Here is a 72089-nt window from a genome sequence, read left to right on the forward strand (position 1 = left end):
CAAATAATGTAGTACAAGCCCTGCTCTGACAGCGCTGTCAGGAGCCCGACAGGAGAGATGCTCTGTGCTGCGTTCAGATTTTATAATTTAAAGCTCTGGTCTACGATCTGAGAAAGGTTTGAAAAAAGCATCCCCCCCAAACACACCCCTCCCCTCTGTGCTCCTTAATCCCTCCCCTCCGAGCTCGTATCGCTCTCCCCTCGGAGTCCCGCGACACACCCCCTCCCGCAACAAGCACCAAGAGCAACAAGCCGTCCGGCAGAAACCAAATACAGCCCAGCTTTGAATGTGGAGTAACAATGTGGGATTCACAGGTAAAGTTATAACAATGCACGTTGAAACTCACGTAAATCTTGTAAGTCATTACAATGTCCACAGCTAAGCTCCACAGCCAAGCTAGCATAACGTCATTAGCATGTTACAGCTACGTTACAGTTAGGTAATAAGTTACTATTTATCAACAGCTAAGTTAGACACTTCTAAAAGTGATTGAGGGCCAAGAGACTAACAGATGCTGCCGTCAGCTTTCATCACAACGATCGCTTCCACACTGTGGCTGAAAAATAAACCTTCATTAGCCTCGGACCAGCTGTGTCCCAGCTGCTGTCTGAGTAGCACCAGACCGCGACACAAACGTGCCCGTAAACCGTAATCTCTTGTTTATGACAGATAAGAGACACAAATACACACATCGTAACACGTATATGATAATCCATCATATTGATTTAGCAAAGGCTTTGTTGAAAACAAGTGGACAAGACCGGGAGGAGGGTTAGCAAAACAGTAGAGTAGTGACCGGGCGAGAGGTTGTTATGGAGAAATAAATCCGGACAAATAAAATAAAAATCCGGAAATAAATCTGAAACCCCTCCGTTTCATTCATAAATTCATTCATCTTACTTGCTGCTTCATTTAGCTGCCACAAGCAAATTGTTGGGACCGTCCACATGGTTCTGACATTGGATCAGCCTGCGTGCAGCTCAGTGCTTAAACACAGCATTCCTTGCACTATAAAAGGCTGGATAATAAAGGAAAGTGCAACGACCCTTATGTCCTGTAGCTGGCGCTTGCTTGTTGCAGCCATAGATATATATTTGAAGAAATCATCACAGTTTTAGTTTGAAGGATTTGTAGCTCGTCTTCTGGGTTTATAATGGGTGTGTATTGCGTGAGCTAGAGTGGGTGACATCATCGCTAGAGTGGAGAGCAGCTGCAAAAACTTTAGAAAAAATTCTCTTCAGCTTGATTTGGGTCCCACAGCTTTTACTTCACATAGACAATATATACATAGAAATGTAGGAAATCTTGTTGGCTTTCAGATGATGGTCTTATTTCAGATGTAGGACTCAAACTTTTGGTTGTAGAAGCCCTCGAGCGACAAGCACTCCAGCAACTCCCCCATAAGCCACAGTGTTAACTTTGAGCCTACATTTCTGGAGTGGAGCAGACGGTACCGGTTTTGTCTCTCGCTCTGGCTCCCTCATTTTTCACTCTACAGAAATAAAAAACACATCACACGTTCAGCAATGTCTCCTGTTACTCACTGTATACATATTTTGGCCATAACCAGTACACTTTTGTCTAGACCTGCAGGTGTTTGGGAGGTGTTTTCTCATTCATCCATCGAATTTTTAATATTCACACTGCACTGTTGATTTAAGCTTGTAGAAGTAAGCCTTTCTGTCTACCATGATTTAAGTATCTCTTGTGATATGTGTTTTTATGGATATTTGTACATATCAGCTAAAAATCTGTTACACCTTATTTTCCTGTGATTGCAAAACCAAATCGTTTAACTAATTTAACTGATATTCACAACCCATCATACCTGCACGTTCCATGTGTAATCCACTTCCGGTAGGTCATGTTGCTGGGGAGATTTTCCGGAGACGCTAGATTGACAACGTTAATATGAACAGATTTCGGGTAAAAGAGAGGCGGTTGGCGTATCAACGCGTGAAAAAGACCGCACTCCATTGTTGTGTACCCCTTTGTACCAATTCGTCGAGGTACAATAGTACTATAAGCTTTCATAGCTTTCCAGTGGATGTGTCTGTGAGAGCCGAATGGATGGTGAGAGTACGGCGGGACAACTTCACACCAAGCAAGACAAGTCATGTTTGCAGCAGGCATTTCAAAAAGGAAGATTTTGTTAACAAGCCGGGGAAATTGAGAAGGTTGAAGAAAGGGACCGTTCCTGCTCTTTTTTCTTGGAATAATTTTTAACTACCGGCACCGAGGGCGAGCATGTGGGAGCGGAGAGCCCTCCTCCTGTCCATGACATCGACTCAGAGGAAGAGATGGAGGTGGCTACCCTGGCACCAGATCATGATTACTGTCTTACTCCTACAACAACAATGATCGCAGATCAGTTGGCTGAGGAAAATGATACACTTCGCCAGAAAGTAAAGGAGCTCGAACTACAAATTCAGGCTCTCCAGCTGCAGAGTTGTTTTGGACTGAAGCGCTTTGCAGGATCGGACGAGGACATCCGATTTTATACCAGGTAAGTCATAATTAAGGTGTTTTGAATTGCACAGAAAGCTGATGTCACAAAAATCACACAAGTCCTGTACTTGAGTGAAAGTAAAGATGGGCTACACTCATGCCAAAAATGTTGCTCCACTAAAAGTCCACCTTACAAGAGTATTTTCCTTCAAGTGTACATCAAATATCAAAAGTAAAAGTACTGTAATTTATGACTAACATAGTGATATGATTAGGCCCAAACATGTGCTACCTACAGCACTCAGTCAGAAATTTAGACACAACCATTCATTAAGTATTTTCTTCATGTAAAACAAATGTAGTAGAGTAAAAAGTAAGATAATTGACCTTGTGTAACTAAATTAGTCTACCATGACTAACAATGTTATTTTTGTGTATTTTGTTTGAAAGATTCCATTCTTATGACCACCTGATGGCATTCTGGAGGCTCATCGAGCCAGCAACATCAAGGATGATCCGTGTGACAAGTGCCAGAGAAGCATCGGTCTCTGTGGCTGAGAAGAGAACATCGAACAAATCAACTAAGTTCCTGCCCATAGATGAGTTATTTCTTTTTCTTAATTATCTATCAACTGGATGCACACAGAGAGAGCTTGGCCACCAATTCAACATCCATCGTACAACAGCCAGCAGAATCATCACAACCTGGGCCAACTTTCTTTACTGCCTCCTGGGAGCTGTGTGTATCTGGATGACACCTGAAGAAATCACAGCCAACCTACCTCCTGAGTTCAAGGAATATGCAGACACTCAGGTCATTGTTGACTGCACAGAGCTGCGGTGCCAAACTCCATCCTCACTTGTGCTACAGAATGAGGTGTACTCACACTACAAATCACACTGTACCTTCAAGGCCATGATTGGCATGGCACCACATGGTCCTCTGACATTTGTTTCTGCGCTCTATGGGGGCTCTATCAGTGACCGTGAGCTCTTCAGACTGTCGGGCATCATACCTCTCCTGTCCCCTGACACCGCTGTGATGGTGGACAAGGGCTTTAGGGTGGACAACCTTGTGCCAGGAAAACTTCACAGGCCTGCCTTCCGCTCCAACAAGGAGCAAATGGCGGCACATGACGTCCTGGAGACCCAGTCAATCGCGCGGCTGCGAGTTCACGTTGAAAGGCTAACTTTTTTGACACTGTAATCCCTTTGTCCCTTTCTGGGAGCATTAGCCAACTTTTCACTGTAGCTTGCATCTTGTGCAATTACCAAAATGGACCGCTGGTCAAAGACTGGAGAAAACATAAGAGCCAGGTAGAAATCTGACTGTTTGCTTCATGGCTGGCTGCTCCTCTTCCTCCTTTACCTTTTTTTTTTTTTTTACAACCAATATACTGAACCAAAAGAACACGATTAACCCAGGAACATGGGTAACCATCTTAACGCTATCTTAACGCTACACTCATCCTACACTTAAACTGTGTGGTGGTTTTGGTCTGTCTATTGACGAATGACATAACGCCCTCACACACACTACACCTGTCACTGGATCTTTCTTGGACACTGAGGGGAAATACAAAACCCAAATTAAAATACACACAACCAGTTGCTAATCATATCAGCATAACAACGTATTTAATAACACTAATAAAGTATGTCGTATATTGACACGATTTGATGTGGGTTAGAAGTACTTAGCTGCTAGCTAGTCATTGTCTAACATTAACAGCTAAGCTAGCAGCTAACAGCTGAGGTATCGCTACTCACCTTCAAAGTTGTGGATGTAACTTGATATGTACAGTTTAAACCCTTTTTCGCGCTTACAACCAGGTGCAGGTGAACAGTGGTCGACAATCCTGTGGACATCGTTCACATCAATCTTCGGGAGGCCTTGTAAACAACGGGTGAAATATGCCATCTTGCGCGATCAAAATCAATGCAGTGAGTGACCCGGAAATGGTCGAGCGCACACTCAAGGCGGCGGAAGTAGAACTCCTTGGTTACGTGCACGTAGCCTATTTAAGCTGGCTAGCTAGCTAGCTTTGGCGGTGGCTAGCTAGCCAGCTTAAATGGGGCGATAACTGGCATGATTGTAGCTGGCAGTAGCTAGCTAGCATTTACCAGCAACGTTATGACCATGAATAATGATACAGTGTTTGCCCTATATGCATTCTGCAGCGGCGCGCTGCTGATTTTTGTAGGTTTAATATCATGGATGAATAGCGAATTTAAAGGTGACATATTATGCTCATTTCTGCTTGTTGACATGGGTCCTTGATGTCTAAATGGAATGATAGTAACATGCTTTGGTCGAAAAAACCGAAGGATTGAGCACAGCAGGGTTGTTTAATCAAATCAAATCAAATCAAATTTTATTTGTATAGCCCAAATTCACAAATCACAGTTTGCCTCAGAGGGCTTTACAATCTGTACAGAGACGACACCCTCTGTCCTTCGACCCTCGATTCGAGTGAGGAAAAACTTGCCCCAAAAAAGGCCCTTTTAACAGGGAAAAAAAATGCGGAAGAAACCTCAGGGAGAGCCACAGAGGAGGGATCCCTCTCCCAGGACGGACAGACGTGCAATAGATGTCGCATGTACAGAGCAGATCAACGAGATCACAATGTATTCAATTATAAGCGATGGTTGACAGGAGTGAAAGTACATAAAGATGTTTACACACCAGTTTCACAGCCCTGCTCTCAGCAGCCGGATTCAGTGACTTTCCCTTTTATGCTAATAAGCTGCTGCGTGCACCGCCCACTTCTTCCTGCCGACCGGAAGACGTGAGGACGGCATCGCGGTACCATGGCAACGAGCGCTACACAGCAACTTTCAATAAAGTTGAGAAAAAAAAACAAAAAAACAAAACAAAACAACGAGCAATACACAGCGCGACGCAGCTTTTCTGTGTCCGTGCCTGCATAAAACTGATAGTAACACAGCAGACATGTAGCAGGTAGCCCCTGTCTCCAGCTCCAAAACAAAGTAGTGATTGCTTTACTGCAGATAACGTTTTGGTACTCTCAGGTCTGGTCTTTCATGCCAGCAGCTAACGCTACAGGCTGTAGCATTAGCTGTACCGTTAGCTGTAGCCTACAGCTAACGCTACAAACGTATTACATGTATACCAACACACAGAAAAACGGTCAGAGGACAGTCTCCCAGAGCCATGACATCTGCCAAACTACAGCAGCTCCTCGGGCTGTCACACAGTCAGCAGTGCATTCAGACAAGACACGCTACTAGAAGTTTGCTTACACACTGTCCTTTAGTACAACATGCTAATGAATGAATGTAGCTCACTGGCCGTGAATAACAGAGACCAGTTCATACCGTTTCCTCTGCATGTTCACCGCGAAACAGCAGCTAAACGTCCGCGAACAACTGACACACACAACTGAGACGATGTCACACCGTCTCCTCTGTTTGTTCACCGCCGAGCAGCAGCTCACTGTCCGCGAACAACTGAGACATTTCACCCCGTCTCCTCCCCATGTTCACGGCCGAGCAGTGGTTCACCGGCCGGTTAGAAGCGATAAAATCTCAATATCCTAATTCATTTTCTCAATTCACCTTCATGTTTTAAAAGAGTGCTGATATGACAAATAAGCATTTCGTATCATTAACATTATCGTGAATCCTACGGTCAGTAAGCCCAACGTTGATAACTTCACATGTAATGTTAGTTCAGCCTCATATTTACACCCACGGTAAGCGTTAGCTCATGTGCTAAACGGCCAAAGTAACACAAACTATACTGTTTTTTAAATACTTACAGTTCCATCACTGACAGTGGGTATTGATCCATCTTTTAAGGGTCAGTCCCAATACACCCCCTCGCCCTACTTTTTAGCCCTATCCCTACATTTTGCGCGTTCCCGTGAGGGTAGTGGTGTCCCAATTACTCTTTGCATATAGGGGTAGTGGGCATAACGAGGGGTAGGGGGTATGAATCTAGCCCTTCAGAGCGAGGGATTTCGGATGCTGACTCGCCCAGGGAGGGCCAGAGGAAATTTCCCAGAATGCTTTACGTCATCATTTGCATACTGAACCAAACAACAATGGCGACCCCTGGAGAGGGAGAGGACTCGGAGAAGAAAATTCACAAATGTACGTATAATTTCGCATGGAATTTTTTTAAAAAAAGGGTTGTAATAACAGTGTCTGTATGTTTGAACAGTTTAACGTAAGATAATGCAATATGTGACCACAACAATTGCTGTTTACGATGAGAGTCGGCTAGGTAACATTGCCATTTCCTGTTAACGTTACTCGTTAGCTCTCATATTTCCTGCAAATTTGTCGGATATTTCACATTAGTATGATAATAAGCAGCAAGTTATCTTGATTATCTTTGTTACTGCGTAACACCCGTTACCGACCGTTATGAACGATGGCTAGCTAACGTTCGCTAGCAGAAGCCCCCCCGGCTGCTCCCCCAGTCGTTAACGTTAGCACAGCACTATGGTAGCAAGCAAAGGGAATTTATGCCTTCCAGTAATCCCAAATTTCATTCCAGGGACTCCGGATCAAGTCCGATACCTGATAAGGTTTCGGACCAACAACGAGGACAACTTCACAAAAAAGAAGTATGCCGCTAAAACACTGTGGGAGTGAGTGATCTAACGTTAGCTATCTACTTGCCAAATATCTGTGATGGGGTCCTTAACCATAGTTAACATAACTACTATTCATCACTGTTTTCTGTTACAGGAAACTCATCAAAGAACTGGACCAGGAGGGCAAGGTGACCACAGCACAGGTTTCCAAAAAATGGGAAAACCTTAAAAAAAAATATAAGGTAAGCAATGGTAATGTTATCTGCTGAAGAGATGATGCTTAGCAAAAAGCTTTCCATGTAAAGTATTTATCCTGTGTGTGTGTGTGTGTGTGTGTGTTTGTGTCTTATTTATGCAGGACCTCAAAACTCCAAAGACAGGGTCAGGGAAGTCACAGCAGCCACGTGGATCTTCTATGAAGACATGCATGTAGTTTTGGGGGCCAGACCTTCAGTTCAGCCTCCAGTTTTGGTGGCATCTTATGAAGATCCTACGCAAATCCTCATGGTAAGTTTCCTTCTTCCTATAGTTAGCTTGTGCTACGACCTGTGGTTCCCTGCTGATTACCCAGTCTGGCCTACAAAGGTGTTGAACACCTGAACACCTTTGTAGACCAGACTGGGTAATCAGCAGGGAACCACCGGTCGTAGGTCTTCCGCCCCTTTAATCCCTGAACACTAACCAGTGGCTAGGCAGCAGCTGGGAACTTTGACAGTGAGAGACAGACAGAAGCCTTAGGTGTTACGCGGCCCCCAGTCAGTGGACCTAGAGGTCCTGGTTTAGAGATGTGATAAGACACTCCTGTACCTGAAGATCTGTACCTGAACTGTCATTTTCTTTTCAGAGCATAATCGACCCGTTTTCACCAGTGTCCTCTCCCGGAACTCAGGAAGAAAGCACAGAGGTAATTTATATTTATACAGTGATAAATTTAGATGATCCTGGTATGATGATGGTGATGTGGGTGTGTATCATAGACTAGTCATGTGTGTAATCAACATGTGTATCCATCTTATCTATCTATCTATCTATCTATCTATCTATCTATCTATCTCAAAACACTTTAGAAGAGGCCAGCACATCAACAGCCCCAAGCACTGCCACTTCAAATGCCTCAAACACTGCAGCATCAGCTGGAAGTGCCTCCGACCCACCACCAAGTGGAGCTTCTTCAAAGCGGGCATCAGGTCCGCTTCCATCCCCATCTCCCAAAAAAAAGAGAAGAAACCCTGTGCTGGACTACCTAAAGGAGGAGTCTGCAAAGGAACAGCAACGGCATGAGGAAAGTGAAGCAAAAATAGACAGGTTCTTAAGCTTATTCGAGAAACTTGTCAACAAAATTCCTGATCAGCATTAATCAATACATTTTAAAATGTTTTAAACATTGTTTGTTCCAAGTTATTTCTGCTCATATGTGCAAGTACATATTTTTGATAATTTATTTCTTTGTGCACATTTTTGTAAGTTGTTTTTTATATTTGTAGTATCGTATTTCAGGGAATACAGTTGTATATAATTGCACTTTACACTTTCCTGTTCTTGTTTTGTGTGCAATGTTTACATTTAATTTATTTTTTTAAAAATGTGTGTTTTAAGCCATATATGTATATATATTAAGCCATACTGAATACAATTGTAATAGATTCAAAATAAACAGCCTTTTTTTACTGCAGATTTTCTCACTGTCCTTATTTTATTACTGATCTCATTGTACAGTTTATAATTTGTGACATTACCTTACTTTGAGAAACTCCAGGAGAAAAAAACTGTTGTGTAACAAGTTTTATTAAAGACATTTAAGTATTTCAAAGTGAGTAAAACCACACAAGTACAAAACTATTTACAGATATGTGTCATCTCTTCATGCCCAATGGGCTTCCTGGGTGAGCAGGGCAGCAAGTCTGTCTCTTGTGGCACTCCCAGACCTCTCGTCTTGGTCAAGGCCCTCACGTGGAGTGTGTGGGTCAAGGATGTCCTGAGCAACATCTGCGTCTGGCTCCAGCATGTCGCCATTGTCCAGGCACACATTGTGCAGAAAAGCACATGTTGCGATCACGAGTGGTGCAAAGGTTGGCCTAACCTCCAAGGCCTTGAACAGTGTAGACTGCCATCTTGTTTTCATTTTTCCAAATGATCTTTCAACAATTGAGCGTGCTCTGGATTGACGAAAGTTGAAACGTCCCTGCACTGCACCGATGACAGGCTCCTTGTATGGTGTTATGAGACCGATTGGACTGTCCAAACACGGATAGCCACCATCACCAAGCAGGAAGTATCCTGGGGGAGGATACTGTCCAGCCAGGTAAAATGGACTGTTCTTCAAAATGCGAGTGTCATGGACTGACCCTGGGTAGCCCACAAAAATGTCCAGGAACCGTCCCTCAGAGTCACAAATGGCCTGCATGTTGATAGAGTAGAAGCCCTTGTAGTTCAGGTAGTCCAGTCTGTGAAGTTGGGGTGGTTTTATCCGAACGTGGCAGCCATCGATTGCACCCACAGCGTTGTTGAAGACAGGGTGTCCTGCAAGCAAGCCAAAGCCTTGTCCAACTGCATCCAGATCTTCTGCACTTGGGAAGTGGATCACTTTCTTCAGGTTGTTCCCTATGTGTCGTGCTGCTTTGTTGATAATCCGATGGACAGTAGATCTGGGCACACTGAAGACAGAAGAAACAACACGGTAGGAAAGTCCATGAGCAAGCCAATACACGTAGATCAGGACCTCCAGTTGACTGCCCCAGCCATGATCTTCCACGTCCCTCTGTAGAAGCCTCTGCAGACCCTGCATTGCTCTCCTACTCAGGCGGAAATCTTGCCTCAGCTCAGCCTCCACGTTGAACCACAAACGCAAGACAGGGACTTTGTAGTTCAGCCTGCAGTAGGCCACAGGACGGCCACTCTGGAAAACAAATAAGTTGATGGGTTTTATTGAACTGGAATTTGTTACAAAATAAAAGGCCATGGGTCCAAATACACCAATTTCATAATACATGCACATGTGCTAGCGTATTTTTTTGCTTGTAGTGGTGGTGCACTGGAGTGTGTTATATTGAAAAGTGTGCCTAATATAAAATAATGATAAATAATAATCAAATTCTAATAATAACTATTAGAAACAGTTATCTATATAATGCAGCCCAGTGCACCACCAAAATAATAAGTAAGTAGAATTTACACGTTAGTTTGTTTAAAGCTCTATCAGGCTGCCCTAACAAGTCTCTAAAGAGTCTCCAGCTGGTCCAGAATGCTGCAGCACGTGTACTGACAGGAACTAAGAAAAGAGATCATATTACTCCTGTACTGGCCTCTCTGCACTGGCTCCCTGTAAAATCAAGAATAGAGTTTAAAATCCTTCTCCTCACTTACAAAGCTGTTAATGGTCAGGCACCATCATATCTCCAGGAGCTCATATTACCCTATCACCCAACTAGAGCATTACGCTCCCAGAACGCAGGATTACTTGTAGTTCCTAAAGTCTCCAAAAGTAGAATGGGAGCCAGAGCCTTCAGTTATCAAGCTCCTCTTCTGTGGAACCATCTTCCTGTTTTGGTCCGGGAGGCGGACACCCTCTCTACCTTTAAGAGTAGACTTAAGACCTTCCTCTTCGATAGAGCTTATAGTTAGGGCTGGGCCTGTCCTGGACGAGCTCTTAGTTATGCTGCTATAGGCCTAGTCCGGGGGACAATGACACACTGAGCTTCTCTCTCCTCCCCTCTCCTCTCCTCTCCATCTGTATACATTATGCCTGTATACATGCCCCATCTCTGCATGTCACTGACTTGCTTCTTCCCCGGAGTCCTTGTGCTTTCTAGTCCTACAGGCTCCCTTGGATCCTGGCCGCGCCCGGGTCGTGGATCGTGGATGCGCCCACTGCTATGGCCCTGCCTGATCGTGGATGCGCCCACTGCTATGGCCCTGCCTGATCGTGGATGCGCCTACTGCTATGGCCCTGCCTGATCGTGGATGCACCTACTGCCATGACCCTGCCTGACACCCACCACTACTGTCGCTAATATTAGTCACATCTCTGTTACATACGTTCCACTACTATTATCGTACTGCATTGCTACATACCATCCTTGCCATTGATCATTACTACTGTTATCACTAGTAATCACATTTCCATGTGCATTTCATCATTATTGCTGTAATACATCTTTGTGTACTTTCACTCCTGTCAACCATCGCTTATAATTGAATACATTGTGATCTCGTTGATCTGCTCTGTACATGCGACATCTATTGCACGTCTGTCCGTCCTGGGAGAGGGATCCCTCCTCTGTGGCTCTCCCTGAGGTTTCTTCCGCATTTTTTCCCTGTTAAAAGGGCCTTTTTTGGGGCAAGTTTTTCCTCACTCGAATCGAGGGTCGAAGGACAGAGGGTGTCGTCTCTGTACAGATTGTAAAGCCCTCTGAGGCAAACTGTGATTTGTGAATTTGGGCTATACAAATAAAATTTGATTTGATTTGATTTGATTAACGTTAGCCAGCTAGCCACGCTAGCTAACGTGAGGCTAAAATACTGACAAGAAGCTTGCGAATGTGAAAACTTTAACGTTACATACCTCCAAAAAATTGACAAGAGACAACAGTCGTCGATGGCGACTTCTTCTACGTGTAGTTCTTCGGTTATTCATCAACCGAAGCATGATGAATGATGAAAAACCGATCGCAACTGTTGTATCCATTGCTGCCGGGTTTGTTGTTATGGTGGGACGTATGTGCAAACGTGACTACGTAGTCGCTTACGTGCCCGAACGTAAACAATGCAGTGACGTAGCAAGTGTTGTCCCAATTCCTAGGGAAGATTACAAAGCTCTACCCCTTGTTGCTTCATTTCCAGGGTGTAGTGGTAGTGGGTGAGGGCTAGTGGTAGTGAGTGAGGGCTAGTGGTAGTGAGTAGGGTGAACATTGGGATTCAGCCTAAGGGACAACCTCGTTGCCAGTCCAGCGTTGTACTGACCCTGGTTGCTGAAACAGTCCGGGGTGAAGTGACTGGCACAGACCATAACGCTTCTGCTCACTGAAGCTGGGATCCTGATAAATAAAAAGTAGCCTCTTCGCTCTGATATCCTCTTTGGTAGGGAGGGGATGTAGCGAAACATGAGGATCCGTGCATCCAACGACGAAAAAAGCGGATCCTCGTTCAGGTAGCTGGCGTAATGTGGGAGGAGATAGCCAGCGCCAGGGCTGGGAGAATGCAAAAGACCGGATTGTGACGTCACAATCCGGTCGAAATCCAAACGGCTCGTTTAGAGACTCAATTCCTGACTCTGCCAGGTACAAAATATTGACTTAGTTGTCAAAACTCATGCTTAGGGGGTGGGGAGGCACTCCGGATACGCAACTATACATACTAACACACAAGTACAGGTGCAAGGAAAAAGTCAGTTTTGCATAATATGTCCCCTTTAAGTTGCACACAGTGAAAGCACTACATCCTAAGTTATCTTGAAATCGATTACTATTGTCATTACTGCTATTTGTATAATTTCTACTAGTCACCGTTTAAGTTGAGTGACTGAAATCAGCGTTATTTTGAATAAGTGTTTTCATAGTTCCGTGTCACCTGTTGTAGCGGGGGGGACTTTAATTAACGGTACACGAAGACGCTATAGTCACATAGCTTTACCTTCCCGGCAAAACTTGGGAAGCTTTTGTGCTGGTAAGATGGTTGTGATGCTCTTTGTCTGTTGGTTAAGTTAGCATAAGTTATTTTGTCTTAAACTGTATATAAAGGCTACAATATCATTGCTAACACACTGCTGAATATTTACATTTGTTTTCTGTCAACATTTTTTTCCAAAATCTCACCAGTAGTTTAGAGGGTCATTTTTCAAATTTTTCTTCCTGGGGGGCATGCCCCAGGACACCGCTAGTGTGGCTCTCTCGCTCTCCACCCAGAAAGGTTTTACTTCTTGGCTCTGTATTATGTGGTCTTCAGAGAGTAGTAATTGTTTATTTTATTTTGTATGCTTTCAGAACCACAAGGTCACTCTCTTCAGTTCCCTGGCTGTAGCCTACATCTTCATCCAACCTGAACAGGTAGCATCTTACATCTACACTGCACATCGCCTTTTTAACCATTTCACAAATCACCCTGAATATTAGACCACATAGCACATAGCATTTTAACCCTTGTCTGGTGGGGATAGGTATCTTTTCCATTTTTATTTTATTTCAGCGGTTATGGTTATAGTAATAATTTGGCAAATGCTGTGTCTTTTTAAACTATTGGTAGGAAGTGTGTGTGTGTGTGTCTGTGTGTGTGTGTCAAGCAGAAGGATGTGTGGGCTTTGCAAATGTTCTTTACACACTAGCAGCAGATGCCCTTCCTCTGGTGCACACAGAGTTGCATTTTGGGGAATTTGAAGGAACTGCTGTCCTCACCTTGCTGTGGCCTTCTCCCTTGGTGGGGAGCCACTGTTATTGTTGCGTTTTTGAAGTGACCAGCACTGATGCCAGCTCTTCCTCAAACCGGCGAGGTGCTTGTACAATACCTTGATTCCAGCTCAAATCCACATTCATCCACAGCACAAATTAGTTTAAAATCCAGGATGAGAATATGTCAATGACCACTGGCAGGTCTTGAGAGAGGGCTGTAAAAGGCTTTGGCCTGACCTGGCAAAGAGCCATCCAGTCTTCCCTCTTCTAAGAGAGACTGCCAGTGGTCTCTGACATAGGTCCTGTATGGCTCTGCTTTCAGTTAATTTGTGCTATGGATCCAAACGTACAAGCACCGACTGTTTGTGGTAGAGATAAAGCTTGCCTATCCTCCACATGGCATAGTAACCCTTTTTCACTGTCCCCGCAGGATGCCGATGCTGATGTCAGAAGGGAGTGTGTCCTCAAATCTCTCATCATATACCTGGGAGAATGTGTTGAGGACCTGATAAAAGAATACATGGTATGTCCAAATCTGTTCTGTCTCTCCATGATGAGATGCAACTTTAATAATCCTGGGGGAAGCTTGACAGCTCTGCCATTGGATGTGGTGATTAATCATCAGTTGTTCACTTATACATTTTGTCCTAAGTTTTACCTCAGATGTCCGAGAAAGATCAAGCCGAGCAAGAGCTGGAGAGTACCACCATGGCGGTCTTCGTCTTAAGAGAGAACTGGAGCCTTCTACAACAGCCCAAAGAGATTGGGATCATCATTGATGGTGTGGAAGTCCTCAATGAGTTGCCTTCTGTGGCAGCTGGAGTGGTAATGCTCTTTGGACTCTGTTATGCTCTTAACATGGAATATCCACAGGGGTTCAGGTTCACCTTTGAGGCTCTTCAGAAGATCCTGATGGAGCTTGGTTCTAACAAGATGAGCTCCAAGATTCGCAAACTGAATGGTGAACTCCACACTGCACAGTAGTATGTGTGGCATGCGTACACGTGCTTGTGTGTGTTTGCGGCATCCACAGTGTGTACACCTGTACTTGTGTGTATTTATATTGAGGTAGCCTGTAGTAACCACAAGCTGCTAGCCAGCACTTTACGAGGGGGAGAACCTCAGCGGCACTTAGTTGCACCTAGCCAAGGGTGCTGTAGCCATTTAAGGCTATGTTATATTGTTGGGCTTTGAGTGAGTGTTTTGAATTTGGCCGATTGCCTAATGTGAAATATGTTGCATATGGTTTATAAGTTAAAAATGAATAAATACATTTAAAGTAATCTGTTGGCCAAGCGTCTTTTTTTTATAGAGTTTACAAGATGTGAAATACAAATTATTTTTGAAGTAAAGTCAAATAAAATATGAAAAATATAGTTTGGTTATATGTAAATTAATTAACTGGTGTCAATGCAAACATTAAATCAGTTACAAGTGAATACATTAGGTTGGTTCAATTTCAATTTATTAGTTTGGTTCAATAACTAAAATGTTAAGAAAATCATTTGGATCAAGGCAAAGAATTAAGGTTGAGTCAAGTGCAGTATTATTGTTTACATCAACATAAAATAATCAGGTTATAAGAAGTGACTCAATTTAGATTCTGTGAAGTCAAATATTTTAGATGTGATATCTGGACATCATTTTTTTTAGTTTGAGCAAGGTTATACTTTTTTCAGTGCAGCAGCAGATCACCAGCAATCAAATACTCTAGTTTACAATGAGATTTTTTTTTTTTTTAACTCACAGCATGTAGCATATCCTTCATGCTCACCCAACTATAATGACTCTTTATACTCTCCAAACTTTACACATAACATGATCTTTTTATACTCATCTTTTCAGCTGTGAGGTACAGACCCATTTCTCTGGTATGCATTTATAGGAAATAATTTAATAATTTTAATAATCACCTCAACCTAAATCAATTGAATTTAGTGAAGGTAGACGGTAGCATTAGAATCACATAAGGTCTTTATGTCAGAACAGTCTGACACAAATACCTTATGCATGATTCAATGCAGCAGATGTTGTTACATATTTAAAAAGTTTCAAGACTGGCTGTCATTACAGTAGATACATGTTGCTCTCTGTTCAGCTTTCCATGACTGCTTATCAGAGTTTTATTATATAGCTTCCAGATATCCAAACCTTGAACAAATATGAAGTAAAGCAGCATGATCTCCTACTACTAATAACCACTTTTTCTCCCAATGTGGAAGGACCAATTCAGTGAAGATGGTACTAGGCGCTTACAATTCCCTCTGTTGATCAGCGGGAATGCTGCATACCTGTCTATGTGTCCCTCTGGTCATAGGTGCTTCTTTTCACCTGGCAGCAAGGAGCTTCTCCAGGAGGCCATGATACATAGAGGTTCATGCTATACCTCCCCAGACTCATCTCCCTTTGCAGGAGCAAAGTCATGTCAGTTTTCTATAGAGCCAATTCACAATAAACATTATCTCAAGACACTTTTGAATTAGAGCAGGTCTAAAGACCAGAGCTAACAGACCAGTAAGATTAGTCAGCAAGTGCAGAAACAATAATTTGATCCCTCACCAGCTTCCCACCCACAAACACTAAGAATTGTACTTAAATGTACTCAGCCATGCCAGAAACACTGCAGCAGGGATTTTCATGGTTCCTTTTTCTTTGAAGCACCTCAAATGTTCCTATGTCTCCAGGCTATGCAAACAAGTTCACACCATAATTATAATAATAAGTAGATAGAAGTGTCCAGCACATTAGCTGTACATGCAATTTCAAATGCATTTCAATCCTGATTATATATAGTTTTGATGGTAAAACTTGATTTGGTGAGAACAATGTGTAATTTGAAGCTAATGATGGATGACATCCATTAGCGCTATTAATCTAAAAACACAGTTATCACTATGAACATTGAGGTTTATAAGTAAACAGTCAAGAACTAAAGAGAACCGCAGAAATAATAATATTGCCTATTTAGCACAACAGCGGTGTGTGGTGGCCTCTTGCACGAAGTATGTATAGCTGATGTGTTAATAGTGGGATGGGTGTAGGTGATAGCAGTGTAGCAGTGTTTAGTCCATTCCCACATATTAGCAGCTGCTTTCTTTCCATCCATCACACACAGCCAGTCTGCCTCAAACACACTACCAAATAGACACATTTATCAAAAGCCTCTGTAGACGGCAACACACTGTGATACACACACATCAACTCAGCCAAACCTACAGTAAGTGGGATGGTAGCAGCATACACACACAATCACACACACTCATCCCCTTCATCCCCTCTCTCTCTAGTAGTGTTGTGGTTGACAGAGTTGTATGTGATGAATTGTATGTCCTTTCCAGACTTCTCAAAGTTAATTTTCTAAAGACTGCTGCCCATTGGAGAGGAGAGGAGTTGATAGAAGACTGGTCAGTGTGTGTGTGTGTGTGTGTGTGTGTGTGTGTGTGTGTGTGTGTGTGCGTTTAGCCAGTGGTGGCTGCTGCTGTTTAAGCGAAATACGTAAATTATATGTAAATGTGGGTCGTAAAAAACTGTTTTCATCTTTCCTATATGGTCATTTTTGATGAGGACAGACCCTGTCTGATTGGATAAGGTAGGTCCTAATCTACTGTCACTGGTCTAAGGGCCATCTCAATATGTCTATAGTGGATCTGTGGCTTCACTATCAGCACGGATGATATTGTACATCATACACAGAAAAATGTGTGAACTGTGAAGTGCGGAAAGAAGGACCTGTTTTGCTTCTTTTTATTATTGTTACTGTATTTGGGTTTGTTACTTCCACCAACATGGCCATATTTCCACCCGTGCCCATTTGATGGTTTGTTTGTTGGTTGGTTGGTTTGTCAGCCAGATTACACAGAAACTACTAAACTGGCTTCCATGAAACTTGGATGGAGGATAGGTCTTGGCCCGCAATACACCCCATTAACTTTTGGTGGATCCAGATCCAGGGATCTTTCCTCATTTCCTTTAACATTGTTAGATAGGTTGTTTTTTTCATTAATTTATCAGGGATAATGCATGGATCTTGATGAAGAAGATCTGGCTTATTTGGTGGCTGGTATCTATGAGTACAGTTTGATGCGGATCCTGGTTACATTATGGTTAAGCAGTGCTGTATCGTAGGCAACTTGACTTGTTTCACCTCTCATCCAAGAGAATTCTGGAGGGGAGTTTGCAGGCTTTTAAACTCAGTGTGGGTATGTCCTTATAGAGTTGTTAAGGACACGTGTGAGCTCTGAGTTTCAGAGTTGTTAGGGCCACTTGTGGGTCGTTGATCCAACGGCCTTCATGTGGGTTGCTAGGGCTAGGTGAGCCCAGGTGTGAATGATTGTTAAGCTGTCTGGGGAGGGAACGCAGTACTGTATTGTAGGTGGGTGATAAGTAATGTCGTAGGCCACCTCCTCTGTTCGAAGACGGCCATTCCAGTTGACATAGATGGATTCCTTTACTCAATTGGTACAGGAGTATGAAAGAACATCCAGGAAGAACAACCACTAGTCCATTACTGCAGAACACACTCTGCAGTAATGGACTAGTGTATTGCTTTTGCCTAACCAGTGCACCACCCATGCATATTTAAAGCTAAATAACTAATAGAGTCATTATTACTGTGTAAGTCTGGGACATGGTTTTTCATACTAAATAACATTGTATTTTGTTGTAAAATACCTGTCACGGCTCGGACATGTCTCTGTTTTTTTCCTGTGTCTCTGTGTTCCCCCTCTTTCCCCTGTGTCTCTCCACCTTTGTCTGTCTGTGTGTGTGGGTATGCTCGTTGGCACAGCTACCTGATCCGGCAGCTAGGTCATCTCTGTAAAATTATGGTAATCATGGTAAATTATGTCCTTTGTGACTTGCTTAATAGTATCATTTTTGTGACTTTGAATGACATCCTCATTTTTTCATGTAGGAACACATTCAGCACATCAGGTTAGTGCTACACCATATACTGGAAAACATGTTGTTTGTCAAGTCTGAGAGGTGTGAATTCCATGTTTTCTCTGTGAGCTTCCTTGGTTGCAGCGATTTCTTTGGTTTGTCATCTTCTACAGATACTCCATCTGGGACTACAGCAAAGTGGCAACTCCTCTTCCACAACTTGCCTCCACTGCCTCCTTCTTGGACTGAGGCTGACACTGTTATTGCCACCTTAAAGCAGCTCTTCACCACAGCCCCAGTGTTGACTCATCCATATCCCTTGTTGCAGTTTGTTGAGGAAGTGGATGTCTCGGACTCTGGGGTGGGAGCTGTTGTTTCCCAGCAGTCCTCAAAAGATTTCAATCTCCATCCATGCACCTTTTTCTAATGGTGCCTTTCCCCCACTGAACGCAACTATGATGTAGGAAACATCGAGTTGTCGGCTGTGGTTCTGGCACTGGAGGAGTGGAGGCACTAGCTGGAGGGGGTTGAGCAGCCCTTTGTGGTATGGACAGACCATAAAAACGTCTCTGATCTTCACTCAGCTAAACGGCTTAACTCCTGCCAAGATTCCACTTCACCCTACCGGCTTGACTCCCGTAACAGTAAACTTGATACCCTGTACCGCCTGGGTGCCCCCAAAAGACCTGAATCTGAGCCCGAGACCATTATCCCACTTTTGTGTGTGGTTGCAGCATCTACATCAGAGATTGTGACCCTTGTCTGTGAGGCACAACTCACCCAGGCAGACTGCGTCCGCCTGTACCATCTGTGCTCGCAGAAAGGTATCTCACCAACCTCCTGTTGGTTTGTTGCAACCTTTGCCAGTCCCTAGCCATCCCTGGTCCCACATTGCAGTGGACTTCGTCCCTTGCCTGCCCTCATCAGCTGATGAATGCCAAGACTGAGAAGAAGGGATAAGGAAAGGAAAAGAGGAAGGATAGAAAGGAACAAGGAAAACATTTAAAAGGGCACGAATCATTGACAGAAAAGACCTGTGTGTGTGTGTGTGTGTGTGTGTGTGTGTGTGTGTGTGTGTGTGTGTATGTGTGTGTGTGTGACAAAGTGCTGCCATTATCCCCGTTTGACAAAACCGTCTCTGAGGGCATATTTTAGAAATTATTTTAACAATGAAGCACGCTAAATGTCAGCATTCACTAATTATGTTTATGCTAATTGTTAATTAGTCTCTTAATGGGATGATCTTAATTAACAAAAGGTTTGAGGCTGCCGCTGGTAACAGGGCTGCAATAAAAGAGATGTAATTGCTGCACAGTGCTTGATGAACATGGATTTATTGGGCATTTTAACTACAGTGCTTGTTGTTTAATTCTATGATGGATAGAATGGACAAATAGAGCAGATAGAATACAGAATGGAGCGAGGAGTGTGTGTGTGTGTGTGTGTGTGTGTGTGTGTGTGTGTGTGTGTGTGTGTGTGTGTGTGTCTGCATGCATAGACTGAGCTTTTTGGTGTTTGCCCCACTGTGGAGGCATCCCAGCCTAGGATAGTGAATGTCCTTTACTGATTGTCTGACTGAGAGTGCGACATGCATCCTTGCTGTAGCCTCTTAAATCACCAATAAACTTGTCTAACACTTGATTGATGGATAAAGTGTTCGCTTGTGTTCTGGCACTAAATACTCATGCATGTGTTATTTAAATTAGTTGAAAAATGTAATTAATCACTCGTTACTTATTACAATACAAATTGAAAAAGTAATCACATGACTTACTAAGGACTTAACAGAAGAAATTACATACATTACTGTTAGATTACTTTTCATTATGTGAAAAAACATGACACACTATGGGGTAACAAGGAGACAGCCTCTGGTTTGAGGATATACTGTAACCAATGATAGCTAGTTTAATGTTAACTCGAGGGACAGCAGTTTTGTATCGTTGGATTCTACCAACGGGTGATAAATTGAATAAAAATAATTTGCAAATATTTGCAAGTAAGTTAAAAGCAATGCCGTTTTCTTATTTAAGAGTAGCACTTGTATACATATATGGCCAAAGATTGATAAGAAAAAGGCTTTGCTCTTTTGTGCCTTCACTTGATGAAGAAACATCTTGAAATGACCATCGACTAACCGTCTGGTTCATGCCAACTATGTGTTGCTTCCCTTTCCTGCCCCCTCCTAATCTGACACCTTGATCCTGTCACCCTTGCATGTCTGAATGTTAATGCACCCCAGTATGTCTGAATGCAAATGCCCCATCCTGTCTATTGTTTCTGTTGATTTCCTTAGTCTGATCAAGTAGGTGCCCCCTCCTGCCTTTGATCCTTTGTCTCCCTTTTTGTGTAGTTCCTTTTATTCAGCATTACCTGCTATATAAAAATGCCTGTATTTCTTATTGCTTGGGGTCAGCTCATACGGACCCACTCTCTGTCAGTGAGTTCACCAGTTTGCTGGCAGAATTCAGCTCACACCATCACAGCAAACCCTGAACTGGACTTTGATAATTTATCTTCTACACACTATACTGTTAGGTCAGTCATCAGTTTTTGATTAGTCTCATTTGCGTGTTATGGTGTGTTGTGTACAATGCAACCTTTTTTCACTCCTAATGCAAACTCCCAATTATAGCAGCCTGGTCACTGGCCCTATGCTTCTAAGTTTGACACTTTATTTACCCCTCTAACATCACTAGCCTCTCTACTAACCAAGAAAGCAAAATGGCCTGGCCCAGATCTGGCCCACACCAGACCCGTTCATTTGGCCACAGTCATTTTTTATTCTAGTGGACTAGATTCTGGTTCATTCAGTTCACTCTTGGCTGACATGTGGCCATGGTATGACCTGCTTGTGTCTCAGATCTGAAAATAGGGGTGGACCACCCAAGTGCCATCATTCCAAATGATATGTGGGCTGGATGAACATGTCTGGTACAATTTTGCTACATACTTAGTGTAGGTTAGTGACGTAACATACTGTATGTCATACAACATAAGAGATGTACAGTAGCCATTTAAACCCAAAGTAAGATCTCTTCCTAACCCTAACCAAGTAGTTTCGGTACCTAAACCAGACCAAACCGCAACCATTTGACAACATTAATAAGAGTCCAAATGTCATAATATATGAACTGTTTGTCAGCAAGCTTAATTTTCATATCCAAACCTGAAGCTAGAGGGGTTAGTAGTAGAGCATCATAGTTTGAAGCTTACAGACACTGACCGAGCTGCTGTATTTGACAAGGTGGGAGTGAGAACGTGTTGTCCAATGTTAAAGCCAGCCACAGGCTAATGCAAAAAAAACAGTTGTGCCACAAGGCACAATGACAAATTAAGTTATATGATGGATGTTGACTGTGCTAAATTGAAATTTGCAACTTTGGTGACTCCTCACTCATAGAATTAGGAGAACCTCAAATACTCAAGGAACCGTGCTTACTTGGGGGGTTCCAAGTAGAACCTTTAACAGCTAAAGAAGTTCCTAGAGGAACTTTAATAACTCAAAAGGGGTTCCAGTAGGAACCTTTTTCAAAGGGTTTCCAGAATTATCTTTTTTCCACCATGATTAAATTTAAATGAAAAGTCTGACCAACAGTTGACCAACATTCTGTTGCCTGTCCTGTGAGGAATGTAAACTAACTGTCTCTCTCCCAACTGCTTACTAACTCTCAACAGTAAAAACTGGTTTAGTGGTTTAAAGTGACACTAAATTGGTGTAATAAATGATGAGTTCAGTAAGGAACACAGTTATGCTTGCCGCTGACGGCTCAGCTCTTAAGATGCTCCCTGAATTGACCAAGCCGCATGCTAAGCCAAATCAGCTAGCACAATGCAGAAAACCCCCACAACAATGTAGCCCAATGCCAAGCAAGGATAACGCCCATGCTAAGCATTGGCCGATGCATCATGGGAGAGGTCATTCTACAATTATATGAAGTATCAATGTGTAGCAGCAAGCCTGCTGCAGATCTCAGCAAGATTATCTGAGTAAGATGCAAGCATACTTCATGTAAGAGGCCATTCTACAATTATGCAAAATATCAATGTGTAGCAGCAAGCCTGCTGCAAACCTCAGACACATTACCTTAATAAAGATGCAAGCATGCATCGTGTGAGAGGCCATTCTACAATAATATGTATGATGGTGAATATGAGAGCATGTCGATGTAATGACTAGATGTTCGACTAGCACCACATTGCAGGTTAAATGTGATTACATGCATTTGCTCAGTCACTAGCTGCGAAAGCATTGTAAAAGAGAGGAATGTTAATACAGTAGATGTGTCATCTCATATGTATACATGGTAAAATATGAAGCACGATGCAAATATGTTGATATGTATGACACAACAAACCGTATATTTTTGTAATGTTTATTTTCTGTTTATCGTTCTTTCAGTCCTACAAATGTTATGGAGGAAGATATAAATGAGGAGATAAAGGGGAGAGGCCATTCTACGATTATGTGAAGCATCAACGCCAAGCAGCAAGCCTGCTGCAGATCTTAGAAACATTACCTTTAATAGAGATGCAAGTATGCATCTGTGAGAGGCCATTTTATGATTATGTGAATTATCCTCGTGTAACAGCCTGCCTGCTTACCTCAATATAGATACAAGCATACATCCTGTGAGAGGCCATCCAACAATTATGTGAATTATCAATGCTTAGCAGCATGCCTGCTGCAGATCTCAGAAAGCATTACCCTTATATAGACGCAAGTATGCATCCTGTGAGAGGCCAGTATACAATTATACAAAATATCAATGTGTAGCAGCAAGCCTGCTGGAAACCTCAGAGGCATTATCGCAATAAAGATGCAGGGATGCATCGTGTGAGAGGCCATTTTACAATAATGTGAAGTATCAATGTGTAGCAGCAAGCCTGCTGCAGCCCCCCAGAAAGCATTATCTAAGGGACACAAGCATGCATCATGTCCCATCTATGATCATGTGAAGTACCAATGCCTAGCAGCATGCCTGTTGCAGAGCTCAGAAAGCATTACCTTAATATAGATGCAAGCATGCATCCTGTGAGAGGCCATTCTACGATAATGTGAACAATCAGTATAAGCAGCAAGTCTGCTGCAGACCTCAGAAGCATTATCTGAAAGATGCATGCATGCATCAAGGGAAGTCATACCTAAATAAATCAGTACAGTGCATACGCCAACCACTCAAATGCAGTGTTTTAACAGTCACAAAATTAGGATTTACGTCCATCTCTCTAAGTATCAGAGCTCATAGCTTTTGAGCTTAGATTATCTCATTCACTCTGTGTAATAGATGTAAAACTTATATTCTAGGCTGCAGACGACCAGTGACCCATAGCTTTCAGAGTGGATGCCAGGACCGAAAGGGCAGGACCAATGTGGAAGGAGTGAAAGGCACACAGCTGAGGTGGGGGTCCACATTGGTTGCAGGGGAGTCAGAGGCGGACGTGAACCAAGACCTTGATGTGGCTTTTCCTTTGTCTGTCATGAAGGCTTCATCTTGCTTTGCACATGGATGTCTTGGCATGTACCAGGTCATGGAAGATATGATAGAAAATGGTTTTAGTTGTGAAATAACAGTTGACCTTTAGCCTCCCTTCATATTTTGAATGTTAAACATGGATGCAGTACATGTGAGAATCTGAAGTGATATTAGCAATGTTAAGATCACGTATAGGATTAAAAGAGTCTGGCTTGTTGTGTATTCTTGGCACCCTAGGAGCCAATAAAAACAGTGAAGAACACAGCTTCCTGTAATAAAACTGCATAAAACCCAAACACTCCTGCCGAAGGTGAGACACCAGTTTTTGGACTCAAGATAATGAGGAGGGAAGGTGCTTATTATTTCTTGGTTGCACTTTAAGGCAGTTGAAGAGGTGAATGGAGGGGTTCCCCAACCGGCTACATACTGAAGGATCTGTGTATCTTAAATAAAACTGCATACCTGCTGCAAATTTTGAGGGAAAATTGCATTTTCCCAGGATTTAAATAGTGAATAATAAAAGCACAAATCATTGGGATATAATAGACAAGACAAAATAGTAGCAAATAGCCAAATAGGATCACCACTGATCTCTATAGATCCCCCCAAAACCAATAGACGGAGCGGAATCAGTAATAATTGTGGGCGACTGAGGTTTCTGCACAGTCATTGTAGAAGATATGGTTTTCCAATTATCACGCAGCAATGACTAAAATTTTACATGAGATCTACACCCTTCATGTAAAGTGAAAATCATCAAGTTTATCCATTGTTTTCAAGAGGTCTAAACTATTGGATATGAACAATTTGCAATTCTCATTGCCAGTGAAGGAATGTTACTAAGTACAACTACTCAAGTACTGTACTTAAGTACAATTCTGAGCTACTACTACTTACTTCAGTATTCCCATTTCCTGCTTCATACTTCCACTCCTTTAGATTTGAAGGCAAATATTTTACTTTTCTCCTAAACATTTATTTGATGACTTTAGTTACTAGTTTTTCTTGCAGATTGTATGCTGCATCAGAGCCAAAGTACCATATTTAAGTCAGTTTATTTTATCAACAAAACATGCCGAAAATGCTATCAGATCTGATAATTGACCAGGCCAATAATCAATCAACCCCTAGTTATAGCATATAGGCCCACATACATGTAAATATGATTTACTTTACATCTTTGATAAGACTACTTGAGTACATTTATTGCTAGAACTACTTTTGGTACTTAAGTACGTTTAATATCAGATTAGACTTTTACTCAAGTTCTATTCATATGGTTGACTTTCACCAAATGTTTATTTATTTATATTTTTTACTTTTGATCAAGTATGACTTTGGGTAGGCTATTTTATACAACACTGCCTTGCTTAAGGACAACTGAGACTTCCCCACAGTCAAAAAATTGACAGTCTGGGGTCTCATTTATAAACATTGTGTGTATGTACAAAATGGGCCTGAAAGAGGCGTATGCCACTTCCCACACAAAGTTATGATCTATAAAAACAAACTTGATGGGAGAATGTGCGCACCTGTGAGCAAACTCTGACCCATGTGTGCGAACATTTGAGGCTGTGAAACCAAGCCAAATTGTAAAATGAAGCCTCTCACACATTTTATTCCACTTAATATAAAATGTTTTTCATAAATCCACGTTATGATAAACATTCAAACCAGCCATGTTATGTGTACTTTCATTTTTCTTGAGCCATATTTACTCCATCGACACCTTTCAATTGTAAGAGATATAAGCAAAGCCAAATCAGCACTGTCGCACCATCACATTCTCCCCAAATCGAGTGAAGAGATCTGGACTGTGCTGACACTCGTGGTCAGTTGTGGCACTACACAGCTGTTGTAATGCATGATGTGTCATATGGAATGATTCAGAAAAGTCTGGCCTGCCTTTTTCTCCGATATTAAGTGTGAACATAATAGTCCTTTTCACCTCAACCATGTTAACTGATGAAATTATCATCATCTTCGGTTGTACATCAAATAGCATTAAAGAATTTCAGAATAGAGAAACATTGCTTTAATAAAATCTTCTAATACTGTGGATATACCACTGTTAGTTTCCATATAGTTTGTGTGTGTATTTTCGGTGCAGTAAACATGACTACTGTCTGGCGCACATAGCGCACTGGAGACACGGTGGCTGCTACACATGCACACACACTCATCCTTCTACTTTGCCACCTGTGAGGATTTAATTCCTTAGAGGTGGAGAAACGCCAGTGGCAGGTGGGAGGAAAGACACTTGTTGAAGCTGCGGGAGCTGCATTTCCCACTTAAAATAGTGATAGTAGTTGGTATCAAGCTTTCCAGCAGCAGCAGTGTGTGGCAGCTTTTGAGTAAGAGTGGTTATGAGTGAGGAGGGAGCCGTATTTAAATGGGCCGCCTTGTGGTGAGAATATGAGACCAATGATATTGGTGTGAGACTGATTGGTAATCAGCAAGCTGTCAGCTGATTACAGCTGGAGGGTATGACTTCCCTGTCGTGCGTGAACTAACGCTAAGCTTCATTTTACACATAACAGTGTAAAATATGCAGCTTTACTATTTCTATACTGTCAGCTAACATTAGCAATGCTAACAGACACATAGTAGCTAATGCTAGCTTTAGCTATATTAGCTGTCAAAAAGGAGAGTTATAGAGTTTAACCTTTTTTTCACTTAATAAGAAATGTTTCTTGTTTATTCTCTCTCTCTCTAGCATCATTGTAAAGCTGGAACATGTAGAACTTAATCTGTCATGTTATTAATAGCAACCAGCTATAAGTTTTTGTTAGATAGACTACTAGGTACTAGCTAATCCTCATTTACTCATAATAAGTATAAACTTGCTTCATTGTATTGTATGTATCATAAATGAATATATTGAGTTTAAATATAATGTAAAACATTTGTGAAATGTCATTATTATTATTATTATTATTATTATGAACTTCTCCACAGGGGTTTCTTGAGGAATCGTTTTGAACTGAAAGGTTCCTCCACAGAGGCAATGTTGAGGAACCCCAAAAGGTTCCTCGAGGCTCCCCTACTTCTAGCTGCTCATTTGCAGCTACATAACTTAAACAACCTTGGTCTCACATCGCTGTTCGTGGCTTGTGTTTTTCTTTGTGTGTGTGCTGGTGCTGGTGCTGCTGGTAGTCGGGGGGGGGGATTCATTGTGTTGAGGAGATAAAAAATTCCAGTGGACAGATCAATAGGCCATATCAGCCTGCTGTTAAATTACTGATAACATTATTTGCTTTATTTGCTTTTTTCTACTGCTGCGCACATGCCACATTTCTCTTCCTGGAGCTGTGACGTTACACTTGACAACTGTGCATGTGTGTATGTGTGCGTGTGTGTGTGTGCACCAATATCACACATGGGCAAACTATGGCCCAGTCCACAGTAACACCTTTGACACCATCTTCTGTCGCTGTCAGTCACATGGTGATGGTGCAACCGAACTACACACCTAAAATGATTGGCTGTTCGTGTGTCACTTGTAGCACGCTCCATTATCAAGGGATATTATAAGCTGTTTATAAGCCAGGGCGTATTTGCTATGTGCAGTAAACCGTATCCCTTTGAAAATATCGAACATTTTATCAAACTATTTTCTTATTACTATTGATGGCATGTCTATCGCCGATACATATTTTGATTGTTTTATCACCCAGGCCTAGTAAGCATTGCTTTTCATGTTGTCATTCATAAATACCTTAGAGTTATAATTCATTTTCATAGGTTAGTTGCAGTTACATCTGTAAAACTGAAAATAAGTGAATGTAGTGTAGTCATGTTTGTTCATGAAAAGTTAACATTAGCCTGATCTTTTCTTCATTTAGTTCTGCATTTGGTTCTGAGAATTAGTTAAACATAATTCAGCACTATGCGTTTAATGTTTCGATTTAATTACCCAATATGTGGCCCTTCGCGTACATTTAGTAAGTCAGTATGGCCCTCTGGAGAAGAAATGTTGCCCACCCCTGACCTATATGTTTTCATGATGTCTTCCCAATGAAAATAAAAGAAGGAAAAGCCAGCAAAATTGGGACTTTTTCCTTTTTTGTCCTGAAGTGTAAACATCACAGCTTCAACTGTATTTTATAGCATGTACATATTGTGTAATACATAATTATTTTATAAGTTATACATTTTCCTTTCACCAATATTCTTATTATAATTTTTAAGGTTCCGTTCCGCTTGTCTTTTCAGTAACTGCAGCAGGGCATTGACCTTAAGTGTCTCAGTGCATATATCTAAGAAAAACACTGGTCACACCAGTAATTGGCACATGAAAGTTTATTTTGCACATATCCTTGTGAAGGAGGTGGTGCTGGAGCTTGGTGGCATGGTGACTCCTCACAGGGCTGCATGTATGTGTACAATTTGTTGAAACATGTATGATGATGATGTATGTATCATTCGGTTAACTGCAGCTGAATTAACATTATATGTCAGGGGCTTGCAGAAACACAAAAACAAACTACCATTGTGTGTGTGTGCGTGTGTGTGTGTGTGTGTGTGTGTGTGTGTGTGTGTGTGTGTGTGTGTGTGTGTGTGTGTGTTGTGTGCGGGCGAATTGGGGGAGTATTTTCTTGGTCAGTCTGTAACAGTTGTGATGGCTATCAGTTCCATTCAGGCAGAAGCACAACCGATTCTTGATTTAATAGTTGCAAACAGTTTTTCTCTTTTTAAATCCACAATGCTCAGACTTCCTCCAAGTTAACTTGGCCAATACACACGTCATTTAGCACGGAACTTGCGGACCTGTTATTATTACAACACATGTGCTGCAATGACCAGTAACTGCAGGTGTTGCTCAATTAAACAAGACTGAAGGGAATATATCTTTGGCAAACTTACATAAGAATTGAAGAATCACAGAATGCATAAAACTGTTTGCAACACAACATAGAAAACACAGAGAAATGAATCATTTTGTAAAGGTGGTAGACTCTCAAAAGTTGTGTTAGGTGTGTATGCTTATCTTCCTCGTGCCCCTGTCTACAACGTGTGGCCAAAGGACAACAGCTCACAGTTTCATTAGTTGAAGGAATGTGAGTGGACTCTGGCTGGAGAGAAGGCTTCCGTCTGTGTCCTTATAAATGTTGTCAAGACGCCAGCTATGACCTGATAGCTGGCCATGGTTTGTGTGTGTGTGTGTGTGTGTGCGCGCATGTGTTTGTGTGTGTGTGCACATGTGTTTGTGTGAGTGTAGGTGGATGTGGGTGTGTGTGCACATATGTGTGTGTGTGTGTGTGTGTGTGTGTGTGTGTGTGTGTGTATAGGTGTGTGTCTCCTCCGAGCAGTAAAGTGTGTTTTATTGGAGTTAACACTAAGGTCGAATAAAGCAGATTTATTTCTACGGATTACTAGCACTCTGCTAGCCAGTCCATAAAACAGAAACCAATCACTGACACACAACCTCACACACATACGCACACATTCACACTGAATGACTGGGCAGCGGAGATATCATTGGTACTGTGTGAAAGAGCCACTCTGAGAATACGGTCTTATGTTTAACCATTTTAGCCCTGAAGGCCCACAAAGACCTTAAAGTGATTTCAGTGGCTCTCATCACCTCACAATGTCTCATCTTGGGACAGTCTCTTGCACTGCTGCACAGTATTAACATTTTTACTAAAATCCACTTTCCAATCATTTTGATGGCCGTGTTTTGCATTTCATTGCTCTGGTTAGAGTGGAGTTGACAGTTTTCTCTGATGCATGGTGAAGATGCAGACATATAATAAAAACTTTGCTACTACTTGTCCCAATGTATTACTAAACATTCCACTGTTTGCAAGTGTCTGAAGGAGAAGGAGAACAAATGCAAATTCATGTAATTTTTCTATCTAGGCAAAACATTCTTAGCATCTTTGTTGTTGCTGGTTCCTCCAGCAGGAGAATCCTTGGCAGCTTCCCTGGAAGATACTGTTAAACTGGTGACTACAATGAGATGCATCAAAATCTTATTCAATTCTATCCATTTAGAAATGGCCAATAGTTGAAATAAAACAGGCATGGCAAGACATGGATGAATATATAGGTTACTGGTAATCATGTGAATAACAACGTATCAAATCAGCATGGTATTGAGTGTTGTGCTTTTATGCAGGGCAAGGGGCATTTGGGTTAAATTTGGCTATCAATAATAATTAATGACTATCAGGGGTAATTATTTATTATGATAAATGCTAAGATCTAATTTACAGTAGATCGTCGCATGTGTAGATTGTGTGTGTGTGTGAACCCTTGCCACCATTTTGCTTGGTTCTTCCAGACACATGCACAGACACAAAGTGCCATGCCGCGTGGCATGGACAAAGAAAGACTACAAACAAATGGCTGATCAAGGGGGACGACAACATGGCTGATGAATGGTGCTTACACGTATGCTCACTGATATCACATGTAGGTGTGATATGGTCCAGGCTGTGCATGCCAAGACACTCAACACATACACTAAACTTTCCTGCCAATCCCAGAGTTCATGTCCTGTTTCTGATGAAGAGTCAAATCAAAACAAATCAAATTTTATTTGTATAGCCCAAATTCACAAATCACAGTTTGCCTCAGAGGGCTTTACAATCTGTACAGAGACGACACCCTCTGTCCTTCGACCCTCGATTCGATTGAGGAAAAACTTGCCCCAAAAAAAAGCCCTTTTAACAGGGAAAAAAAAAATGCGGAAGAAACCTCAGGAAGAGCCACAGAGGAGGGATCCCTCTCCCAGGACGGACAGACGTGCAAACGTGTCAAGAGTGAATTGTTTTTAAATAATGTGACATTAGTAAGTAAACTAGCAGTAAGCTTTATTTTGAAAGTCTAACTGGACATTGCTTAATTGGTATTATTGCTAACTTGACCATGCAGCCTTTCACATGCAAAACTGATGCTAACAGTGGTAGGTAGGTTGTCATAGTTTGATTAGCATGATGCTTTCCTAACCCTAACCAAGTGGTTTTTGTGCCTTAACATAACCAGAGCATAACCACAGCACTGTTATAAGTGAAAACCTGAAAATTGAACCTAAAGAAACTTAAAGTTGCACCATCAAGAAATATAATGTTTGAACTTATCTGTGGTTTTGCAATAACTTACTTTGCCAACATTTATTCTGGTGATTGGATCGATCATTTCTCCTGATACTCTGCTTTGGTGGTACATATCCATATGTAAATGTAAACTTAATCAAATTGCCACAAAGCAACTGTCACAAATTAAATATGAAGTATTCAGGAGCCTGAACATTTTCGGACCCAGATCTCTCTGTCTTTGCGTCAAGTTGATATAATTCAGTCATTGAACAACTGAAAAATTATATCATTCCGCACAGTGAGTTTAGCTGAACCCCTAACATTATACTGCAGACAGAGCAACTTTAGTACTACCATGCCACCAGTGTTTTACTTTATGAAGACAGAATTAAGCCAGTTTTGTATTCTGGAAGCAGTAAAGAAACACAGGAGTGGCTGATGAACGATTAATTGATTAATCAATTAGCATACAATAAAATAGCATTTCTAAGCTTTGGACTGTACTGATCGGCTGCTATAAATTCCTGCTTTGTCAGGAGCATGATAGCACATAAATATTGATCTGCTGGTTGCTGTGTGTGTGTGTGTGTGTGTGTGTGTGTGTGTGTGTGCGTGCGTGCGTGTCAGACAGTGCCTGGTCAGCAGTTTAAGTATTGTTTGTTAGGTCAACCAGAACCACACAAAGGCCTTATACTGAAATATTAAAAACAGTGTTGCAAACACGTATTATGATGCCAGTTGGGAAAAAACTGGGGGGGTTTTTGTCTTAAAATAGACCAAATAAACATCATCTAAAGAAATTTTCAAAAAGATATTTATTATTTTATTATAATATATTATTTAAAAACACATGGAAAAATACTCAATAGCCTCAACAGGTCACAATGCATACCATTTGGAATATAAAAACATTCAAAAATTAAAACTGCAAGCAGTGATGAATGGGCCCTCGACCCACGTACGTCGGGCCGTGGCGCCATCCGAGGGCGCGCAGCCAGATGTGTGCTCACTCGTTGCCTGTCGAAAGGTTCCTACCTAAATGGGATACACGTGACCCAAAACACAACAGTGACATTTTCAGTGACGTCCTGTGTCCAGTGGGTGGCGCTATGGATATGATGCAGTATTGATGCATAGTCATATTCAGGGCAAAACCCTCTACATGTGTGACGAATTTGGTGTAGATGTGAAATTGTATGTTGGAAAAATGAAAATGGCCGCAATCCAAGATGGCCGACTTCCTGTTGAGGTGAGAAATTCAACAAAATTAATTCCTGTCTAGACGGCTGAGACCTATGAGTCCTGTAAATTTCATGAAGATCAGTGAAAGTTGTTGTTCGCATGACCCAGCGTTAGGGTGCGCTATAGATATGACACAGTATTGATGCATAGACATATTCAGGGCTAACCCTTCTACATGTGTCAGCAGTTTTGTATAGATGGGAAATTGTATGTTGAAGTTATAAGGACTTCCTGCTTTATGGCAAGGGATGGAGTTTGAATCAAAATGGCAGACTTCCTGTTTGACTGAGGGTTTGGGTGCCTGGAGGTTTTTTGTGCATCTGGTCATGATACATATGTACACCGAATTGCGTTCATGTATGTGCATGTAGGAGGCGGGGCTTCAAGTTTGAAATATTCCAGGGGGTGCTATGGAGCCATCTCTTTCACTTAACACAGTAATGATGCAGAGACGTATTCAGGGCGAACCCCTCTACATGTGTGACCAATTTGGTGTAGTTGGGAAATTGTATGTTGAAGTTATAAGGACTTCCTGCTTATGGCAAAGCATCAAAATGGAGTGCACTGCCATGCCCACCAGGTATAACGGAGGCGAAAGCTTTTGAAAACTTTTCACCTTCAAGGTCTGAGGATGATCCTGAGTGAATGTGAAGTCTGTGGTGTTAAATCTGAACTTCAAATCAAAGTGGCTGACTTCCTGTTGGACTGAGGATATGGGTGTTGATTCTTGTTTTGTGCGTCTGGTACATATGCATACGGAATTTTGTTCATGTATGTGTATGTAGGAGGTGGGGCTTCAAGCTTAAGCGCCCTTTTCAATCCTTATGGGGGCGTTGTGGTGCCATCTTTGCACTTAAAAGGCCCAGACCCATATCAGATATGAATGTTCATGACTGGTGATGAATATGGCAAATTTGGTGTTTGTAGGAGTTTGTCTGTACGTACCAAATGGGAAAACCCATTAGGGGGCACTACTGAGCTGTTGTGCCACACCTGAGGGCAGTCGTGGCATCAAATTAAAGTACTCATGAGTTTGAACCTACTTGTCAAATTTGGTGAGTCTGTGAACATCCTAAAGTCCTCTAAACAGTGTCGGAAAAATGAAAATCGCCGCACGCCATTCAAGATAGCCGACTTCCTGTTGTGGCAAAAATTCCAACAAAACGAATTCCTTCATGAATCGATGAGACCTATGAGTCGTGAATTTCAGGACGATCAAAAATTATTTTCGCACAAATTTTGCGACGTTAGGTGGCGCTATGGTGTCCCATGGCCATACCCACCCCCAATCATGTCAAATTATCAAATTTTTCACCACATGTGATGTATATTTCGAGTTTGGTGAGTTTTGGGGTATGTTCAGGCCACCAAATATGCGATTTTTAACGGGGATGAAGAATAATTAAAACTGCAAGCAGTGATGAACGGGCCCTTGACCCACGTACGTCAGGCCCAGGCACTGTGGGAGGGCGCGCAACTAGATGTGTGCCTGCCCGTTGCCTGTGGAAAGGTTCCTACCTAAAAGGGATCCGTGCCACTGAAAACACAACAGTGACATTTTCAGTGACTTCCTGTGTCCAGTGGGTGGTGCTATGGATATGACGCAGTATTGATGCATAGTTGTATTCAGGGCGAACCCCTCTACATGTGTGACGAATTTGGTGTAGATGTGAAATTGTATGTTGGAAAAAAGAAAATGGCCACACGCAATCCAAGATGGCCGACTTCCTGTTGGGGCGAGAAATTCCAGAAAATAAATTCCTGTCTAAATCGATGAGACCTATGAGTCCTGCAAATGTCATGAAGATCGGAGAAAGTTGTTGTTCACAAGACCCGGCGTTAGTGGGCACTATAGATATGAGACAGTATTGATGCATAGACGTAGTCAGGGCAAACCTCTCTACATGTGTGATCAATTTGGTGTAGATGGGAATTTGTATGTTGAAGTTGTAAGGACTTCCTGCTTATGGTGAGGGATCAAAATTGACCACACTGCCACGCCCACCAGGTGTAACGGAGGCGAAAGCTTTTGATAACTTTTAATGTTCTAGGTCTGAGGATGAGACTGAGTGAATGTGAAGTCTGTGGTGTTAAATCTGTAGGACAAGTTTGTTAAAGTATGAGGCCGGAAATGGGTCAAAATGGCCGCTTTTAATCAAAATGGCGGACTTCCTGTTGGACTGAGGGTCTGGGTCCAAAGGAGTTTTTTGTGCGTCTGGTCATGATACATATACGTACAGAATTTCGTTATTATGTATGTGCGTGTTGGAGGCGCGGATTCATTCCAGGAGATTACATGTCTGAATGTTTGTACCATTGTGGAACAACCCATTGGAATCAATACATTGAAGAGTCTAAGCATATGTCATCTAACTTTACATGAACTATTTAACAAAACAAACTATCACAACCTTGTGCAAAATAAGAAAGTTATGTCAAATTCCAGTGTTTGATCGTTGGTGCTTTATTTGAATGCTTGTTTTCAGTTTCATCAGTGTCTGTCAGTCTCCTGTGTCTTTCCTGACATGTTTTGCCATCATTTGTTGTGTTGCTGTAATACCTCTTTATGTACTTTCATTCCTGTCAACCATCTATTATAATTGTAAACATTGTGATCTCGTTGATCTGCTCTGTACATGCGACATCTATTGCACGTCTGTCCGTCCTGGGAGAGGGATCCCTCCCCTGTGGCTCTTCCTGAGGTTTCTTCCGCATTTTTTTTCCCTGTTAAAAGGGCTTTTTTTGGGGGCAAGTTTTTCCTCACTCGAATCGAGGGTCGAAGGACAGAGGGTGTCGTCTCTGTACAGACTGTAAAGCCCTCTGAGGCAAACTGTGATTTGTGAATATGGGCTATACAAATAAAATTTGATTTGTTGCCATCTTTGGCTCACTGCTTATGGAAATTCATGAAGCAGTTCTTCTCAGCAGTGAAGCATAGGTAGATGCATAGAATGATGTTACATTCATTCTGTAAATGGAGGGAAAATGTGTGGAAAATATAAGCATGTGCTCTGCAAAGAAGACTCAAAGTTCACTGTAATAGTGGACTATAGCGTACAGTCTACAGTAATAGCCTGAACTTTACTTTACTACAACTAACATAAAATTTATCTTGGTTAAATTGTTGAGATAAAAAGTAAATTATGATGACTGCTATGCTATAAAACAGTATATATACCTAAATAGACAATACCAAAATGTCATGGTGAATCCATAATGGCAAGCTGTTGCTTCAAAGCAACACATGCAATTTACCATAATGGTATGGTGTTGCCTCAAAGCAACATTTGCAATTTACCATAATGGTATGGTGTTGCCTCAAAGCAACATTTGCAATTTACCATAATGGTATGGTGTTCCCTTAAGACAAGTTTTCATCACTTAATTAGCAAATAAAGTACATGGAACTATTATATATTACTAAATATATATAATTATGAATTCAGAGACAGACGCCTCGTGGTAGCATGACTATCTTTGTGGAACAGTAGGTCACTTTCCCTCCAAATTCATCTTGTGTGCAATCAAAGTGCACACGAAGCCGACGGTGGTGTAACCATTGCCGTTGTTCAAATCTTGCGCGTTTGTTCAATTGACTAGCTTTAGGTGACGTATTCACGTCCACCATTTTTAGAATTCTAGACACATGATTCAGCAAAATCGTTATCATTTTTGAATTCGTACCCACGCGTGACTTCTCCAAGTCACGTTTCGGCCATTTTCTAGTCGAACAAATGTCAGTTCCCCAATTCCTGTTCGGCCATTTTTGTAGTCCTTTCAACGGGCCACCCTGTTACATCACCCTACAAGAGATCGTGACTGCCATTTTGGCTCTCCGCCATCTTGTTTCTTTGACTACGACCGCCATCTTGGCTCCTCTTTCTTTGTCTCTCTGACACAAACACACACACACACACACACACACACACGCTTGTTTGTTATTTGTGTCTGAGTTTGTAATAGTTTAGTTTCATAGTTTAGCTGCTTTAGTTGAGTGATTGATTTTTGTTTATTGAAAGTATTATTGATTTAATCAATTTGCAAACAATAATAAAGTCTATTATATTGTACATAGCAGTTTTCTCTGATTATTTTGTGCATATGTCTTGTGGTATTTATTGGTTGTGATGGTCAGTGCTCGGATTAATTTCCTTCACTGTTCCTTTAATTGTAAATATTTTACAAATATTTACATTTAAAGTGAACCCTTCTTATGAAACTAATTTTGGTCTGGTTATTGGTCCATGATTCCAGGGTGATGCCCCATTTTAACGATTTGAAAATTTATTTTATTAATTTTTATTTATTTAAAGGTTGAATATGGAGAATGAGCAGAACACCACCATCTAGTGTCTCGAGGTCGTAGTCGCAACAACAAAAAATAATTCCAGCAGTCGGGTTGCCAGGTTCGTTGCAGACTGTGTCAATCGATCAGCCTGCGCCATGTCAAGTGACGAATCATACAGACACATTTACTAGCCACAGTTTCTCCCCGTTTACCGCGGAGATTTTGTGTGCAGTTATGTGACTGCCTGGCTCTGACTGATTGGTTAAACGAGGCAAACGTTGCTAGCGGCTACATCTGATTGGTGAAACGCAGTCATGTGACAGAGCCTGTGTTGGAAGTGTCTCCATCAAAACATAAACAAATGGAGGAAATGTAGCTCGTTACTACCCACCTCTGCAGCCAGAACAGAGCAACATTCATTTACAAGTTTAATACGCACCCACTCAACTTCTTCTAGCCTATGTAAATATTAGAGTGCACTCTATTAGGCACTCTAGTAAATATGTGTCCGGCCACAGACTGTATAGCTCCGCTTCTTTCATTTGGTCAGTCCGAGTTCTCAGCGGCGACTGCCCGTGAGTCCGGGTCCAGGCTTTAACACCTGCGGATCAGACTTGTAGAAAATTGAAATAGACTGGTTTCTAATTGAGACCGCTTCAAACCTTGAGACAGACCCGGCCCAGTAGCCTACAGGAGACCGGAGTCTGTTCGAGCCTGTTTGAACTCATCCCCTCCGGCAAATCGCACCATAAAAACAAGTATTGCAGAGCAGTTTGACTGACCGTTAGCGTTAGCCGTTACGGCTAAGTAAACATGAAAGTTAACTTACCGAGGAGAAACATAGCCATTTCGGCGTGCGTTTTGATGCAGTTAAACTCCTTTATTGCAGTCCATCGACTCTTGGCCTATGTTGACCCTCGACTTTGCCCTTCTCTGGTCACTCAGCTGCTGAGATAAATAACGCTGTCTTCGCTGAGGCTCCGAAACAGCTACATGCGCCGGAACAACAGACAACCCTGGCAACCTGCAATTCCAGCCGCTATTGGCTGGTAAAATGTAAACAGAACGTGACAGAAAGTCATTGTCGAGCCCGTCAAAAAATGTAAAAATATTAATTCAGACTAAAAAAAATTTTTTTATGGAAAAGCAATACTTTCATTCTGTACCCCTCAAAACGCCCCGTGGATGTATTATTTTTTTAAAAATATTGCTTTTAATAAAGATTCTACATATTCAACCTTTAATTTAATTATTAGCAATAATTATTAATTTCTACTAACCACACCTGCCCTGCCATCAATTCCCAACAAACCGATAGGTGCCTTCTTCCCAACAAAAAAACTGAATTAATCTGAAAGATTTTCATGGCCATAGTAGTCCCCTGGACAACCAGAGGGAGGGAGGTCAGTGGGCTACAATGAATGTACTGTTTAATCTCAACACAAATGACACAAGAATTACCTAGCTAGCAGGCTATTTCCTCTAGAGACTAACTGAGTCTGGGTTTTTCTCATAGTTGGTTTGTAAAACAATGGAGTGGAGCTGATGCAGCAGATTGTGAGCTGTAAACACACAAACCCCTTTGGCTGTTACAGCAGCAGTGTCACGTGGCTAGTTAGCAGGCCAGTGGCAGGGCAGCCCAGTGGCAGCCCACCCAGCAGACACCCTGGCCTGTCCGCTCTGCCTAGCCCAGAGACACAGCGAAGAGCTGCTCCAGAGGATGAGTGACCCAGAGAAGAGCAGCAGAAGACTGGGAAGGAGGTTGAAGATTTTGTCACATTTGGACTTGGTTGTGACCTTTTTTCAGAGGTGCTGGAGAGGCTGGGCACACACACCTACAGCGCATTGGTAATCAGGGCCTGATGAAATACTGTGGTCTTCACCCTGCTCGCTGCCAGATGACTTTGTCAGTTTTGCCTACGATCTAACTTTGCCTTCTCTGCTCCTTCTGCAGTGAAGAGACACCCTCTGAACAGCTCCACTCCACCAGTAACCCAGCCTCCAGCACCTCTGTTGCTGAGCCACTGTACCAGAACCTCTGAGCCTCTTCCCCTGTGCTATCCACCAGCGCCACCGTGAGTGGTTTCCACTGCAACCCTAGCGGAATCTAGCCTGAGCTGGAGTGCCTCCATTCACCTGTCTGCACCTCCTGTTGTTTCAATAAATTCCTTTCAAACCGCTCCCTGCTCTGGTGTCCGCATTTGGGTTCAACACTTCAACCTGCCATTCATAACAGTGGTATTCATATCAATTGGATCATCATCCATTCTATAATTATGTGACAGACATTTCCTATAAGAATGGATGATGATCCATATTTGACATATTTGTTGCTTGACTGATATAATGAAAGTATTCTGCTGTCTCAATTACTGCAGTGTGTTCGTTTCAACAATGGACTGTGTCTATTGTGTCTACTGCTCAGCAGCAAAGATACTGGTCACTGAGCTGTGACTTCCACAAATAAAAATGAATCTGGCCACAACCTCAGTCTAACCTAAGGGTTACCACAAAGATCATCAAAATGATCTCCAGTTAGGTGGAGATGCAGGGGTGAAATCATCAGAAATCCGTCAATCCATCCCACTCCCCCTCTCCTCTCCCAATTCATTTGAATGAATCAACAGAGTAATATAAAAAACACAGAACAGAATGAGTATATTTCTTTACATTACTAATTCACACTGAATTTTATTTGTTATTCATATTGATTTAAAGCTCATCCCTGCTCAAGTCACTTGGCCCATCAACATCCAGTGTGTAATTCTCCATCTACTGTGACCTGTAAAGCCTTTGATTAAATACCCCAGTTAGAGAGGTAAGGGCCTCCACAGGGAATAAAACAAACACACACAGGCCTGCCCAGAAGGCCTCTAACTGAATACATTGGTCACTAAAGCAATAAAAGAGGGGGAGGGGACTTTTATTGTGAAACAAAAAATAACAAACAAACAAAAAAACACTAAATCGTATCTCTCAGAGTTGATTCCTGCAGGTTTACAAATTTTTTTCAACTATCAGGGAAGAAGAGAGAGACAAATCAGGAGTCAATGAAATGTAAGTATCACTGCCAAGGAGATTATCTTTTCCACTGTTTCCGTACGTGTTGATCGGTTTGTCAGCAGGATTACACAAAAACTACTTAACAGATTTCAACAAAATGTGGATTAACTTTTGGGCAGATTCAGACAAGGGACATCCAGTAATTATCTTTCTTCATTCAATGTAAGAGATGGCGGTATGTTATGTGCTTCCGCATATTTACGTGTTCCTGTAAAAACCATCAGGTAGGGAGGGACTTGTTGAGCATATTGGTTGGTGTTTATAGTAGCTAATAACATTAGTGCGTGTGAGTGAGTGTGAGTTACGCCCCCCACCTTTCAGCTACACTGTGTCTTACCGGGTCACCGGTGCTCCCAGTGAACATGGCCCATTAAGAGTTGAGAGGGCTGACCAAACACGGCCTGAGCAGGACCTGACACAGCATCTGAGACTGACAGCTGCTAGTTTGACAACAGGGAATACAGTATCAAGGTGGTTTTCTTGCCAGGTTTGGCTCCTGACAACCCAGGCCTAACGTTATTTAGCTAAAGTTAGCTGCATGACTAAACAAGCAAGCGGTCTAACAGCAGCTTAACTCTGTAAACTACCCTGGTACTGGATTCCCTGTATGCAAACTGGCTGCAGTTGGTCTCAGAGTTTGTGTTCAGTCCTGACACCAGCCATGTTCACTTGGAGCCCAGTACAGTTAGGTGCTATTAGCAGATACTTTAGCAACAAGTAAAGCCATCTGTTCATCAGGAATCTCACAGAGTGTACATCACAGAGGGTTCAAGCAGTACAGCCGGTGGACATTGGAGGGAAAACCCAAAAAATTTCTACAGTGATCAGCTAGGCTCACCCAGAAACACTCCACTCAAGTTGCCTCTTTCTGAAATGAAATCTTAGCTCTGTGCCACTTGCTCACCGCTTAAAGTTGAAGATTGATTGATGGGTTGGTGGCATGATATTATTGGTTGAAACTGGTTGGTTCAAGTGACATGTGACATTATGTCCTAGAGGAGGAAGACTTGATGGGATTTTGATATAAAAATACAAAGAACCTATTTTTGTGTAATTTTTTGTCATATATTGTTCAATAGGTGCAATGCAATGTTTAAAAAGCATTTTTCATTGTAAAAGTAACAATGAGAAAAATATAGAACACCAGCCTCGACAAACTGGTCATAACATGAATTTCCTTGTTTTTAAAAGACTAATTTCCTAAATCCGGCTGCCAGTCTAGTTTTTGTTTATGACTACTTTCAGGGATAGATAAATCCACATTTGGTGCTCTAGTAAGTATTTAAGGCAGCAGGATGGTGTAGGGAGGACAAAATAAAAACAAACTGCAGTGTGTGTGTGTTCATGGTAATGAGGAAACATGTCACCTAGTGCAACAGTATGACTCACTGATTTGTTTTTAATAGTTTTTGGACAACAATGGAGCTCTATGGCACAGAGAAAGCAGATATCCTTATCATTAAATGACTAATAGTCATCTGTTAGTGATTGTTATATTGCCCGGTTGCAATGCCTCTACACTATTTCAGTCTTAAAAAAAATGTTAGAATTAAAATGAGTAAAATATGGATGGATAAAAAGAGACAGAGGCACAGAGAGAGAGACTGGCAGAGAGACATAGAGAGAGACGGAGACAGGCAGACAGTAGAGTTTAATGATTCCAGATGAGCTGAGTGGTCTGCCTGACAACTGAAATGAACAGGAATCAATAGTGAGAGTGTCTGTCTGCAGCAGATAAGACACACACACACAATGTTGACTATTAAAGACGACAGCTTGAGATATTACACTATTAGTTATGCTATTTTTAATCAGCTATCATATTTAATTAATTCTTCAGGTCAGATGCTATCTGAGTGTGAGTATGTGTGTGTATGGTGGGGGGTTGCGTGTGTGTGTGTATGTGTGTGGGTCAACTGTGTGTGAGTGGAGGATGGGGGGCTATTACTCCTGTAATGGGGAAAAGGAGGAGGGCTAATCTAAAATATAGAACCTTGAAAAGAAACAAAATAGAAAAACAGAAGTGGAGGAAGCAGAGAGACAGATAAAAAGGAATGGAGTCAGAGAAAGGAAAATAGACTGAGCCTTATGTTTAATTATAATAAATGGGGTTACATTGGTATGGGTCTCTGAAAGTCATTGGTTTTGAACAGATGTCAGTTCGGTTGATAGCAGACATTTGGTGTCAGTACTCAATATTTTTCTAAGCATTCTGTGTTGTGTCATTGTTTCTTGTCAAGCCTGTCGAACATTGACAGGCCTCAGAAACAACATTCAGATCGTGAGGCACTGAAACTCAACACTAAATGTTCGTACTGCGCCTATATTATAGCTGAGATATACAGGGCTGGATTAAATGGATAGATTACACTAGGCAGACTGATTTTTTTCAGACCCCGCATACATAACATTTTGATATTTTGTAAAGACACAAAATGACATGCCACATGATTAACATTATGCTCATTAAGTTAGTTAGGTATGTAATTTCGCTTATCTATTTAGATGTCAGCATTAATACACAATTGGTTGGTCAAAGGAAAAATATAGCTCTATGTTACACATTTCACTCATATTAATTTTAAATTTCATTTTAAGATGTGTCTTTACTCATTCAGATTGAGATATTTAAATGGAAAACTTACATTTACAGATGCCTTTTCCTGATTTTTGATGAGGTGAAACCACTGGAATACTTTTCCAACAATTGACGCTAAGGATGTGTATGTTTAACAAAAAATTAAAAATGGGTTTTTTAAAATTTTCATATTCCTTTAAATATTTTTACAAATACATAAAACATTATTAATTTCAGCTGTAGACATTCTTTCCCTTCATCTGGCCACCCTGGTAGCATGAAGGCCCTGCATGTGTCCAGCCCAGGTGATATAAATGCAATGCTATCGACAATGGATTTGTCTTTATCTGATTTCTATATCATTAAATATGCATTAAATATGTGCAATTTTCACAAAAACAAAGGGACGATGTGTAGCATTATGCACACACTAAAATTTGTCCAGTAAATGTGGCATAGGTTTTTCAGTACAGGAATGCACCTTGGAATACCTATAATAGAAAGTATTATGCAGGAAAATAATTATACTAATCCCAGGAATAACATATAATAACATATAATCGGTGTCTCAGAATCAGGTCAGCCAATGAATTGTTGATATCGTATATGATAACAATAATGTAAGTGCATCATATTAGAGGAGGACACTTAACAGAGAGGTACCATTTGTATAAATGTACAGTGTGGACATGCTATATATGTCCAAACCAAGCAGTGACAGGGAGAGTGGAGACAACGGAGGGCTGAGGAGATGAAGGTTGTAGGTCTGATGAAAGCCTCGATATCATCACCTCACTCTGACCAGCCACCAATGTGAGATCTGGCAGCTCAACCTGCTAATTATAGTAATTATGATTCATTACTGGCTGAGATTAATTTAATAAAGAGGGGGCTGAGCAGCGCTCGTTAACCTTCATTAGAATAATTATAGATGCAAGACACACACAGGCACTCTCTCTCTCTCTCTGTCTCTCTCTCTCTATCTCACTCACACACAAACACACACACACACACACACACACACATGCATGCCAGCTGATGAGAGGGAGAGGCTTGGGAGTGCTCCCACAGTGTCTGCTGGCGCACACTGTGGGAACTACCACAGTGTGTGTGTGTGTGTGTGTGTGTGTGTGTGTGTGTGTGTGTGTGTCTGTGTCTGTGTCTGTGTTTGTGTATGTGCATGTATTTGTGTGTCATATGTAAAAAGCAAGGAGTTAGTGGCCTCCTAACAATTGTAAAATGAAACAGAAAAAGCTGCTAAGTGAAAACATTTTGCGCATTAAGTTTGTTGTTGATTAGTCAGTAACCTCCTTTCCACACACACACGGACAAATGCACACACACAGTCACAAAAAATTATATTATGACATTTTGGTATTATTATAATTATATCATTTAATATTATGTATGTATCATTATTATTACATGTTGCTGAAATTGCGATTATTGTAGCTTTTACTTTGATAAAGATATTAGTTCAATATCTATGGATTTGATTACACTAAATTATTCAGTAAATAGTAGGATTTCAGGTGAACTTTATTTCATTGTGCTGTCACAGGTGTAATGTGGAATCGATATTTAAATTAACACCAGTACATATTTTTAAGTCATATGTTGTTACATCTTTTATTTGACGTAGTAAACCTGGTATGTAGTTAATCAAAGCGAAATCCAGAAGAGGCTGCCCGGCTGCTTGAAGATTATCTGCAGATAAAAAAACATATAACAGTAGTTAGCATTTTCTATACTCATCGGGCTGACTTTCCCTGCCACCTCTTCTCTGTTCATTGTTCCTGTAGCATTGCGTTGCAGGTGCTTTAGTTCTCTCCCACCATGGTTAAAATATTTCCCAAGGTGAATAAGCTGCTGTGATATTTAATATAGTTAATATATTGACTCTTTTAAAATAAAGCAATAAAGCCTCCAGGCGGAAACAGGAAGTAGATCAAAAGGCTCCCGTAATGGGTTTAACTCTCTGATTGGCTAATCATGTCTCATTGTTTCAGCCATTATTTCGCTCAACTTTTCATTACTTCCTCCTAAGGATCATTGAGCAAGGCAATTACATGGAGCTGACCTTGTGTATTAGGGCACAGGAAAGATGTCCCATCACCTCTTTTTTTTTTTAATTTCTTCCACAACAATAAAAAAAAAGTGTGGCGTCAGAGCCTCCATCACTATTCCCCTCTCCTCCGTGGCTGAAAATGAGAGTCAACGGAATATTAAGTCCCTAGCATTTGAATAAACACGTCGTGTGTTAAATCAAAATCCAATTCTGTGGTCTATTATTTTCTGGCATGGTAATGACTGCCAATGATTAGGAATCAATATTTCACTGCAGTGGGGACATTACCGGCTTTATTCAGGTCGTAATTGAGTTTTGAGGAGAGGCCCTGCCCTGGAATCTGCATTAACGATAAGGGCTCCATGGATGCAAGTCAAGCTAGCGCAAGGCCACGAATCGACACCAGTTATAGCGCACGCCAGTTAACCTTGCAACACACGAGCTACTGTAACTCTGCTACACACTAGTTAACACCAATTCAAATGAATTAAAAGCAAGTTAATTCCAGCTATCGTAACTCATACCTGACTGTGGTTACTGTTGTCAACCTACAGCCTACCTGTACACCCATATCTGCTACATTTAGGCTAATGTTTCACCTGCTATCATACGGAGCAGTTAATATTTCTCTGCTGCATACATTTAAACAAAGAAACATCTTAATGTTTATGAGCTGGTTCCCGCTCTCTGCCTGTTTCTGCACCGCTCTGCTCTGCGCGCGCGGGCCGTGATAATGGTCTATTAGTGGAAGTAGGATTAATTTGTAGCCAATTACAACCCCTTGAGTTGAAATGGAATGCATAAATAAGGAGGGAGACAGACACACACACACACACACACGGGCATATGTGAGTATATAATAGTGGGTCCTCGAGGGGCCGGCTAAAAACCGAAAAAAGGTGGGCTGCACGAGCTGCAGGAGAGAGAGAGGGAGAGAGAGAGAAAATACGGAGGAGAGAGGGGGTTTCACTTAACTAATGGGGAGAGAGGGACATAGCGTGAGAGAGGGCGCGAGCTAGTTTTAACTACTGGAGAGATAGATCAGCGTCCGTCCCGCCTTCAACTCCTGTCAGGCTTCGAGAGCGCGCACACACCGGTGACCAAACAGAGCGCGCGAGGCTGGAGGTCGGGACGCCAAGCGCTGTTTATGTGTGTGTGCCAACGCGAAATAACGGTGCCGTGCAAGACAGATAGACATTAGATCACCGGAGACGTTGTGTTGCCGCGGCGGATGCGGAGGATGAAGGGAAAGGAGCCTGAGAGAAAAGACAGAGAGAAGAAGTTCAAACCTTGACGGGACTGCGTCCGGTACCTACAAGTCCAGTTCAAGCCCCTCATCAATTCAGACTCCCACCTATGGAAAAGTTTAACGGGCTGAAAACATAATCTCAGACTGGATGTTGATGGGACTCATGACCCGGCCTGCGGTGTGAACTTATTATTTTAACATGAATATCATGCAGTCCCTGTAAAACTGCTGGGACTGAATCTTTTTTTTTTCTTTTTTTTTTGGCGTTCCTGCATTTTAATTCGGATTCTTCATATATGGGAAAGGGAGAGTAACGTCATGAACCGGGACAGAGCGGTACCAGGACCCGGAGCGGACGGGGTCCAGACCGTAATAAGCCGGGACAGAGCCGTAGCAGGGCCTATGGCGGACGCAGTCCTTCCCGTGATGAGTCGGGACAGAGCGGAACCGGCTCCCGGCGGGGAAGGGGTCCAGACTTTGGTGGGCCCGGACAGCGGAGACATGCTGGACGGAGGTGCTGCCGGGGAGAAGCGGCTCTTCTCCAACGCGGTGACCGGAGGCAGAGATGGTCAAGCCATGGAGAACCGCTCGGAACCCCCGCCGACGAACCCGGTGTTGGCCCCGCCACAGCAGGTAGATGGGCCCAAACTTTATGGAGTTTCTGTGGAGAAAGTGTGTAGTCTAGTTGTTGCAGCAAATAGTCCCAATGTAGACTTAGCCTATTGAAGAAGAAGAAGAAGAAGAAGAAGAAGAAGAAAGGGTGTAAATAAAAATCACGTTGAATCTCGGGACATGAGGAATAGAACAAGTAAATACGTTAGATATGCATGAAAATAAAGGTATATTTAGGCGGACAGAGTTGGCATGAAAAGGAGCAGGAAAGTGGGACTGCAGCGTCACCAGAGTGCGCAAAGTAACAACCAAAAATTAACTGTGACTAAGAAAAAAGAAAAGACATTTAAATAGAGCCGGTGGAGCGGCGTTTGGGATGTTTTTATGTTTGTTTGTTTGTTTGTTTGTTTGTTTGTTTGTTTTGCTTTTATGATTATGTTGATGGTAGTTTCGTTTTACTATGTAAAACGGCTTGTGGGCTCGTGTTTTTATGTTGTGGCTGTCCGATTTGAGCAGACAAATGAGGATTTAATTAAGATACAGCAGTAAAATTAGCAGCCAATTTGCTGCGACAATGTTATGGGAAACAATAAAAATAAACCTGATACCATCAAATGCGTTTCCATTAAAGCTCAGAGGGAAATAGACTTCTTTCTGCGAACTTGCGCATGAATCTATAAAAATCGAATGAAAACGTGAATTTCACACAGTCAAATTAATGTGATTTGATATGAATTACAGCATGTCAACAATATCATTTTGTGTCTGCCTTGAATTAAATTAATTGTTAGCTAAACGAAAAGTATTAAGCCTAGTTAAAAAAAAACTCTACTCAAAAGTAAACTTTTAGTCCTCGAGATATCCCTAATATTAGGCCTATATATGGAAAAAGATTACATTTCATTATTGTAGCTTGTAATCCAAGTTTATTGTGAACTCTTCTGTATCTTAAATAAAGGACTATTCATCTTAATCACAGATCTGATCATGGTACTGTGTGATTATTCTTATCATCAGATGTTAATAGGCCTCTGCCTGCTACCTTGAATGCTCCATCGGATTATTCAAGGAGAAACAATATTATTAATGTCGGATTATTCATGTCGACATGCTCCAGACTGGCCTCATTAAAAATGAATGATCCTAATCAGGATGTAGTGCAGGAGAAAGCCGCACTGAGCCACCGCACCACCTTTTATCTGCTCAATACAGTTGGTCACCGTTTTGGCTTGACATAAATCTTCAGGATAAAAAATCTGCTTACAAATCTGCATAATATAGTAAACAAGGTGTACGCATAGGTCACAGGGTGATACTGATGTAATTTATAAAAGTAGGCTATTGGGACTTAATGGGAATTATAAATCCATGCTTTCGTTACACTAAAAACATATTGTGTTTATTTGTATTTTTAACATTTTTTAAACTGCATCAACATACGCCGTCTAATTCTGATAAAAATGTAAAAATAATTAATAATTTTGATTATTTCCCAGGGCCCTACCGGGCACCGGACCACCTCTTTCTCCGTACTGGACATCCTGGACCCCAACAAGTTCACGAGCAGTCGGCGACTCCAGCAGCAGCACGCGAGCCAACGCGGTGAGCGCGAGCTAAGCGCGTACGGAGCGGAGAACCGGAGAGGAGGGACGGGGGAGCGCGAGCCTAACCTTGAGGCCAGTAAAGGCAGCTACGCTGCTGAGGAATACCAGAGCAGTGAGTCTGAGTTTACATGGAATTAGCCTCTAATCACCTTTATGTTCCAGTTCATTTTAGGCTGTTCCTTCGTTTTCATTTTAGTTTGGGATTACTGAAAGGAAAACAAGCCAGACAGTTTAATCGGCTGATCTCAAGGCGTTTATTCAGGCTCTTTTTTAATCAATTTATTTCATTCTTTTCACAAAATCCCACGTAGGCTATTTTTAATATGATTTTTGTTTAATAATTTTTTAACCATCCACATCATATTTAGGTGAAAATAATGTGAATTTTTTGCTCGCGTTTAAACATCTATTTTTTTTCTTCTGATAAAAATATAGGCTATGTTTAGGATAGCCGTTTTGTGTGCGTTCTTTTCGTATTAATCTTAATCCCGATTTTCTGCTTTGGAATGATCAGTTTGACAACTTCCACTGAGTGGAATTTCGAGTATCCAAAACCTGCGATACTAATGTGGCACACAGAAAGCTGTGTTAAGACCAAATAAGGAGAATTTTGTGAAGTGTAAAGGGTCAAGAAGGCGGTATTCTAATTGGAGTGGCGGCGTTTATAACCGAAATTTTTCTAGCATCATAAAAAATAATATGATAGAGAGGATCTGTAGTGTCTGACCGGAAGTGTCAGTTAAAAAAGAAAAATAAAGTACGAAGTAATTGGCCACGTGTGTGTGTGTGTGTGTGTGTGTGTGTGTGTGTGTGTGTGTGTGTGTGTGTGTGTGTGTGTACGTGCGTGCGTGCGTGAATGTGTATGATCGGTATTATTAATTGGTGAATATCTGTTTCAAATAGCAGCCTACACTGTCCGTGAGTGAGCCTCCATTCAAACCCATTAGCTCCGATCAACTCCGTTTCCTCTATTTGATATTATACTGGTCCTCTACTATTAAATCACAACCCGGGATCAAACTTTCTTTTCCTCCTTTTTCTAGCTTTTTTATTAATCTTTTTATATTTTTCATTTATTCTTCATCTGTTTCTCTTTCTTTTATTTATTCTTTAATCTCGAGATTTAATTTGCTATTTGCTGTCCTCTGGTAATTACATAGAACTTCAGTAGCCTCTAGAAAAAAAAAAATTCTCTCCAGTGCACAGGTTGGTACCTAAATCAAAAACGGAATTTATTGAGATTCAGACAAATAATCCACTGAATATTTCTGTAACATTTAAAAGTAGGCTACATTTATTCATCTCCACCCCATTGTTCAAAATAAAGGTCTCTCCTGTGTCAATTGATTTGCGCGACATCATGGTAATAATTACATTACTGCATGTTACACTTTCTGGCCAAAACCCTTTACATAAAAACCCCACAATTTTATCAAATATATGTGGATTATTTTAGTTTTTAAATATAATGTAATTCAGTCAGACCCTAACTATATTGAAAACATTAAATAGGCTATAAATACATTTATGGTATGTTCTGAGATGAATGTACTAATATACTAATGTAAGTATATTAAAAATTGACTTCATTTGGATGATTTCTGTGTGTGTTTTGCCGAGTATTTCTGTTTAAAATGCTGTCACATACATTCATATATCTAACAATTAATTTATGAACAACAGCATGTTTGGGCCCAAAACTAAACTCAGCTGTTTTTTCTTTCCCTTACTGAGGGACTGTGAGCCACTCAGGTGTTAATGTACACCACAGACTAAACAAGTATAATTGACATAGTATGTGAGATTTTATTGTTTTAATATGCCAAACATTGGACTAACATTTCTGTTTCAAAATCAGCCTTAAGTGTTTAATGTTTCCAATTGAAGTGAGGGCTTTTTCATTTCTCTTGTGTCAGCTGGCCAACTGAATCAGGAAGTTTAATTAATTTATCATTTTGTTTCATTGTAGTCATAAACACATGACACATGCTCACGGTGGATTTTTCAGGGGAGAAGAGGTGTATTTTTTTTGGAGATAGAAACTGACTTATTAAAAGTCACATATTTCCTAGATTTTTGTCATGTTGCACTTGCTCTCTTACTATAATATGTTCATGTTATATTTCATTGGATTTTTAAAAATATTTAAAAGTTTTGTTTAGTTTTTCGTTTTAACTTCATAACATTGTAGATGTGAGCACTGAGCAAGGCTGGATTACCAACTGGACTAAACAGACAACCTCTCTGCCCATCAATGGCACTAAAGTCACTGTGTGACTTATAGTTTTCTTTAGGCCTAATTGAATTTCAAATTGTCAGTAATTAAATATATATATATATATATATATATATATATATATATATATATACACCAAAGCAAAATATAAACTGAAATAAGTTCTGCATTTTGACCCATTTTGTTGTTTTTATGGCTCTTTGTCAAAATTTAGATTTGAACACCTTTATTGTCTTGGCTGATGCGTGGTGTATTCTTGAATAGATCAGAATACAACAACAGACACACCACAACAGGACAAGCTGCTGACCTGATGGTTAACGCAAAAGGAGACGAGAGGGAGGACCCACTGTTCATCCAGCCCTGGTGCTGATTAGAGTATCCGTTATTTTAGATCCCTCCTCCTAATAACATTATTCAGCCGCAAATTGACGGATCTCCAAGTGTTTGCTTCTTAATAACTCATAGAGAATGGTATTTTCAATAAGCACTTTGACTAGTTATATAATTAGTTCCGCTGGAACTCTTTTGAAAGTTTTAATGATTTGCATTGAAATGATCAAATTAGACATTAAGGCAGTAAAGGCTTCAGTGATTCTTATTGTGGCTGATTGTTGTTCAGATTACCATACTACCAAGTTCATTTTAATTATTATATTTTATTTCATTATTATTTTTATATTTTGATGTCTTGTGAAGTTACTTTTCAGTCAACCACATTTCTTAGTTATTAGTGTTATTTTACAGGTAGTTGCCATATATTGTAAACTACATTACACCAGGACAAAGGTGTAACTGTAAAATAACATTTACAATTACACTGACATTACAAATTACAATGACACTCACAATATACTACATCATAAATTGTTCAGGTTAACAATTAATGGTGAATTATGTTCCAATGTGAGAAGGAAAATAGACACCATCTTGTAATGGAAACACACCAGCCATGATGCCCATTGACATGTTGACCCATGAGTACTCAGCTGTCATTAATACATTATTATATGAGTTCTCAGTAATCATGGGTAAGAGCACACCCATCTTCAAACTCGGCCTTCATTTTGATCTCAACTACACACCTGTAAAGTTTCATGACTGCATGACTTGACTTTGACTTTTTGACTTTTGATTGCACTGTTATGGTGCTATCACATTGACAACATTTGTTCACAGACAGACAGACCTATCACCTGGCAAAGTACTCAAAACAGCTTCTGTGACTGGTTCCCACAACAGTTGGTGTCCAGGACCACACACACACGCACATGCACACGCGTGCATGTAGTCTTCACAACATGCATGCAACTGACATGATATAACAGAGTCTCACCTAACTTTTCAGATACTGATTCCTTCAATGAATTCACTATTAACTGTTCACCTGAACAGTTTATGATGTTGTATACAATATCATCGTAATCCTTGACTTGCAGGAAGTAAAATGGCTGCCATGGCCAGCATGTTTTTGCGATGGCTCCATCTCTGAAAATTTCAGCGTCCAAAAGTGTACAACTGCACCAAGTTTCATGCTTTTATGAAAACGATTCACCTCAAATTTGGCGCATATCATCTGGACTAGAAGAAGAATCTTGCAACATTATTTCCAAGTCTTGTAGTGTGTGCAGGTTTGAGATTAGAGAAGAGCACATCTGTGAATATTCTCCTTATGTGCATGATGCAACCCAATTTCACAGTCCTTCAGGATTTTTACAATACCTGTAGTCTGAGCCCAGCCTTAAAGTAATAATCTCGAAGATTTTCATGTAAATAGATATCTGTTAGGTCAGTCAAGTATCTATCACCGAATGAGGTAACACGATGATTGAGCCTATGGCCCACTGATGAAAGCCATTGCATTTGCTGTAATACCAGAGCCACTGGATGTCGGTGGCGACTTTTCCGGAAAATATCACAAGCGGCGTACAGTTAGTGACGCGTTCACCCAGCAGTGGTTGGTCGGCAGGAGAGAGTAGGTTGTTTGCATCATAATGACCGGATTAAAGGAATAGTTCACTCTAGAACAAAATTCAGTCATTATCGACTCACCCTCATGCTGATGAGAAGTCCAGTGTAGTTTCTTAATCCTCAAAGTGCAGCTGGAGACCCGCGGGGGTACCCTCCGGCAGGAATAATCTATATAACGAGCATCAATTGTGCCCGAGAGGAAAAGGTCCATAAAACCACACAAAAACGTTGTAATATTCCTCCATACTGCTCGTCCGCTACAATCCAAGTGTCCTGAAGTGGCGACATCCAGAGTTTACTCGGAACGACATCATTTAGTACACTTTTCTAGCCTAAACAGTCACTATACTACATTTGCCTGGAGGCACGCTCCCGCGTTCACACGAGTCTCCCTCACAGCGTTTGCACTATGGAAGCCGCGCCAGACAAGATCAACGAGACTCGCGATAGATACACACCAGTATTTACTTCCTGCTTTGAGCGACCGAGCGACACACAAACACAAGAGGGATCTGCCTACACTAGTGATTTGAAACTTGACACTCACAGCAGGAAGTAAATACTGGTGTGTATCTATCGCGAGTCTCGTTCATCTTGTCCGGCGCAGCTTCCGTAGTGCAAACGCTGTGAGGGAGACTCGCGTGAACGCTGGAGCGTGCCCCCAGGCAGATATAGCATAGTGACTGTTTAGGCTAGAAAAATGTACTAAATGACTGGATGGAGGACTATTACAAAGTTTTTGAGTAGTTTTATGGACCTTTTCGTCTACGCTCGTTATATGGATTATTGCTGCCAGAGGGTACCCCCGCGGGTCTCCAGCTGCACTTTGAGGAATAAGAAACTACACCGGACTTCTCATCAGCATGAGGGTGAGTCGATAATGACTGAATTTTGTTTCAGAGTGAACTATTCATTAAAGTTAGCCTATTGTTAGACAATGAATAAGTACGTACATGGTGATTTAAAAGGCTCCCCACCAGAGAGCACAATTAAGTGGCGTGTCCCCTAAGACTTGCCGTAGGGCAAGAGTTGTTGTTGTTTGTCATATGTGGAGAGAAGAAATGTATGTTACTGCTAAGTGCACTAACATTACGTCTCCATGTCCTGTTTATAATTTTCTTATTAAACCAGCTCAGTTAGGTGAACCTAAGACACAGTTTTCGTAGCTCAGCTTTCTTGGCCAGTCAGCCAACGTTGTTTTATGCATGTGAGGCTGAACAAAGCTATGTTACAGACATGTGGTGCGGAGACGAGGACACGTTTAAACCTGGCACCAGGATACAGGGGATAGTTTCCTCTGCAGGGTGAGACAGTTGGAGATTCATGTCAGAACAACGGTGAGAAACAGAGGCGACTACAGTGGTGAGCTAATACGCAACTGCTGCCTTACAACAAAACTTAGAGGACACGCTGCCTCAAATTCGTAAATAACGATGTCATCATCCATCACGATGTATCATCGTAGACATCGTCATATGCCAATTCAGCAGACATCGCCCAACCCTATGTACATAAAGTTACTTTTATAGCAACCTTTTTTTATTCAGTGAATAATAAGTGTTATATTTACTGTCTCAGAAGACATCATTCCCTTTTTGCTTTCATGTGGTGTTGTTATGGAGGTGTGGCAAAGCTGCCAACTGAAAACTGAGAGGCGACACTGGATCTCTGGGAAGCAGTGAGATCCAAAAATATACCTGCAATTGCCGCTTCCGGAAATCTTGAGATTGCCACTTTAAGGAGCCTATAACACACTAAAGGTCCTCGGATCACAGTGTGGCAATTTCATTTATTGTAATTGTATTGGCAAATTATGCCACTATAGTGCAAAATAAATTAAAATTATTAATGTTTAATGATTGTATGAAGATGTACATGCAGCAAAAGGGCCCCACAGCAAACTTTTGCCCTGGGGCTCCATATAAAGTATGATTTACTGGAAAAGTTCACAAACACAATTTTATAAACAGAGTCAAAGCTCTTGCCATTCAAATGTATTTGTCTGTTTAATATAATTTCAAATGTTCAATAATATAACATTGAATGTATTATGATTCATTAAACTATTCAGCATTACATTAGAATTAAAAACACACAAACCCACACTTACCCCTGAACAATACACCCAAGAAAGTTACAAAGCAGCCAAAGTGGCCATCTTGTCATAAACCTTTTTTTCTTCTTCTTTTTTACAGCTAAACACTAAAATATTGATTCAAAAACATTTGAAGAGACAAATGCATTATAATGAGGCTATGCAATAACAAAATCTTGATTCATATTTGTTCAGCACTACCTAATTTTACAGTGTGATTTCAGTTTGGTAAGCAGCATGTGTTCAAATTCTGCTTTCTTCACATTAGTGGCAAATGATGTTGTATATTTTACCTTTAGTATAAACATCTGTAACATTTTTAAAAGTGAACTACATAGAATTAATTTTAAAAATAGTCGTACTAATCACCGCATTTATTAAGTAAAGCGTGAATTTAATTTGCTATATTATTCCAGCCCTTGAGGTTAATGCTAGGTAGCACACTGCTGTTGACAGAAACTTAAAATCTCACCTCCAGTTCTCGTGAAGAACAGAAAACCCACGTTGAGCACGTCTCCCCACTCATCCAGACTTGTTTAACCTTCTGCTTTTGTTTTTTATCACTGCAACATGTTACTAAAGCAAGGTGTTGCACCACGCTAATCCATTTTGTTATCAGAACGCTGAAGCCACACCCCCACTGCTGCACAGAGCGTGTTTGCTGTTTACTCAAAATGTATTACTGTTGAAAGTGTCACTTAATTTCACCAAATTCAACACTGTAATTCCTTGAGTCCTCAGCAACTAACCTGCCAAGTTTGAGGAAGATTGGATGAATGGACAAACAGACAGAGAATCCTTGGTTTACAGTCAGATAATATAACATCTTAATAATATTTAATATAAGATATAAATCTATCAAATTATATATATCTTTGTGAAACCATCCAACAATTTCCACTTAAATGTGTGTTTGTTCGAGACAGGTCTTTTCAAGTAGTTTAATCAGTAGTTTTAAGGAGGCCAGAGTATAGTGGTCATTAGAAGAACTGCAGCCTACACACATGTGAATACTGCAGAGAATTTACATCACAGCTTGCTCCATGCAGTTACATTCTGATCATGTAGTGGAAGTTATTTTACCACTGTCTTTGTTGTGTGTGTATTTCCAGAGGAAGGCTTTGTATACAGAAGCCCAGATGAGGATGACTACCACAGATCTGGGACCCCGGACTCAGAGGCTCCAGATGGGCCCTATAGCAGTGAAGAGAGCAGCTCTGCTCTGCCCAGTAATGGAGACACAGATCTGGGTCAACACAGCCACGACCCCGGCAGAGACACCGCAAGCCCTGGAGGAGGCCCCGCAGGCCAGATCACCAACGGCCAGACCAATGGGGGCCAGGGCCCACAGGGTAAGCCTAAGAGGAAGCGCTCTGGCTCGGACTCCAAGTCGGGGAAGCCCCGCAGAGCCCGGACTGCCTTTACCTACGAGCAGCTGGTGGCACTGGAAAACAAGTTCAAGTCGACGCGCTACCTATCAGTGTGTGAGCGGCTCAACCTGGCTCTGTCGCTCTCTCTCACTGAGACCCAGGTCAAGATCTGGTTCCAGAACCGCCGGACCAAGTGGAAGAAACAGAATCCTGGAGCCGATACCTCCGCCCCCACTGGTGCAGGAGCAGGAGGAGTGGGGGGAGCAGGAGGTACGGGAGGAGCAGGAGGCCTGGGAAGCCTCAGCCCTCTCAGTCCGTCCCCTCCGATCAGCGGGCACCTGGCCATGCACGCTGGCTACGCCAGCCATCATCATCCCCCTGCTGGCAGCCTGGTCCAGCTGCCTTTCCTCACCGCCAGCCACGTCCTGTCGCCCTTCATGCTGGGGACACAGAGCTATGCTGCACCTGCATTCTACAGCACACACCTGTAGACACGCACAAACGCGTGCGCGCGCACACACATACACATACACACACACACACACACACACACACACACACACACACAAACCTGACACTTAGAACTCTGAGCCCAGAGAGACTGAAATGTCCCAGTGTATGAATAGACTGCAACACAGCAGGCTGACAAACAGTGTTGACTCTGCTCTCATTTTTACTACCAACATTTGAAGGCTTTAATTTCAATGGATTATTGTGATAGAATGTGAATATCTACCAGAAACTGTACATAAATTTATGTTCTAGCTCCCTACTCCGAATGCTGTTTTAAACTACGTAATAGACAAATAGTTGATTTCTTCATTAAAAAAAATAAACTGTATGAATATTGAATGTTTATTTATGACTTAAGGAATGGCTTGATCAATTGTCAGTACCGTGTAACTCAGCTGTGATTGTTTTCATCTCTGTTATTTATTGAATTTCTTGACAGTTTCCATAAAATTCTTGAATGTCCTGAATCCTCAGCTCAAAATGATATCGTCCTTTGATATTAAAATGATGACAAACACTGAAAATATCCCTGTGAACTTATTCTTATGGGGCAGTCTGATGCACAGGACATCATGATGGCTCAGTGCGTCTCCTCTCCTGGCTTTAAACTAGAGCGGCCAGCTGTGGCCTCTCTGTGTTGGTTTGTTTCCACATTTTTTGAGCGTCACAACGCCCACAAAATGACTTGTTTGACTGTCATGATTTGGACCATTTGGTCCAGTAAAATTTGGAAAATCTAGAAGAGCGGCACGATTAAATTATTTTATCCCATTCAAGTTAGCTGGTTCGTTCGGCGAAAGTCTCTAGTGTGCACGCTCTATGGGCAACACAACACTGAAGATCCGGGTATTTGTATCAAGCCATTATGGCTTCATGCGCCACTGAGCAGCTTTGATAGGAATGGATGTGGCTCCATCTCCATGGCTGTTTCCAGTTATCATTAAATGTCCTTGGGCTGCACCTAAATGGCAGGTAATTGCACTTGCAAGACTCGCAGACTTTGCGGGCACGTTAGACGGAAGTCCGCAAGTCTTACCCTGCGTTCCAATAGCCATCCTACTATAGTATTTAGTATGCCGGAAAAAGATTTAGTATGTCCTTATACAAAGTATGTGAAACGCAGTATGCCAAAAATATACCAGGATGTCCTACTACATCGGGTCATATTTTGCATTATGCAAGCCAGCATACTTTTCTGGCTATTCTGACGGTGAAAGATACGTCACATACGTCACGGTGTGTCACGCAAATATAAACAAAGACTAGAGAGCACAAACATTGACAGCTCACTGACAGATGACAGTTAATTTGACAGAATGGTAGACACTGCAACAACAGATGAAAGTACATTTAAATGTAAGTACTATGTTCTTTGTTTAAAATTTTCATTCTAAGGCTGCGACGGATATAGGAGCAGAAGGTCAAAGCTGAAAGCGTACTGTCATGATGAAGTAGTAGGCTCGTTCAAGATCAACCAATCCTGTGCAGAATCGATCAGCGCCGATCTCCACACAATGCATGCCGGTTAGATTTGTGTTTGACTTGATCCTGACTTGCTCTGACGTCATGCACACGTGGGCAACTGTAATCTCACAGGATCGAGGTGGCTGCAGTTTTTTTAGCCAGGCGCTGCAGTTGCTCTCCACCGACTGCAAGACCCATTGCATGATGGGAAACGCCTGACTGTTGCCTGATCTAAAAGCTGATTGGTTTAGATGTTGACTCAACTATATGATGTTTTATAGAAACTTTTTATTTTTGCTGAATTGGAGAGATTTTGATCTTATTTGTCTGATTTTCGAGGTTAGGCGATTCTGTTAACAGAACACATGCTGTGTGGCCGATGTGGAGACTAAATAGCCCACATTCATATCATAAACAGCACACAATAAATAATTGTTAGCATTCCACAAATTTAAATCGGCCTGAAAAATATTTAACAACACGAAAACTTGTGGTTGGTGGGATGTGAGGATTCAGATGTCAAGCCCCGACAAGCCCTGACAGATCAATAATGAAAACTATTGTCTTGTATTTTTTTCCTTTGTGTTTGACTTTTAGGACCGGATCTACTAAGATCCCAAATTGCTTGTACTAATCTGCGTGCGCAATCTAGAAACACACGCCTATTTAAATGAGGGTTTAGCGTGTTTCATGGTTTTCAGCATGGCGAGTTTGAGAGAGCGAAAGCGCAAAGTGAAATTCAACCCTTTGGAATTAGACGTGTTGGTAGAGGAAGCGAATAAACATTTCAATGAGCTGCAGCAAAGGAATCTGACGGTCGCGCAAAGGAACGCCGTGTGGGAGAAAATCGGTGAAAAAGTTAATGCTGTTGGAAAAAAACAGGCGAACAGTGGATGAAGTGAGAAGGAGATACCAAGACATCAGAAGAAGAACAAAGGAAAAATTGGCGTATAATAAAAGGTCTGCAAATACAGCAGGCTTCCATTGTTTCGGCGTCTCCTTCTTGCAACAATAACCGCAGCCATGTGTGCGCAATTACGCATACAAACCGTTTGCACCTCCCTTTGAGACATGTAAAAAGAAAAAGTATGCTATTCGGAACGCACCCTTAAAGGCTGCCCAAACTCACATTCCATTCAGTCCACAAGGGCCCTCAAGCTGACTTTCTGCAGACCGCCAGGGAGTCGGCAGTCTAGGCTGCAGACTTCACCAGACAGACATGACATTGTTGAACTTATTATGAATGTGTAAAATAATTACTTTATTTTTAGTAGTAGTAGTATAGACTGTAGAGGTTATCAAAATGCATTTTATTATTGTAGTCTTAAAGCTGGAGTGTGTAACTTATTTCTGGCGTCATTTGGTCAAAAATCAATAATAACCTTTCAGCATATTGTAATTCATAGTGTTATGACAGAACACTGCACTTCTGTGTCTCCTCTTGGCTCTGTATTCAGGCTTTAAAAAATCTGTGCCGTGACGGCAGTGTTCAGCCAATAACAGTTCATTTTACAGAGCAAGCTGTTTTGGGCGTTCCTATTGGTTGCTCGACTAAAGACGATGCCCGCTCACCTTCCATCGGTTGTGAAGATGCAATGGCGGACGTGCCGGCAGGAAAAGCCACTATCCCGGCATTATCAACAAAGGCATACACGGCTAAGCAAGCCAAAAAAAGGAAGACCGATGTAGAGAAACGAGAGTCCAAGAGGGAGACTGACAATAGACGGAATAAATCACGTGTAAACAAGCATATCCAAGCATATCTGAGGTGGAGAGAGCTTAGCGATAGCATCTGGCTGAAGTTGGATTCTGAGCTTGCTGTTCTTCTCCTGGACAGGTGAGCCTCCAATACAAGTTTTACGTGGCTGATGATCTAAAGGTGTGGTAGTAATTGGCTGTGTAGTTGAAATGACCGTGAATCTAATAAAGCAGGCGGTTTGTGGTCACACTTGATGAGTAATGTTGTGAGTTGATTAGCTTTATGCTATCCGTAGCCAAAGGCTCACTACAGCTACAAGCAAGTCAGAGCCAAAGTCAACGTCAAATGTATTGTCAGTAGCGTTATATGTTCACGACATACAGAGGACGTGTGTCGTGTAGATATGGATGTGACAGTAATTATTTATATTCAGGTTGCGGTCAATTGACAAGTAATGTTGTGAGTTGATTAGCTCTATGCTAACCATAGCCTAAGGTTCACGATAGCTACAAGCAAGTCAGAGCCAAAGTCAACGTCAAATGTATTGTCAGTAGTGTTATATGTTCACGATATACAGAGGCCGTGTGTCGTGTAGATATGGATGTGACAGTTATTATTTATTTCCAGGTTGCAGTGAAAAGAAAGAAGTGTCTGAATAAAGTGGTTGTCTCCGATAGTCCGTGCATGCTGGGGTAATTGACGTGAATATTCCTAGCGGTAGCGCGCGTCCACGAGAATGGAAAGTGAAAGTGTGGAGCTACGGAGTTGAAACAGGGAGGGGAGGGGGGGTGCAGTTGATTCCATCCCAGTCTCATGGGGTTTTTCACATATTCTACAAACTCCAGCTTTAAGGGCTGTCTATCAGTGCCATATATTTGCCTTGCAGCCTCACGCACTAGTGGACTTGATATAATGACAATTAACACATTGCTGTGTGTATGACTGGAGCCCAAGAGGGCTCAGCCTGCAAATGCAGAGGGTGGAAATCTGGATTCAGACATTTCCGTGTTTCAGTACTGCTACACGTCTGCAATTCACGCAGTCCCACGTAACGCATTGCTGGAAGTGTAACCAATAAGTAGAATTTATTCAGAGTTGTGGTAGCAGTTTACTACCGATCCAGTTTTATTGACAATTAACAATTTATGGACTGAAATGCATCTAACTTCATCCTCACACTTGATACAAATGCTGGAAGTGCAAACCATAAGAAAATATACATTACCATCACATTCAAATATAGTTGTATATTTTTAACATTTTATCAATAGAGTAAAATAAAAAATAAAACACAAAAATATATTTCACTCTTTTTCTTTGTGAAAACAAATGATTGTTTACATTCTCTATTTACAATGTAATTATTACTCTGCACAAAGGCACCTGACAAGATGCTACTTGTCTGTTTAAATTGGGAGTCCCTTTCTCAGCCCATGAAAGCAAATTCAGCACCCAACGGTCTTTGATTCAAAATAGAAGAAAATCTTCATACATCCTTTAATTGTCTTTAGCAAAAAAAAAAAGTTTAGTGCTGGCCAGCAAAATTATATAGTTATATAGAGCTCTATATGTAAAGTGTAATGTGAAGTTTTGTCTGAGAATATCAGACGGGGTCCAAGAGATACCGGGCGGCAGCTGTCCTCCCCAGTAGCCACAGGAAAAGGCAGTCTTTGCTCCTTTGTCCATCCACTACCAAGGAAACATCTGACTTAGAAATTAAATGAGGCAGGCTAGTGCAGAGCACTGACGAGCAGGACACACGTGAACTCCACAGCAGCAATGACCATCTGAGGCCTCTTAAACCAATTTAAGCAATTAGCATTTTGCCGCTAGCATACTAATAACATCGATTTAAAGCTTGGCTCAGTAAGTTGGAAAAACCGTCAAGCCCAGGCTAGATTTGAAAGTATCCAGCCAGTAAACCCTGCCCCCTGCACTTGGTGCACTCACGAGCGGTGGAAGAATAGTACCAGTGCATCGTTTTCATCACAACATTGAACAACAAGTAGCTACCTCATGTCTCAATCAACTGTAAGGAAACACCTAATATTATCATATTGAACGTAAACGACCAACATAGTGCGACACACCGAGAAAAAAGCGCCACTTTTTTGTTGCGGCAAATTATTTGGGCATTTTCAGCAGCGTACAGCCACAGTTCAGTAACAAATCTGGGCTGAGGACACACAAACAAAGGATACTCTGAACACTCTTTCCACCTGACTTTTTGGGCTGATCTAAGAGTCTAACTGCCTGACCAGTGTCGCTTGTTAGCGTCACGGCTAAGCTAACCGCAACAACATTGCTAACAATGCCCAGTGTGGACTGTAAACTCCTACAGCAAGCAAACAAAAAGATTTCTGACCTCAAGGACGATATCCGACGGCTCTCTGATGAACTCCAGAAGAAAGAGTCACTGCCATCCAACTTCATGGATGTAGCATCCATACGTTCCAAAGAGATCACCTCAACTCAGTGCAATCGTCCAGGACACGGTTGTTTGGGACCCAGCTGCTGGCCCACAACTCTCCTCCTGCTCAACACCCAAGCAGCTGCATTGGACTGAGGTTTTGGTCTGCGGTTGAAAGAGGGACCCAGATGGGTCTGCTTCTCCGCCTTGACTGAACCTCTCAAACCGCTATGCAGCCCTGTCGGCTGACAACCCGGCTCATCCAGGTGGCCCCCCTGCGACTCCTCATCGCCCAATGACAACGCCTGTGGCTACTCTTCGCCCAACGATGACGCCTGTGACTTCTCTTCGCCCGATGACGACGCCTGCTGACCCAGATGGTCCGCCTGCCGCTCCTCTTCGCCTGATGATGACGCCTGCTGCTCCTCTTCGCCCGATGGCAACGCCTGCTGACCCAGATGACCTTCCTCTCATCCAGGTCCAAAACCTCCTCCTTGCGGCGCCGGATCCTGAGGGAAGCTGGAATGCGGTGCTCCGGTGCTCTTCCTCACACCAAGCCGGCTATACCTCTCCGAGGTACGTAGCTACTACACAGCCACAGAACTCCCCTGCTCGGACACTGAAGTGTACCTGCCAGTACTGAAAGCCCAAAGCCATCGTCTCCTCGTCCCCTCTTCACTCCTACCACACTCATCATAGGAGACTTAATCACTAGGAAGATTCGCATTTCAACGCAGCCACACACTGCTGTCCTGCAGCCACGGTGCCGGTTAACCTGGATAAGCTTGCCGACCTACTGCGCTCTCTCCCATCATCCATTAACCGGGTTGTAGTTTATGTTGGAACCAATGACACGGCTCGTCGGCAGTCGGAGCTGACTAAAAAGGTGGCCGTTTCTCCAGAATCCTCAGTCTGAACACCTGGCTCCAGTCTGCCTGCAGAATCCACAACATTGGTTTCATTGACAACTTCAACCTCTTCTGACCGACGGACTTCACCCGAACAGTCTCGGTAGCACAGTATTAGCAGCTAACATCCAGCATGCTGTTCAGACCACTGCTCCGCGTGATTGACTACTGACCTGCCAAGCCCCCCACCTGGAGCCTTCTTCCTCTCCACCTACTCTTGCAGCACACAGTACTGTGTCTCTCACAAGCTCCCCCTGGCGACCAACCCAGGTACTGACACTCTCCATGGCTCAATGCCCCTACCATGGTCCACTGTCTCCTACTGTCTGTCATAAAGCTACTTCCACTGCTGTGATTAACTGGATTCCAATTCCTGTTGAAATTTCACATCGCAAATCAATACACATGCACAGATGAAGTCGAACTGTCAATCACAGTGTGCTTGTTAATCCAACCAGGTCAGCTAACACCAAACCTCACACCAGCAATCTAGCCTTTGGGTTATTTAACATCTGCTCTCTGACCAACAAGGGACCTCTGCTCTATGATCTACTGAATGACCGCAAGTTTCTTTTGCTTGACTGAGACATGGCAGCAGCCTAATGACTTTTCACACCTTAAGCAAACTATTCCTCCTGGATTTGTCTACTCATCACAACCCCGTAAATCTGGCAGAAGGGGTGGCCTGGCGATATTATACAATCAAAAATGGAAAGTGTCCTCCATTATAGTGCCTGTGTACCCCTCATTTGAGTCCGTTGCTCTGCAAATCAAGGGCCCAACTCCTACTATTCTGGCCACTATTTATTGACCACCTAAGCAGAGTAATGCCTTCCTACAGGAATTCTCTGCCTTCTTAACAACCTTATGTTCTGTGTCCCCAAATTTAAAAGTTTGCTGGGTGATTTTAATATCCACTTGGATAGCATCAACAATGTTTTTACAAAGGACTTTACTTCATGCCTTGACAGCTTTGGACTACAGCAATATATTGACTTTCCGACACACTCCAAAGGACACATTTCTTGACCTAATCTGCTGTTCTGGTGTAACCCCTCAAAACTGTTGTGTGTCAGATTTGCCTATCTCAGACACCAAGTTAATATCCTTCAATGCCAATCTAAGATTATCCAAGACTAACATGCCTCGCTCTATCACAATTCGAAACATCAAAAATATCGACTTGTCGGCCCTCTCTAATAGAATTGATGACTTTCCTAGCAGAGACAACTTATTTACCACAGATGAACTGGTATCCCACTACAATATTGGACTTCATCGACTGCTAAATACTCTAGCACCTCTGAAAACAAGGTCTGTTTCCTTTGCCCACTCTGCTCCTTGGTTTACACCAGCACTACACCAGCTCAAAATAAAGGCTGTCGTCTGGAACGTTTTTATGTCAAAACCGGCCTAGCAGTGCACAAAGAAATGTATAATAATCACATACTCCAATACAAGGATGCTCTTTCTTCAGCCAAAACCACATACTACTCAACCTTAATCAGGACAGCTGATGGGAACACTAGAGCCCTTTTCTCAACCATCAACAATATCCTGAAACCACCTGATGCTCTACTACCTCACTTACTCACAGTTACACAGTGCGATAACTTCATGACCTACTTCAATGCCACAATTGAAAACATCCACCAGACACTGACTGCTTCAAATAACTCTACATCCTCTCTGCACTTTCTGCCCACATTTTCCATCAGCTCTCCACTTGCCAGCTTCAAACTGCCAATTGTCTCCGAAATAACCGGACTCATACTTAAATCCAAATCATCCACCTGCCAGTTAGACCCCCTACCTACCTACCTGGTAAAAAGCCTCTCTAATAACTGACATTTTTTCCTCACTGACTTCTGGTGTTGTTCCATCATCACTACAGACTGCTGCAATTACTCCAACTATCAAGAAACCTAGTGCAGACCCGAATGATTTGAACAACTTTCGTCCCATCTCAAATTTGCCATTTCTCTCCAAAATACTTGAAAGAACTGTTGCAGCTCAGCTTAACACCCATTTGTCTCACTACAACCTCTTTGGACAATTTCAGTCCGGCTTTGGTCCCCTTCATAGCACTGAGACAACCCTGGTGAAAATCACAAATGACCTTTTGATGGCATCTGACTGGTTTACTCTCCATCCTGATTCTCCTCGACCTCAGCACAGCCTTTGACACCATCTCTCATGACATCCTCCTGGACAGGCTAGCCTCGATTGGAATCACTGACATCCCTCTGGCTTGGCTGAAATCTTATCTCACTGGTGGCACACAATTTGTTCAACTCAAGAACCTAAGATCCGGCTCCTCCCCAGTCTCCAGCGTTTCAGTGTTCCCCAGGATTCTGTCCTTGGCCCCCTCCTGTTCACTATTTACCTTCTGCCCATTCTCAGGAAATATCATATTCAAATCAACTGCTATGCTGACGATACCTAGCTCTATATTTCCACTAAGCCTACTTCCACTCTGCCACCCACAGCTCTATCCAACTGCCTACTGGAAATTAAATCATGGTTCTCACTCAACTTCCTTAAACTGAACAGCGACAAAACTGAGGTCCTCCTCATTGGTACCAGATCCACCCTAGCAAAACACAACACCTTCTCCATGTCCATTGACAATTCCACTGTCCCATCATCAACTCAGGTAAAAGCCTGGGTGTCATCCTGGATGGCACCTTAACCCTTCAAAGCCCACATCAATATTGTTACCCGGTCTGCATACTTCCATCTACGCAACATCAATCGTCTCCATCCCTCACTTACACCAAGCTGCACTGCTATCCTTGTAAACACCCTGATTACATCCCTTCTGGACTATTGTAATTCTCTTCTCCATGGTCTTCCTCGGAAATCCCTCCATAAACTCCAACTGGTCCAGAACGCAGCTGCTCGTATCATCACCAGAACTCCATCTATTGAACACATCACTCTGGCCCTGCAGCAACTCCATTGGCTCCCTATCAAATCCTGCATTGATTTTAAGATTCTACTCCTCACTTTCAAGATCCTTCACAACCTGGCACCATCATATCTCTGTGAACTTATCCATATCCACACACCTTCCGGCACTCTCCGATCCTCTTCTACCATCCAGCTCTTTGCCCCATCTGCCAACCTAACTACCATTGGGTCAAGAGCTTTCAGCTGATCTGATCAGCCGTTCAGCCTTTGGAACGCTCTCCCACCAGACACTCGCACTTGTGACACTGTCTCCACCTTTAAATCCCGCCTGAAAACACACTTATTCCCAGTGGCATACTCTGTATCACACTAATCATACAATCGCACTTGCCTATTCTGTATTATTGCACTATGTAATTGCATCTTCATATTTATTTATTTTTTTGTTTTGAAAGTGTATTTTAATGTTGTAACTCATTGCTGGTTAGCTAGCAGCAGAGGGTTATGGTAACATTAGATTTGGCAAAGCTAAAACATCAAGATTAGTGGTGGGCCTGCTACACGTTTTATTTTTTTGTTTCCCTCAGTGATTCACAGACAAACATGAATATCGTATTGGACTCATGATGATACGATGTTTTGCACGTTAGAGCTTCCACGATGAGAGCATCGTTGACTCTGACAACGAAGACATGCCAGAGTGAAGCACATCATTCATCATCACATCATGTTTTGCATTATCTGTAACTTGTTTGAATAAAGTCTTGAAAATGATAAATGCCTTTTCTTTACACTTCCAGCATAAACAACCATCCCATTGTGGTTCTTTCACTTTATGTGATCCACTAATAACAACTAATTTAGGCAAGACTCTTGTTTATTCCATTTCTTGGAACACATGCAAATAAATAACACTACAAAAATAGTATACCTTTTATCGTTTCGACAATATACAGTACAATTAGCATAAACAACTATATACAGGAAGGACATCCAGAGGTTTCTTGACTGGTTATGCTGTTGATGTCAGTGCTGTCTCAATCCTTTACTGTTTTGGCAGTGATTGTCCTGTAGAAAGAATAGCACACAATAGCCACAAGTACTTATCTGACAGTAAATACAGCTTTTCAAGGACTTTGAAATTACTTTCAATTTATTATAACACCACAACTTGAGTTGCATTTTATGCAGTGACAAATATTCCTGAAAACAACCAGAAATAGCCTCTTTTGAGGGGGTTAGCAAAATGTCACTTTCAGAGTAATTTACATAGTTTCACATTTTCATTATTTTTTCTATGCTTTTTGACAGTAGTGTGAACAAGCTCTACTTGCTGGACTTAAGGAGTACTTGGCCTAGGAGAAAGGAGTTCCATCATCTCTGCAAAAATTACAGAAAACTGGATAAGGATGGAGAACTAAATGTGTTTACAGGACATTAAGTTACATCTAAATGTGTTTATGGGGCATAAAAATGTTATTGATTCTGTCAAAGACAACACAGGACTGCTGCTATGTAAAAAAAAAAATGAAGTCTGGACTTAGGTGGGTCATGGTAAGCTTATGTGATGGGTGGCAAGCGATTATTTATAGGGTGTCAGGTGCATTCTGTGTTTCCCACATTCTGCAGTGGTCAGCGGACAGTCAGATCATGAATTGAAATGCAAAGTCTATTTTCCTTTAAAAAATGTCTTGCTAATATGTAATAGTCTCAAGCAGTAGGCTAACGTGACTGTACCAGTACTTGAAGCATTTTCCTGGTGCAGCTAATGAAATGAAGCAATTCCTTTTAGTATTGTATCCTTGCTAAGGAGCGCATTCGTGCACATAAAGCAAACCAACATGATATGAAAGAAGGACAAATGTATATATGGAATGTATCCATCAAAGACATATTTTACATGAATAACAGTGGTCTGATCCATGTTGCTATCAGCATCATGTTATACTCACCTGCCAGAGAGAGACTCTACAGAAATAGTGGAAACATCAGGGCATGGTTCTGCTGTGAACTGACGCTTCGAGGGCTGGAGGTTGATGCGTCCCTCTAATAACTATAGGAAACAGAAATAGGCAACATCAGCACATTTGTAAAACGTTTAGTTAAAAGTCTATATGAATGTACGTCCGATAAATATATCTAACAACATCGGCTCACAAATACAATGCAAACTATATTCACAGATATATGCAATCTTCCCAGGACCTCCAAACAGTGGACTTGGCCTTTCACACGTGTAGCACACAAGAATTAGTCCGCCCCTCACATACAGCTCGTCTGGCTAATGTCCATACAGCCCAGGGTAGCAGTGCATGTGTGAACACTGCTATATGGATTAGATCCATAGTACTTGTAAATGTTGGCCTGTGTGTAAACGGTAACGTTACATGTAAATTTGTCTTATATGGCAGTAATCTGCTATTTTAGCTAGCTAATGTCAACGACAACCTGCTAACATTAGTGTTGGGTGAATACATACGACAGCAACATAAGGTGCTAACGTTAGCTACGTTGACTACATAATGCAGAGTAATAATGCATTTCCCCAACAAAACAAACCAGCTTATTACCTGTACCTCATTACAACAAGGGAGGGAGGGCGCTCCACAGTGTGCGACTGGGCAAACTCTCAGTTGCTCTGTTGTTTAATTGTCTTTTAAACTGTTTTTAAGCGTGTGTTTCGTTATTGTTTTAATACGTGTGTGTGGAAGATTTGTCAGTACTCCAGTGTCGCGGACCATGGGGACTTCGGTGAAGCTTTTTGCACTTTTTTGCGTGTCAACACTGCTGCTGGATTGCGCCAGTCACGCCAAAAGACATGGCAGCGGGAGAGCTGCTCTCAGCCGGGAGCTTCTCCTGTCTTTACAGACTTCTACAGCCGGCATGGTCCCAGCAAACATACTGATGGAGCTCCGAAGGCAGTCTAAGAAGTCAAGCCATCGGAAACGAGGAAGAAGAGGCAGTGTACAACGGAGACTCAAAACTATTCGGCTTGACAATCGTCGCAAACTAGTGCCACTTCCTTCTGTCTTGCTGTCAAACGTTCAATCTATTAGAAACAAAACAGATGAGCTGGAGACTAAATTTAAACGGGAAGTCAAAGACACCTGCCTTCTTGCCTTCACAGAGACATCGCTCGGTGATACGGATTAAGACTCGGACCTGATTTTAACTGGGTTTGGCAGCCCAATTCGCACGGAGATCACCGGCAAAAGTCGAGTTGGAGGAGTCTGCTTCTATGTGAACCAGAGGTACTGTTGGTGGAACACCATGCTGATCAGAGAGAGGATATGCACCACTGATGTGGAAATACTGTCTATTTCTCTCCGCCCCTTTTACTTGCCTCGCGAATTTCAACAACTCTCTTTTACATTAGTGTACATTCACCCGCGAGCCAAAGCGTCAGTTGTTTTCCAGCTGATCAGTGACGTCACACACAAACTGGACTCTATTTGCCCTGACGCACCAAAGTTTGTCTTTGACATATTGATAAAATGTCACATTTGATTATAATCGAAAATATTGACTTGCTTTACCCAGCTGAAAAATAAATGTGCTAAGTGTACTAAAATTTAGCATACTTTTGTGTACTTGAAGCCACACTAATCATCATTATACTTCAAGTGTGTTCATGATTATTTAACTTGAAGCATGCTATTTTGGAACAACTAATTTTGTACTAAATATATTTAAATTGTAATTAAATTGTAGAAAAGCTCAACTTGAAGTGTATTTAGTGTACTTTTATGTGCTAAAGTGGAACAACTTAAAGTATATTTTGTATACTTTAAGCATATGGCTTTATATGTACTAATATATGCTTAATTAGTAAAATTAAAGTGTACTTTGTTTGTATTATAAGTACATTAAAAATTATTTGTTAGTGTCTCAAAAATATATAAGCTTTATACTTTTAATATATTCTTACTGTGCTAATAATATGCTTAATTATACTTTTGGCTTATTCCAATTACTAAAAAAGCATATTTTGCATAATAGTCAATATACTTTATCATTACTTTGCTATATTACTTTCTACCTTGCACATACTTGCAAATGTATTACCAGTATACTAAAGGCTGAAAGACTTGCGGGACTACATCCAGGTGAAAAAATATACTTTATTGTATTTGTACCATATCCAAATTAGTACATTGTAAATACAAAAAACTTGTACTATCTCTTAACATTTATACAACAAATGTATGAACATTTACATTATGGCTTTTAAACATTTTCAAATATTGGTACTTTAGTACACCTTGTAGAAATAGGTCCATTTCAGGCAGCAAGACCTAAACATTACACATAAACTTTACAGAACACTGAGAAATAGTGAACAATGAAAAACAACATTCCTTATTATTGCACACCTAACCCCTCCCACCATACAGAAACACACACCACACATTATGTTCCTTTTTTTTGGCTGAACTGCTCATTGTTACACTTTCGTCTGATGGCCGCGTGCACATCAGAGACACTTGTCTGTGAAAACTCCAGAAGAACAGCGTCTGTTGACCGAATAGACAAGAGATAATGTAAGTCACACAGAATATTCATAGTATTTTGAACAGTACATCAAAGGGGTATTCCAGAAAGGAGGCTCGAAGCCTAACCCTGAACTCTGAGTTGACTTAATCTGTGAAGTGAAACTCTGAGTATAGGCTATAAAAACAGTCTCATGAGTTTATTCAGTGGATATTTCAGCTTGTAGCAGCTTTTACCACCAACAGATACCTACTGATTAACACACATCCTGTCTCCTAACATCCTGCTGAGTAAATGAACATGTGGAAGAAGGCAGAGGTGGTGGTCACCTCCACCTCCACCACGTCTGACAGAGGCAGAGGAGCTGGTCCTGAGTCAGGTCGCTGGATGACCAGAGGCTGAGGGCGTCACTCACCCCCAGGACCCAAGAGGCAGACACACACTTTTATCTACAGATAGCACTTGAAGTTATTTAATATTATGCTAGATGCGGCAGCAAATTAGAAACGTACTTTGAAATTGCATTGTTGGAGGCAATGCAGGCTGATGGTTAGCCTACTTTTGTAGCTATCTGTGGGAAATATAGAAAGACAAATGAAATGTGAATGATTCCTCTTTTTCTGACTGCTGGAAGGTGATTGATTAACCTGCAAAGTGATAAAAATGAAGAGGTCCAGATCTGAGAGCACGTCAGCGGTGTTGTGTAGTCTGATATTCGATGTGCAGCCGGACTGAGAATATTGTTCAGATAAATGACGGACTGATGAGAAGTGGTACCGTTCGGCTCAGGGAATGGGAGCTAATCTAAACAAATCTAAATAATCCCCCTGTTGTAAAACTATGTGAATTATTTCTGCTTCAACATGATGCTGTTGAGAAGGAAAGGACAGGCCCTGTCAGACAGCTCCGTCAGACTCAGGGTTTCTTCAAGTAAACCTGCTAGCGAGCACGTTAGGTTCCCAGAGTCAGTCACCATGGTGACTGACACAGAGTTTAAGATACCTCTCATTCAGGAAAAAAACCCAGAGTTTCCCTCATCTTAGGGTTCACATAACCTGCTTTCTGGAATACCCCTCTGGAAACTGAGAAATGTTATCAGTATGGTATACCAATACTGCTACCAGTAAATAGTCCAACATGTATTTAGTAATTACTGGTGGTCAGTTTCCGTGTGATCTAGCTGCTATAGAAATCACAGACGCTTTTAAATAGACTACATGTAACTCAAAACAATGGTCATGAGTAATAGGTGGATATTTTGATGTACTTTACCTTCTGGTAGAGATCATGCCATTAGCGCTGCCTCGGGGCTGGTCTGTTGCCTCCTCCAGCAGGCCAAAGCCCAGAGCTGGTGAATGTCCTCAGTCTCACCATCCACTCCCCCTCTCACATTGCCTTGTGGCTCTGTGGTTTAGTGCTCATCTGAAGACAACATGGAAATGATAACAGTGGTTACAACTACGAATCACAGAATAAACATAGTGTGCTGAACAAGTGTGTAGGTCCTGTGAAATTCCAATCTCTGTGCAATTACCACATTTACAGGCTATATTTTTTTATTAATGCTACACAGCATTTTGTTTTTATATTACAAAGATGTGCTCACTTGTACTGTGCAATTATCCAACCGTGGTCATATCTATCAGTGAGAGGTGTATATCATGTATACATTTATTTATTTTGATTTTATTCATCAATCAATTAATCAATCAATCAATCTTTTCCCTTACTTATGACTCTTGAGCTGCTATTACAAGTTACTGGTGTAGGATCAATAGAGGTCACGTTATTTTGTCGCTTTTGCATTCAGATACTGTACTGACATGACTATACTGTCTCTGCAGACATGAACAGCTTTCATACATAAGCTTCAGGTTGGCTGATAAGGTCCGTTATTTCTTGGAAGTAGTTTAAATTAAAGTCATAAACTAAGCAGCTAGACGACCGGTTAACATGTACAGTAGGCTAAGACCGTAGCGGGAGAGCGCAGGGGAGTCCGTTCTCCTCCTGGGCTGAAGCCGGTTAGCTTCAGGGCTAACACCCTTCACTTCGCTGCCAGACAGCAGTTGGTAAAACAATAGGAGAGACATTACGTGGTCTGGAGAAGCTTGCGCGTTTATTTCACGAGGTCCTGGCTGCAGACCTCCACTGTGAGGTCGCTACCGCCGCAGGCTCCACTGTCAAGACAGGAAATGCACGGGATACATTTCAAAATAAATTCGCGAATGCACTTCCGGTTGAATCGTTTTCCTCACAAATGCATTAATTAGTAAACAATATGACGTAAAATCTATGAATTCCTTGTCTATAGTGTACATTGTTATATCGTATTTATATAGTAGGCTAAACTTTTTTGTTTGTCGTTTTTGTTCTGTGTTTTCCTTTTATGTTGCGCATGAGCCCCAACGTGGGTATTTTGATTTATTCTGTCCAAATCGAGGACAAAAAGCCAGACTAATATACACTGCACTGCGTGATTTTACAACTTAGTCATTACGAAAAACAAACGGTGGGTGAT

The 72089-nt window shown here is 41.7% G+C and overlaps 1 protein-coding gene and 1 long non-coding RNA gene across 2 annotated transcripts; one reads left to right on the top strand and one right to left on the bottom strand.

Moving 5' to 3' along the window:
- The first annotated feature begins 45284 nt into the window (after positions 1-45284).
- On the top strand, positions 45285-56165 carry nkx1.2lb (NK1 transcription factor related 2-like,b). Its single transcript, XM_084352986.1, has 3 exons — positions 45285-45918; positions 47394-47613; positions 54916-56165. The coding sequence occupies exons 1-3, from the start codon at positions 45604-45606 to the stop codon at positions 55662-55664; spliced, it is 1284 nt and encodes a 427-aa protein (XP_084209112.1). The 5' UTR covers positions 45285-45603; the 3' UTR covers positions 55665-56165.
- A 13037-nt stretch (positions 56166-69202) lies between these two features.
- Positions 69203-71840, bottom strand: LOC311257184. The gene is made up of 3 exons (XR_014622594.1): positions 71665-71840; positions 70844-70993; positions 69203-69594 (listed from the first exon to the last, which is right to left on the bottom strand). It is a non-coding gene; the product is annotated as an uncharacterized lncRNA (long non-coding RNA).
- Between the last annotated feature and the right edge of the window lie 249 nt (positions 71841-72089).

Source organism: Pagrus pagrus (genome assembly GCF_965226575.1).
Source record: "Pagrus pagrus genome assembly, chromosome: 5".
NCBI classification, from domain to species: Eukaryota; Metazoa; Chordata; class Actinopteri; order Spariformes; family Sparidae; genus Pagrus; species Pagrus pagrus.

Excerpts from the sequence above, each read along its gene's own strand:
- nkx1.2lb (XM_084352986.1), top strand. The coding sequence starts at position 45,604 with ATGAACCGGGACAGAGCGGTACCAGGACCCGGAGCGGACGGGGTCCAG. Across the intron at positions 45,919-47,393 it reads TGTTGGCCCCGCCACAGCAG|GGCCCTACCGGGCACCGGAC; the intron begins GTAGATGGGCCC and ends ATTATTTCCCAG. Across the intron at positions 47,614-54,915 it reads TGCTGAGGAATACCAGAGCA|AGGAAGGCTTTGTATACAGA; the intron begins GTGAGTCTGAGT and ends GTGTATTTCCAG.